The following is a 60,948-nucleotide window of genomic DNA, read 5'->3' as shown; positions in this document are numbered from 1 at the left end:
CCCAGAGATTTGGTATCACTGGCCTAAGTGCGACTGTGTGGGGTTAGTCCTGTGACTGGAGTGCCCTGTTGGATGGTTACAGGCTCCTCAGGAGGGATGGGAAAGGCAGAAGTGGGTGGGGTGGCACTGTAAGTCATGGGAAGGATGTCATGTATGGAGCCTACAGATGGCAAGGCATTGTAGGTAAGAGTCAAGAGACATACAAACAATGCAGTGTCATTTTGAGAGTCTACTATCGACCTCCTGGCCAGGACTATGGCACTGACGAATGGTTCTCTGAAGAAGTAAGGGACACTCCCACCTCAACTGCCCTTGTCCTTATGCGGGACTCCAACTTGCCAGAAGCCAACTGGGAACATCGGGCAGCTCATGGGTCCCTTCCAGCTCAGCATTTTTTACGGTTCCATGATTCTACAAGGTGCATTTCCTTCAGGTCTTACACATCATCTGTATTTTAAAGAAACCTGCAAGTTTAATACTGTGCTGCAACTGAAAACAAATTATGCTACAAAGTCAAGTTAAAACTTACATCGTAATAAGTGTTTTATTGAGAAACTGCTATTCAGTAAAAAAATGCAGAAACTGCTGAATGCTGTTCTCTGTAGTCTCAATAACTTTTTGTAGCCATGTAACATCAAAAACCAAAAAATTCCCCAAAACAACAACAAAAAAGAAATGCAGCTGAACTCTAAAAAGTGTTTTTTGAAGAGCTGACAAAAATTTCAAGGTCCTGGAGAAAAAATGAAGAGGAGAGGAAAAAAGGTTAATTTGAGTGAGTTTGTCTTCTTTCTCCCTCTTATCCCCAATAAATGCTTGCAATATCTAAACAAATCTAGGGCTCTAGTACCAGGGAAACATGGAAGGGGAGGGAGGGCAGGGAGACCCAACAAAACACAGAACTACAATGCTGTAGAAAAGTTACTGTAGTATTTCCCCAAATTCTTATTCTACTTCATTTCTATATATTGGAAAGACTTGTGTCTCTTTAGTCTATTACAATAAAATTAGTAGTTAGAGACTTATTCTATACCTGTAAACTCAAGAGTATGTAAGAACCGGTTCACTGGAATTAAGAATCTAGGCTTATAAAAATAAAGACACAGCTTGCTAGGTTTTCTAAGCTCATGTCCAAAGACACTCAAACTCTTCAGGAAAGAAATGAAGGAACTATTTTCCCACCAAGATAACATACTACATATAAATTTTTCCCTTTTCTAATGATGAAAGTGTAAGTTCTAATAGTTTCTCATGTTCAGCTACTGTGGTTTCACTGGAAAATAAATGAACATTTAATAATAAAATAAATTATTAATAATTATTTAATATTTAAATTAATAGTTTGTAATAAAATATTAAAGAAAATAAACATTTTACTGCATGTATTAATTACCTACCACACATTTAAGAAATAAGGCATAGCTAGGAAGAAAACAGTATTTTTAACTTAATGCTAATTTTAAGTGTGTAGAGACACTAAACATTACCACAAGTATCAGTTCAAATGGTTTATTAAAATATTTTATAGTTATACAAAATATATTTCAAATTTTCCAGAAGAAAAATCAGAACAGATAAAAAAAATTCTGTAGTTGGTAGCTAAAAATATCAACAGAACATTCAAAATTTTCTCCTAGTCCAAACTGTGCTTATTCTTGTCCTGTGCACACACAGTAAACCTTTAAAAAATAATTAATAACAATACAGAAATATCTTCCTGAGAGTATCTAACAATTCATTATCTTTTTCAGCATCAGGAAGAAATAATTTTACATATATTATTCCACATTTGTCTTCAATATTATACCATATTCATACAGAGATACTTATTGATCTTCGTCTCTGTCATTCCTATTTCGGAAATTCAGTGTTCTTTGGTCTCTTGGAGGGTCTGGCATGCGGAGGATTCGAAGATGGGGACTCGTAGGCAGAGTACTAAAAATAAAGGATGCATCATTTAAACAGTGTTTCTTCTCCAAGAATTTTAGTATTTCCATTTGATTCTTTACATCACATATTTTCCTTGAAATAACTGCACCTTTTTTCTTTGACAGTTTTAAAAGCAGTAGCATAGGGTGAGGCTCGGTCTTCACTGAACTGATCCTGGGCCCAATTTCAATAAAAGCTTGAGGTAAAGACAAGCACTCATTTCAATCACGATTTCTAACAATTAGACTGCCTTAACTAGAGAAAAGGTTCTTTTATGAAAACCTCCAAATGAACAAATGATGGAATACAAGGAAGGATTTGCCCTAGAGATCCCGAAGCAGCACACACCATACCACACGTGTAATCAATCACAACATATTAACAATGAGCAAAGTTACTCAACATAAATTTACACAGGCTTCTGCACTGATTATCCTAAATAGATTTTTCCTGAAGTTGTCCCCATATTTTTGTTAAATTTAATGTTTGTTGAACATGAAACATGGAACAATATAATAAATTCAAACTGAACTTGAATTATTAAGTTTTTCAACAGTGACCATACAAAAAATTCCTGTGTGTTTATTAGTTTCAGAAAAATCTCCAGAAAAGCATTTCCACTGAAATAACAACAGATACCACTACTCTACTTTTTATATACTTTAGTGAGGGAAGGCAATTAGAAATAAATCAATTTCCTTTTGAAGACTGCTTTAATTACCCTCTCAGGCTTCACTGGTTACACTGGGTTAATAGAGAGGAGCTGGCTGCACAAGGTTAGAGACATGACTGTCCCCTTGAACTGGTTTTATATAAAGGTTGTGAAAGAATTTTGAAACACCAGATCAAAAATGTGAAACACCAGATCAAAAATTTAAAACATGGTGTAAGCTGTTAAAATTCTGATTCTAAAATTATGGTGTAAGCTATGAGTCTCTAGATCAGCAACATTAAAACTCAGAAAATAAAATCAACTCAAATGACAAACCTCTTGAAAGTAGTGTAGTATTCACAGAAAAAAATCCCAAGTCTTTTGTTATTTATGGGAGGGGAGAGGGACATACAAAGCTAAGCTAAGAAGAGCCTGTTTGACAAAATAAAACATTTTAAAAAGTTGCCTTATTTCAGATAAACTAATTCAAGTCTGACTGAATTACCATTATATATAATAAGAAAGAGTAAAAAAACCCTATTAAAAACTCCTTTAACTTCACAGAACCACCAGCAATGAACTGCTTAATTGTTTATGTTCTACTACTACAAACAGCAAGATTTCTTTCTCCTCATATTCAACTTTTTCAAGTTACACTCCTTGCAACAGAACTCCCCTGCAATTGCTGTGTGCTGAAATAATCCCAACAGTGTTACCTCATGCTCAGGGGGGTGAAGAGGATGAACTGTCGGTGCCGCTGAAAGTCAGCCCTCTCCAGAATCATATCGATGGCAATTCTTCTGTTCAGCATATCCTAAAGACAAAAGATTTGTCAGGTACATGATTCTAGAAAACCTACCAGAATTAATCGCTCTACAGTCAAGGTTGGCTAAAGAAAATACCTAAACAAGACTAAGAAAAACTAAGAAAACCTGGAGAAACATTAGGGTAAAAATCTAAAAGCTACAAATTACAGCCTGGGAAATTCATAAATTGTACTTTTTAGTATACATGGGCAATAGAAAGCTTCTATCAGAAAAATCACACACTCATCTATTTATAGTGTTTGTCTATCATCTTTGATGACATACAGTACTTCTTACTTCATTGACATGCTGAGATGAACTGTACTTCAGAAGAATAATGTTTCCTGTAAAATTCTGCCTGAAAAATCACCTGAGAGGATTTAAGGACTCCATGCAACCTATGATATTATGATTTTATGGAGCTTGCTTGTATTACGATTATTATTGTTATTATCATTATTACTATTTTGAATGCAACCTTATGCATTAGGCTTACTGAAAAGGATGTGCAATAGGAAGCTGTTATTAGCAGGGACTAACAGAGCTCTGAGCTGTGCACTGTTCCTCATGAAATCAGAGATCTCTCACAAAAATACACAGTGGAGTCCTCATGTGGTGGAGCTCCATGATTACACCAGGAGTAACCACAGAACATGAGGAACAGGAACACTGAATTCACTGGCACTGCGGTGGAAAAACAAAGTATGGAATGATTTATTGAATAGATGAAAGGCTACAGTTCTGAGTATCCACCCTTTTCCAGAATGATAGATAAACTGCATAACTAACTTTTAAAAGAGGATCTAAGATTTGAAAGTTGGCTGAAAAATGACTGCTTCGCTACCTTAGATGCATACTGTTCTTTTTGAAATTCTTTAATATAAACCATATTATCTTTGTTCTGTCTAGGTTATTCCTAGTAAATAAATGATTGATGAGGAAGGGACACTGAGGCAAAATTAAATGTGCCAGCATCAAATCTTTGTCTCACAGAAGTAAATATTTTCCCAAACTCACACCATTCTGCATATTAATAAGTGGGAAATAAATCTTCAAAAAAAGAAAATTAATTTCAAAATGGGTTACGGCCTGTCCAGGGAACCTGTACACAAAAAATATGATTTATCAGTTTTAGCTAACATTAGTATTTATTGTTCATTATTTTGTATTTCAACATCTTGGAAACATGCTCCTACCTGAAGTATGAGTTTCTATAAAATGAGTACCTACAGTGAACCCAACTGCTACATTTGCCCTGAAAAAACCCCACACTGATTGCAAAATTGGCAGAAATCAAAGCACATGCCAAGCCCAGAATGTCCCAGCAATATGAAGAGTCAGCCTCTGACAAACACAGTAACAGCTGATTTATTATTTTTGTGCTGAACAAAGGTTTGAGCATGTAAATTAACAGAAAGTCTCGTATTTCTGGATACCAACTTCAGAAACAAAATAAGCTTCGAAAGTCACCAAACAAAGTGAACAAGATCACTAAAAAACTTGTTTTGGGGGATTTTGATTTTGGTTAGAGGGTTTTTTATAGTACAGTTAACTACAGTGGTTCTAAATCTAACCAAACAACCCAACTATTTCAGCAATTTATACAAATCAAAATGGGAGACATAGTTTAAGTTTAAACTATACCATGTAGACATCAAATTCATCCATGCATCTGAAAGGAGATTCAGTAATGTTCCACAGAGAAAGAATGAAACAAACTGTGGAGAAGGAACGTTCACCTCCTGATAAGGATCTCAGATCACAATGGGCAGCTTTCTCTTCCTCTCGAGGCTGAACCTTGAAATAAAAATATTGGAGCAGTTTTTAAATCTGAGATGAAGACATACTAACACAATCATAATTTTAACAGCAAACATATTGTACATGGACAGACATCGCTTGAAAATTTTCTGCATTTCACTGCAGAAATTTTCTGCATTTTACTGCAATTGCCATTCTGGAATGGGATGGCTCCTAACCATTTAGTAACACATTTTTAGGATCACTGCAACTTCGTCTATCACAGTCATACACACTGAACAGATCGAATGATTCTGCCAGATTTTTTTTATTCAAATCTCTATTTTAAATAGTTGTTAAACAGTGTTTAATAAATGGCAAGATAAATGTTTACATAACAGTAAAATCCCATGGTTACCAGGTACAATAGAAAACAGGTAATTGATTTACAGAAGAATTTTAAATGAGGAAGGGATTCTTTACATGGGATACAGCAAACATTGTGAACAACCATTTGGTTACATTGATTATGATGACATCTTGTGGCACTCCTTCTGTAAGATGAAACTTGGGCATTTTCTTGCCCTGCTAATTTCATTACCTTTAACAAGTTACGCAGGCAAATAAGGATTTTTTTGAAGTGGAATCTTTTTTTTTGCAGTTTTCTTTTTTGCAACTTACATTCCTTGACTAAATACAGATGTCTTTTGTGAGATATCTGACACATCAGCTATTATAAAAATATTTGATAAAGTCAAGTAATGACTTGATATTTTATGGACTGAGTTTAGTTCTTCGGATACATGTGCTTCACCTGTCTAATTAGGACTGTGGTATGTATTTATGTTGCCACTGCATATTTTTCCCCTTAATCCCTAAAACTGAAGTCTCCCACAGAAAAAAAGTAGATAAAACCATGATAAAACTTTTTGGAATGTATGTTAAAAAGTACACAGAAAAAAAAAAAACTATCAAAGCTTTCCTGCATTAAGATGTTTAAATAACAACTAGAGCCACTATACAATCACACCAATATTGATGAACTTCCTATCAATGAACCAGGAATGAGTTACTTTGAAAGACTGGATGACCAATCCACATTTATTCCTTGTAATCTAGCAACCTGCCCATTTCAAATGGCCATGTTTTTTGTCTTTGCTTGTTTTCAACAACATCCTATTGTCACCAGAAGGGATGACAGAAACTTATCCAACACCAGTTTGATGTGATTAAGCAGACACTTCTTCACTCAGGCTTTTGGAAACTCCTCCAAAGTGTCCTGCTCAACAGACAAAATCCAGCCATTTTTCATACTTTTTTTGCTGAATCATTGTTACATAAGTTCTTTAACATACTATGCATAATATGCCCACTCTCAAATTTAACCTCTGCAATGACTGATTTTGTTAGTTATGTATCTTCATCAATATTCTTATCCTAAAACAATCATTGGTCATCTCCACTCAGTCTACTGATTGGAATCATTCCAACATTCAACATTCAAACCAGGATGGGAAGGGTAGGGAGGTTTCCAACAGCACAACTGGTGTGCCTGACAGCCTCCAGTTTCTTAATCAAAACACAGAAGTCCAGGAACTTCTTGGTGAGGTTCCTATGGCTGCATATTTCAAGCACAACCTCCTAACATTTCTATACCTTACACTTCACAATTTTCTACTTGTAATCATAACTAACTCTTTTATATGATTAAACTGATTACTTGATCAGAATATTTATAACACTACAACTTAGTGTATCACGTTTTGGAGAGGGAAAAACAATTTATTCCATCATTTGCAATGCATTTCTAGCACCTGAGACTAAAACAAATAATAATTCATTATGTATTATGGTAATTGAAGTAATATAAAATAACTTACTGTTATGGAAAGTGTCTCATTTTTGTGATCAAAAATTATATGTCCAGAGCAACCTCGAAGACGTAACAATTGCTCAAAGTGGAGTTTGCATTGCATAGAAAGGCTCCTTAAATCAAGCAAACAAACATTGGAGGAGTAAGTTTTTAAATATATGAAAAAGTGACAGCAGATTTTCATCAACAGTTCCACATACAAGTATTAAGCCCTCCTCCACTAACAACATTCTCTCAAAATCAGCTGCACTCTCAAGTGGCTGACATTAGATGTACTGGAGAGAATCCTTCTGAAGGAAGGCAACAACAAAATCTTCATGGATAAGTATGGGATATTAAGGCACTGAAGCAAGAAAGAAGGGGTGTACACAGTAATGGAAAAGAAGCTGTCAAATTACAGAATTTGAATCAAGATCTTTGAATTTTTTCAGCACAGAGCAGAGGAGAAGTGTTTGGCCCACAATGAAATTATAGGGACTCACCACCACTGATTATAATCAATAAAAATAAGATTATTTCATGTCTTAGTACGTTGCTGACATTTTACTGACCAAAACCAGCTCTCAAACAGAACTGCCTTGGATGAAGTCAGCACAGTTGAGGTCTTTGGGATGAAACAAAATACAGGCTCCATTATCTCACTGCTTTTCCAGCCTTCAGTCCAGGCTGCCTCTAAACTCTCAGGCATGATAAGATTGAAACTGGGAGCAAGCTGAGGTTAAAAAGATTGTTGTGAACCCTGTGTTAAACTCACCTGAGGAACTGCCGATACACTTTGAGCCTCTCTGTCATTACCTCGTCCAGCTTTGCAACAAATCTCCTTGAATTCTTTAATTTATTGCTTGCATCCTCGTATCTTTCCTTTGCATAATGAAATTGCCTGTTTTAATTAACAGAAAGGTTAGGAGTAATATGCATTACATTAAAACTGACCTGTTGTTGTAAATGCTGAAAATCATTTTGATAATCAAAATATTCAAATGAAAACTTTCTTGTGAGGGTTTACGTGAAAGCTGAAAGCATTTGATAAGTCAAATAAGACACTGTTCACCAATGAAATGTGGACAAAAATTACACCTTAATCCTATTTTTAATTCTTTTGAAAATAACCTCTTTCACCAAGCAGAATGAATAACTGGTTTCCCCATGCTCAAGAACATCTGTGGGGAGTGCTTCCTTGAAATACATTCAAGTCAAAACCTCAAGGAGTTGCCCAGCTTGTGCAATAGTTACTCAAATGAGAATTACGCTGAATACTCAGCATAACAAATGCATCACAAAACAATGGCGAGTTATTTTCGTGTAGTCATAACTGGGGTACTTCAAAACACTAAGAGGGTATCTGATTATTGCTAACATCATAAATATAGCACAGATGCTGCCTAAAATCACTGGAAGGTGTTTCAGGACTCTTAAATGTGTTCAGTACTGGGATAATCAGTGCAACACACACCTTCATACATATCTTAAATACTAAAAACACACATAAACACATAGTGAATCAGTAAGAAAACTCTTCTTTGGCCTCTCTTTTCCATCCTACCTGAACTGTTTTAGACAGTACAGATGACTTACTGGATTATTTCTTCTCTGTTTCCACGGTGACTGCTTTCTGAATTTATCCTCTCTCTCAAGCGATTCATTTCTGCATCAAGACTTTTGACAGTTCTGCTGACCTTGATGCGCTCTGAGAAGATTTGCCTCGCTTTTGCCATTTTTTCCTGAAGGAATATTTGAAACTCAAGTAATTGTCATATTTTTCAAAAATCTGTTTAGTCTTCACAACAAGTATTTTACGCTACAGAAAAACACAAACTCCAAGAAAGAACAATATTTTTGTGTTCTTTCTGTTCTTATTACAGCAAACCCAGCTAACAATTTTATTGACAACATTTATATATGGGTAATTACTTCAGTGCCAAGAACTGTATCCAAGATTTTGAATACAATCACAGTTATTCAGCTAATGCAGATAACTAAGGAACCCAAATCACCATATTTAAATAGGGCAGTCCTCCAAAAGTCTTTGTGGATGTGACTTCAGAGTCAGTTAATAAAGCTTGATTAGGTAAGTCTTCAAAAGTTAGAGATACAGGGCCAGTACAAGCAAAAATGTACTATCCAAGAAACCAAAACAGTATTATTCAATTTAACTTAAGCCACAAATTTTAAGTAATTTTAATCTTCTAATTGCAGAAGACAGAAGAAATGGTCCTAGATGGATGAACCATGATTTAGCTGTCAAGACAGAAATGGTGTCCTGTCAGAAAAAAAAAGAGACCTCAATTCACTCACACAAAATTACTTTATTTGCTTTACATAGCATAGGACACAGCTGAGAGAGTACTCAGGGTAGCTGAGTATATTAATATGGCCTATATGCTATAAAAGTGGAATGATTTATTATTAAATATTAGAAGAATCATGACCATCTGACTTCAATAGGTAAAAAAAAAAAAAACAACCACACATACCTCTAATTCCTTTTCTTTGGAAACTAGTAAATCTTTGTGCTTATTTATGCAAGCCACATGTTCTCTCTGTTTTTCTTCATAGTGCTGCAAATGGCGTCTTCTGTTTTCCACTTCTGTCTCAGCCTGGTTTAATTCAGCCTGTTTGGAACAAATCACGATGTGAGCTGTTTGGGGGAGATTCCTGAGAATCTCTCTAGTGTTTACTGACTTCTCACAGGTTGTTCTAACTTACTTTGCTTCAGTAACACTACTTCTAGAATCTAGGAGCTTTAACAGCAGCTCATGAGAAAATCTATGCTTAATTCTGACAAGGAATAAATACATGCAATGGTTTTAGGAATTATATCTTGAGGTGATTTCATCTTTAAAAAAAGCTATGCTTTCTCCTAAAGCTCAAAAAACTGCATTTATTTTTTACACTGCATTCTATGTGGAACTTCTGATGCCTGTGTGACATCAGCCAGAACAGCATTTTTGTGTGAAAATTCAGTGTCCTGTAATGCAAAATCATAGAATCATAGCATAGTTCAGGCTGGAATAAACCTTTAAGAACATTAAGTACAACCATCAACCCAAAACCATCACCATTATAAACCACCTAACCAATTCCTCCAGTACAACATTTTTGAATGCTTCCAGGGATGGTGATTCCACCACTTGCCCGGGAAGTTTGTTCCAATGGTTTACAAGCCTTTCCATGAGAATTTTTCTCCCCATATCTAAACTAAACTTCCCCTGGTGCAATTTGAAGGCATTTCCTCTCCTCCTGTCACTGGTTACCCAGGAGAAGAGAGTGATCCCTACCTCACTACAATCTCCTTTCAGGTGGTTGTAGGGACTGGTAAGGTCCCCCTGAGCCTCCTTTTCCCCAGGCTAAAGAGCCCCAGCTCCCTCAGCTGCTCCTCACAGAAACTGTGCTCCAGACCCTTCACCAGCAACCTCTGTAAGTAGTGATGCTGTTGAAGTGATATATCTTTCCAGAGAAGCAAAAAGATATTAAGAATGACATAAATTAGGGCATCATTTTCTTCCTCATTCCTGTCAACTAGATGGCTTGTCTTAAAAAACAAACATAAAAAATATCAAACCAAACAGAAAAAAAACCAAGAAACAACTCAAAAACCCCTCAACAACAAAGAAAATCAACCATCACCAACAATAACAGATGCTCTTACTTTTTTCCAATACTATCTTAAAACCACAACTTGCTATGTCAACTGTTCATTAAACAACTGTAGAACACTTAACACATCTGATTTAAAACTTTTTCAGGAATTTCAGTGCTTCCCTCAATTCTGTTCAGTACTCTAAATAACAAGCAATAATGTTTTCATATTCTGAATATATCTCTTTCCATACAGAGAGGTTCTTTTTAAATAGATCATATCTCTAGATTTTCCATATTAGATACATTAGAACTAATACATTTATCTGTTGCTTTGCTGACCTGTTTCCTTACTCTTTTTGTTTGTTCTTTTAATTTGGGCTGGCTACACAGCAATTTACAGTTTAAGTGAGACATGTAAGAGATTCCCATAGTGATCTTTTCAGTTTCCTTCAGTTCATCCTTCTACAAGTTTACAGTACTATAAATGTCCCAAAGTCTTATTTCTATTTTCTATTTTCAAACCATAAGTTCTTCTTGTCAATGTGAGACTGCCTTCCATTTGCCAACATCAAATTTTGCATGTCACCATGCTGTTATTTATCTTAAGTCTTGTTATTTCTCTGCCATTTCCAGGTGCCTTCTGTAGTCTTGAATAATTAAAACTATATACTGGTACCTTCTGTGATTATGTAACTTCATAAAATAACAACCACTTCATATAGAACTTCAAATGCTGTTTTGAGAAATGAACAGTTATGAACATTCTTAGTCAAGGTCTCTTAGAAACAAACAAGCAAAAACAACAAATGTGATGCACGAGAGAGGAAATCAAGGAAAATGTTTTTCCTTCCTTTTCCCTTCATGACTAAAGATATGTAACCATCACCATCACCTTCAGAATATTGCCAAGCTTATTTTCCAACATGCTCTTATATGGAATGCTCCATTTCCATTTTCTAGGTAGTCTTTAAGTACATCAGGCAACATCAAGTTCTTTTCTTCTGCCTCACCTCTTCTTAACCTCATTCACCTTGACACACAAATGAAACAAATCAAAAATACAATATAAAACTGTTGTTACCTTAATCGGGCCAGCAATTTCTTCTACTCGATGCATTTTTTCTTTCACTTCTTCTAATCTTTTCTCAGCTTCTTGGAGATCACTTTTCAGTTCTTCCATTTTTCTGCTTTGTACCTGCATATCTTGTTTTACACATTCCATCCTACCCTTATTTTCTTCAGCTTCCTCTTGCTGTCAAAATGTATTAAAGTTAAGAATAATAAAATGAGACACATTTGCAAGGTACTGTACCAGATTTTTATTTTACTATCAGTATTAAGGTACAGTATTACATGGAGTACTAAGCCTAGCAAGAATAGGAGCAGCTCAATGTAATTGTCACTAAAGCCCAAAGGAAGAGACTGACAGATCTTGTAGGAGATGACTCAATCAAACTACAAAATAAAAGTTCATATTTATGAGACTGAAAAGTAAGAGGATTTTATTTGGGAGTTGTGAGGAAAAGACTGAAAAGAACAAGGTAATTTCTCTCTGGATCTGTGGCCAATATACGTCCAATATACAATGCAATGCAGGAAGAGTAAGTGGACTGTTGGTGTCTCCTAGAAAATAACACTATCTCTAATGAATTATCATCATAAATACTTTCTGATTCAAAATCAAAAATATTGCAAAACCCAGGGAAATAAATTTACATCACCAAAAATAAATAAAATCACTCAATTTACAGAAATATTTTGAATTATGGCAAGCATTACATTCTTCAGTATCCAACTTTGCTTATTTCAAAACATTGCCAACATTAAAAGACATTATTCATATGTTGATTAGACATAATTGGATAATCTATTCTTACCAATATATGGACATCTGCTGCCTGGTGTTCTTCCACATTTTCAAGATCTGCTATCTCTGCATTTGCTGTTCTTACTTTTACCTGAGAAGAAAAAGAAAACAGATGTTCTGAAGCTTAACTAAAGAGAAAAGTTCATATGTATTCATTTAAGTCATCACAGGAAAGAAGATACTGGTATTTTTTAGTTTCATTAATGACTAACAAGAGACATAACTCCTCATACCCACCTGTGGAATTAATTTTCATGAGATATAACTTGTTCTGAAAGCCGTGTACTTTAATTCATTATCACATTTCCATTCAGTATGACAATTGAATAAAATACATTTCATTTTTTTCTCCAAGTATTTATCTTCAGCATTTCAGACCGCATGCCAGGTTTTCTTTCTGCTTCTTACTTATAATTTACTGAATATAACCATATATAGTGTGTACTAGCTTACACTGCCCATCTGGAACACCACTGCCCACCACAAATATATATCCTACCTAGAAGCACCAGAGACTACAGAAAGGAGGCTAACAGCTGTAAAATGGTTTATAAAGAGATTAAAATTAAGAAAACTTAAAGAAGAACTGTTCAGCATATCAAGATGGGTTAAGAATTTACTAGAAAAGCAGGAAGATAAACAAGATTTTGGGAATGAAGACAGGGCTCAACAGAAATAAAGGGGGGAGAAGCATTATATGATGCAAGTGTCTTTTCTCTGCAACAACTTACTACTACTGTCAAAAAGAGGAGTAGAAATTTGTAAGATTTAGCACAAGGGGGGGAAAGATACCCAACAGAAACAACAGCATATGCTAGGATTGATGTGGCCTCTATCATTCTAGCTTCAATTATAAGAGCATACTACAAAAAAAAAAAAACCTATATGAAAATAAACAACAAAAGTAAGGATAAAAATTAAAAACTGTCAAGCATTCCAAATAGATTGAAGAAGTCGAAATGAAACAGGGAAAGACTGAGGAGATTCTAAAAACTAACACTGTATCTATTTTACCTGTAGTTGTTTCTGGTGTCGTCGATGATCATAGAGATGATCTTCATTCTGCCTGATCTCATTTTCAATGGAATGTAAGCGTTGCTGAGATGCTGCCAACTGCGCCTTTTTGTTTTCAATTTCTTTATCCAAGTGACTTTATAAACAAAGTGATATTAAGATGTTACATACTACACAGATATTATTTGTGACAAACATATACACAAATACACAAATAAAAATTGCATGCATGATGACAAGACAAAGAGTAAAAATGCACTCCTTTTTAACTAGCCTACATCATTTCCCCCTAGTAAAATTGCTAATGGAATGCCTGTAACACTTTGAAAATTAAGATAATCTTTGAGTAAAATTCATTATATACTGATATGAACAAACTACAGTTAACTGAGATATTCGAAACTTTTGAGTTTATAGAAATAAATTTTAACATTCAATTCAGTTTATACTATTAATTACTCTATTAATACTAGAATTACTTAATATGTCTCTAATATAATCTGAGCCTCAAAATGAAAGTATTCTATTGTCATTAATTTCCTTGGTTACAATTCAAGTTTCTAATCTTTGAAGTACATTTCACTTTTTCAACTACCATTTTGAAAGTAGTGAGAAAAAAAAATCCTAAAAATATAAAAGGTGAGGGAATTCTCAGAGATCCCTATGATCTGAATGAATGAAGTCAAAAGCCTGAGGAAATACAGATGCAAAGTTGGAAACCAGTAGGAGGGCTAATCAGTGTACTGACAACTTTAGTTTGAATACTCAGGTCTTCCTTGCAGTAAGCTATGACACCACAGTTCAAATACTGTATTTTTAAAGAAGGAACTCTAACTCCATACTCTTTTTGACCAAGCATAAAAAAGAAGGTAGCTAGATTTCCTGGAGTACTGAGCACTGAAAATCCCCACCTAGTGGGTAAGATCTACATGCCACAAGCCGAAAGATCCCAGATACAATGCAAGTTTGTCCTTACCACAGAAAGGCACTGAAATGATTTTCTAGAATTCTGAAAAAAGAACTGTAAATCCCAGAAAGAATATGGAGAGACTAGAGAGCGTACACACAAACAGACAAATACGCAATTCCACTACTCGTGCAACAAGAGCACTTTTTACAAACACGTTACAAGATGCTAACCTGATTTCTGCTTCAACATCTTGACTTAGGAACTTGGGTCTGACAAAATTGGAAGAGTAATACCGTCGCTCAAACACCTGATCCCCTTCAGCAGTGAAAGCTTCTCTACAGTTTTTTGGGGGCCGATTGCACTGCATTACTTCTCGAGCCCTACGGCTACTCTGAAAAACAAAATGGCCTTATAATACAAGCAGAAAAGCAACCATAATTAAAGACAAGAATTTAAAAGTTGTCTAGATGTTTTCACCCAGAAATAATTTCAATTATTAATAAAAAGTAATACAATAATGAAAGAATGTGAAAATTATCTATAATGCCAAGCATTTACTTTTCTTAGTTGAGTAAGACATTGATGTTCTCAAGAACCCACTAAGTTTAGTTGGTCATTTATTTGTGAATTCTGTAAGTCTAATCAGTCCCTCATAATTTCCCTTGGGGGAAAAAATTATTAACCAGAAGGTTACTATGCACAGATATATTCAACTGTCAAAAGTAGAATAAACATAGAGCAAACAAGCTTCCAAAGCAAGGTATGAAGGACATCAAACAATATTCAAATAAATTCAGGGAAACATGTTGGTAAAAACCCCACCATTGACAGTGCCAGACTAAGTGGTCGCAAGTGCCTTTGTCCAAGGCAACCATGTTATTCATTCCAATATATCCATTTTTCCACAGAATACTTCTTTCAGGTTCAGTTGAAATTGTTCAGGTAGGGCTCAAAGATAATAATGCTATAAAAATCACTGGTCAGGTTCAGGCAGATGGGAAGAACAATCCCAACACACCTGCCCTGAGAAAAGCCTATGAAGTTCAGCTGTTATGGAACCCATTCAGTGACAGACATGCTTGATAAACAGTCAGGTCTGCTTTAGACAGAGCATGAACTGACTCTTTCCAGGAAGAATGTCAGAGGATAAACTGGGACAAGAAGTTTTTGGAGAAAAATAAAATTCACAAAAAGTAAGGATCATTAGTTCTGCTTACTTAGAGAATACCCTGCCTTCTCTAAATAAAAGCATATACACCTTATTTTTATCTTTGAACATTTTTCCTGCAATCTGATCTGCAGGAGCTGGTATCTTCAGTACTAACAGAAAATCAAAAGTCAATTAAGATCAGAAATCAGATAGTGTCAGAAAACCTAGCTACCAGCTGCTAGGTGCACCTGGTAGGGGTGGGTTGCAAATTTTGGTAACTCCCGGACTATCCACAACTGGCACATCCTGAACCCACAAATTTACAGAGACAAGAGACAGGGCCACAGTTAGGAGGCTGATTACACACACACAGACTATTTAGACTGGGAAACTACACTTAAAGGCCCAGAAAGGTAGTGACAAATAACCCAGAAACAAACAGAGAAGGTCCTGAAACACATGGGGCAGGGAGGGGAGCAAAACTTCCTCCACCTGTTTTATCCATTACAGACACTACCAGTGAAGGTGTCATAAATGCTCCACACATTTCTTTAAAGATCAACAGGCAGCATAAAGCCTTACTTTAATCAGCAGGACTGTTTCTATACCCCTCATATCGATCAAACAGTTAGCAACCACTGGATTATCTATTTCCAATGCTGTCAGAACTGATGGGAATTCTGGATGATGAACAGCTCTGAAGAAAAGAAAAAAAACCACCATTTATAAAACTCACATGAGATTTTTCAAATAAAAAATTCACGAAGAGTTCTTTTTAACCACCAAGGCTAAACAATAAAACTCAAAACGTACTTACCTCTGACTAGTATCATAAATTTTATGCTGAAATTTTGTTACAACTATTTGAGGTCTATGTCCACGTGTATAATATTTTGTCATCATAAACTGAAGAGTTCTTTCATCATTATGATTATCACAGCAAAATGCCTGGAGTAGACCTTTTAAACAGGCTTCAATAGCCAAGATCAGTTCAGGATCTTTTGGATGAATCAAAGCACCTAAATAAATATAAGAAGCAAGGCTTTAGGTGTTGCGTTCCATGACAGAACATTCAGCAGAGCATTTTTACCATTCAAGGTTCTTGGTTTTTTATATTGCAGGTTTTTTTAAGAGTCTAAAATAAACCTTTCTTAGAGGTAGAAAAAAAATTTAAGAGGTTGACTAAAAAGTTAAAAGACTCTACAACAGACCTGAGAACACACACATAATTTTTCTGCCTAGAGACACCTACACATAGTTGGAGGCCTATGTTTTCTTCCATTAGCAATTTTATAAATAACAAATAAAATAAATAAAATAAAACAAATACAAGCCAGCTTCCCAAGAAAATCTTAGTTGGGTCTGACTTGTTCCAAGCAAAGCACCTCAAGTTTGACAAACCCACAAGTCAGCCATTGGACATTTTTTACAAAATCTGCCCAGGATTTGGACAGTGCTATCCACTGAGGGACAGTCAAAGCACCATTCTCTGATGCTTTGAGGGTGTGGGGGAGTTGGAGGGATGAACTGAAAGTTTACCACTGTAAAATACCTCAGCAAAAACAGCTGGAAAATGAGGAAAGCCAGTAACTGTTAGTGAGTGCATGAGAGAAGAAAAAGATAACCTACCAGGATAAAACCTTTAGTCCAGGAAGTACAGAAGAAAAATATGTATCTGAAGCTTCTTAAAGAATAAAGTTTTCCTAAAAGACCACTATTTACATTAGCAGCCATACAAAAATATCCCATGAGAAAACATATTTCAGTAATTATTCTTACCTAAAGGTCCAAGAGGTTTCTTTCTGAAGCGTCCTTGATTATAGGCTGCTTCAACTGCTTCCAGAAATGCTGGTACATGTGGTCCAAATCTTTTCAAAGTGTTTGTTTTACTATCTTTCAGGTCTCTCAGCTGTTTATGCTGGGCATCCAGGGCTTGTTGCACTTCACTTCTTTCTCTCCTAAGATAAGAGATTTTTTCTCAGTACTTATAGAGCCCAAAGTGCACTAAAATAATTATAAAGTGTTATTTTTCAATTTCTAATAAAATTGTGTATCAAGATGTCAGCAGTTCAATGTAAAGGTAGATACACACATGCAATAATATCTTTCTAGTTTCAAGAAACATGAGAAAAAAAAAAGCAAGAGAGAAAATTACTACTTTGCAATAGTTCTGTAAGACTTTTTATTTATAACAAATTATAAAAAAATTATTTCTAATTATATGCTTCAATTTCACTGTCTTCAAAGATCTTCAACAAAACACACAGTAAGCATTAGTTACAATAATTGATAAGAGGCATTTAAACTAAAACACCAGGTGCAATAAGGAATAATTCTCAAAACCTTTAAGACAATAACTGACATTACCATAATCCCCTCCAATAACCATTGTTCAGGTTTCCAAATCAGAGCCAGACTGTTTTGTTTCTTCTGTCTTGGGTATGGGCTAAATTAGTATTTGAATCACTTTGCCTCAAAGCCTCTGTGAATCTGTCCTAACTATAGGAGCAGTAATTACTCCTAAGTGTATCTATTTTCTTACAATGTGAAAAAGAAACTGGAATTTAACAGCTCAGGGATCACAGACACATAAAAAGGGATACATAAAAGATGGGATTCTCTCTAACATAAAACAGAAGTAAACAATTTCCCTTAAAAAGCATAACTTACCTGAGTCTAGAATGTTCTTCCCTACACTTAGATATAGCCTGCTGAAATTGATCCACCTGCTGACCAATCATTATTTCTTCATCATGGAATGCCTTTAACTGTTCCCTAAGGTATGCAATTCTCCTTTGTCTTTCCAATTTTTCAGGCTCTGAAACCTGATTAGCACTAGAAAAGAACATCCATATTTTACAAATACACTCATGTTTTACAACCATACTGATGCTTTACAAATAAACATAAATTTTATTGCTCGTAGCATACAGAAGATTTTACTCATCAGTTACATTTAAGATTCTGTTCACTTGCAAGGTCTACATAGCAATAATGCCAATTTCAATTTTTTTTTGATTTCTAATTACACTTAACTCCCCCCAGTGACATTCCTATCACATTTAGTTTAAGATGTATTTGTTTTGCACTATCATGGAAGCTAGAGAACATCTATTATCACCAAAACCAAAACAACCCAAAACAAACAAACAAACAACCCCACCATCAACCATACATACAAACAAACAGAAGCCACTTTTGCTACCTAGCTGCCTCCTCTTTTGACATTCTAGTCAAAATCTTGGTATGTAAAGAAGCAGGATCAGAATATTCAGGTATTTAACTGAACCCTGCCAAAGACTAAATAAATACTTTCTGTTACTGCAGGTTTTCTCATTAATCAGAAAAGCTCACTTCTTTTCCACCTATATCTTAATAAACATACACCATAATCACTGTATCTGTATTTACCAGCTTTTCAGTTCTTCAATTCGTTTACATAGCTGCTCACTGTCTTTTTCCAGACGTTTTAACTCTGTTTTAGAACGATTATAAACGATCTATCAAGGAAATAGGATACAGTAGTTTAAGAAATAGAAGAAATAATTTCTGAAAGAACTACAGTTTTGAGTAAATACTGAACTGCACCAAACCAGACAAACATTTGATTTTCAAAAATTACATTTATTTCTTTATTTTGACTTAAGCTTAACACTGTTTAGCAACTACGTAAAGACACAAACGCCATGGCCACTGAACAGACACTACTTGCCAGTCAGGCAGGAAACTGCACCTGTTCTGAACTCCACTATGGACTCAGGAAGCCAAGACACAGGTGTAGAATTACAGATAGTAGAGCATGGACAAATTTAAAGCTCTAAATTGATTTCAACTTTGAAAGGGTTTTGGTTTTTTGGTTGGTTTTTTTTTTGCTTACCTCAGCTTCATTGACTGCTTTTCTTTTGGCCTGCACTTCCGCCTTCAAAGAAATACACTGAGGATGAAAGGTTTGTGCTTCTTCACTTACTGTTATCAATTTTTCTTGTATTGCTTTGCACTTTTTTTCTGCTTCATCAACTTTTACCTTTGGTGAAAAAACAACAAAACAAGTAGTACTGGAGAAAATTTTTCTTCAAAAACCTCTTAATGTTACAGATACAAGTATCTCTCAAAAGGATCCATCCAACACATCTCAATTGTTTGAGTTTTGTTGGGTTTAAAAAAATAAAGCAAGTCATTGCCACTATATGCTAAGATGAAAACTCATAAATATTCATTCTTGGGAAATCAACAGACTACCAAATCTGTGATGTAGACAGCAACACTTTTTTCTACCTCAGGTATACTCAAACACAGGACCCTTAATACACTAAGGTCAAGCACCATGACATCAAAAGAAATGAAACCAGTATAGACAATGTTCCTTCATTGCTATATAGACACGTTGAACAAGCAAAAATGCCTCAACTGTGAAAAAAATACTTTTTAAAAGAAGGAAAAAACAAAAAACTTTTTTTTTAAAAAAAGGAAAGTAAGTGCTAACAAAGAAAGCTTGGAGGAGTTTTAATAGACTGAAAAGTTTTGGGCTGTTCAGCCTGGAGAAGTGAAGTTGCATGAAGACCTTATAGCAGCCTTTCAGTATCTGAAGGGGGCCTACAAGGAAGCTGGAGAGGGATTCTTCATTATCTGTATTGATACAACAAGGAATAATGGGTTTAAACTGAAAGAGGGGAAATTTAGGTTACATATATGCAATGTGGGGTAGTGAGGCAATGGCAAAGGCTGCCCAGAGAAGCTGTGGATGCCCCATGCCTTTAAGTGTTCAGTGCCAGCTGGGATGGGCTTTGAGCAGCCTGAGCCAGTGGGAGGTGTCCCTGCCCATGGCAGGGGGGTTGGAACTGGATGATCTTGAAGGTCTCTTCCCATCCACACTATTCTGTGATACTAGATTCAAAATAATAATGCCTGTGTCTCTGCACAAAATGTGTTTCATGTGCAAATCAAAATGTATGACAAAATTGTTCTTTCTTGCTTCTTACAGAAGTCTTAAGAACCATCCCAAAACTTCCAGAGGTCTCCTGAAATCCATTGATCTTTTCTAAATGCAATGATACCCAAGAAAACCTTCACAACAGATGTCTGACTTGGGGGATGACTACAGCTGGAGTGATAAATGGTTTAGACTGTGTATGTACCTGGCATTCTTCTACCTTCTGAAGGAACTCTGTATTTCCTTCTTCAGCTTTGACACCTTCTTCCAGCACCTTTATTTCTTTTTCCATCTCACCCACCTAAAGAGAAGCCTGTATTAGCATATCCACAGTAGGCTGAGAATGAAGCACATTTCACATAAAAACTCCTATTTTAGCAAGACATTTACCACTGCCCACGCCATTTGATGTTTCAAATCTTTCAGACGACTTTGCATGTCATTCACAAACTTGATGCTTTTGAAATTTTCCTTCTTTTCCAAATAAATCTTCTTAAGTTCTTCAAGACGCTAAAAAAAGAAAACAGGGGTTCAATCATGGCTGCAAAAAGCTGTGATATAATATGAAATTTTGGAAACAGTTGGGTTTTTTGAAATTTAATGTCACTGAGACCTAATGAAACCAAAACTATGCAGTTTAACTGAGCAGTATTTCCTTCACTGCTCAGATCTGTCCTAATAATTATCTTAACTTTTACATACCTCTTCCCCTTGTTCTATCTGAGCATGGATATTTTTTTTAGTTTTCCCAATAACTGAATAATCTTCTTTCATTTGTTCCAGCTGAGTTGCCTTCATAAAAAACTAAAAAGGAATAAAAAGATATAGATGTGAGATCAGCACCATATCTAATTATCTGCACCTTAGCTAATAATTATGACACAAAGACCATTTTTCCCAACATCCCTGCATGCTGAATAATATCTGAAGTGAAAAAACTGCCCAGCTTGTGGTGGTACAACTTCCACCCCCCTCCTTGGGCCACAATGTGATATTTGACATATTTGTTAGGCCCCAGCCTTGATGAACAGAAGCTGGGCTCAGCTCCTCTTGAGCTTATCAGAAACACTCTCCACTCCCAGGAACTTTCACTGTCTGACAAGCTCCTCTTCCTTATGAAGAGCCTTTGAAACTTGTCTTTCTTGTCTAACTAACAACATAAATGGCACAACATTGTTATTACTGAATTTTCAAAGAAAGTTACTGACCCAAATAGTGGTCAGGATGGGAAATTACTGTGACTGAACCCCACTCTCTTGTGACCCTATAAACAACGGTCCCAAGTGAGACCCACCGAGCTCTCCTGGACCACAGTGGGCTGTGACAGCATCTCCCTCTGAGTGAGACACCACTGTGAGCCAGAGAACACTCAGGTTTACTTGGAGGACTGCTGCCAAAAGCTGACAGAGCCTGGGCTGGTACCCCCACTCCTCAGGGATCAACCCTTCACCCCCTGAGAAGATCTAAAAGCATTTGACATGAGTACTCTTCTGAGCTCCAGGGGAATTTTTCACAGGTATACAATTTGTACATACCCTTTAGGTCTGTTTACATACAAGTGTGCATATGGTATAGCAACTGTATTATGAATGTTTTAAGATTCTTAAGTATCTACATTAGTAAGAAAATTAAGCCTACGAGTGAGTTACCATTGGGCTGTTGCAAACTCTCTAAGAATCTTCTGTTAAATTGTTTAAATCAGGCTACTAATTAAATTAAACTGTGGTCAAGACCAGAGCTAAGTTTGGCAAGGGGGTCCATTCTGAACCTTGTGACTTAATGGGAATGTCTCCCTTACTCCTTTTTATCACTTTTTCCCATTCCAGCCTCCATGCAGATAATTTTAGGCTGATTTTGGTTTTAGATTGATTGATTTCAGGTTTTAATCCAATTTTCCTCTTGTGCATCTATATAAGTAGGAGAGTGAACCTTGCCAATGAACTTAGCTGCACCTTCACTTCAATATTAAACCTGCTTTTGCTGATACCTGTGCCAGTGGTTCTTTGGGCGACTTAAAACATTCATTTCTGACAGGGGTATTTCTGAATAATGAGCTAACTCAGCAGTGCCCTAAAATTTAAATTGATCCATCTCTTTAGAGAGAAGAATCTTCAAAAATATTGTCTGTGCAAGTGGATTACTGGTGCAATCAGACAGTGCACTGGCTCTGGTTAGGACGGAGTTAAGTTTCTTCACAGCAACTGTTATGCTTGTTGTATTTTAGATGTGTGATCAAACCACTACTGACTACACACTCATTTTTTAGCTGTTGCACTGAGGCCTCCTGTTTCTCACTCTGTCATTCCAGTGAATAGATTGGTATGGTGTGCAAGACATTGGGAGGGATACAGCCAGGCAGATGATCCCAGGCAGCCAAAGAGATATGCCACCTCAGAAAATGCCACTGTGATGGTTTAGCCCCAGCCACTCACTCAACCACCCACAGCCACTCACTCACTTCCCCTTGGGGTGTGACAGGACAAGAATCAGAAAAGTAAAAACAAGAAAGCATGTAGGTTGAGATAAAAGTAGTTTAATAAACCAAAAGCTGCACACAGAAACCAAGCAAAACAAGGAATTCATTCATCACTTCCCAGGGCAAACAGGTGTTCAGACATTCCCAGGAAAGCAGGGCTCCATCATGCCCAACAGTGACTTGGGAGGACAAATGCATCATTCAAAACATCCTCCCATTCTTTCTTCTTCCCCCAGCTCTACATGCTGAGCATGATGCCATATGGTCTGGGATATACATCCCTTTTGTCACCTGGGGTCATCTGTCCTGGATATGACCCCCCCAACTCCCTGTGCACCCCCAGCCTCCTTGCTGGTGGGGTGCAAAAAGAAGTGCAAGCCCTGCTCAGCAGTTACAAAAACAGCAGTAATAAAAACATCTCCACATTATCAATATTGTTTTCAACACAAATCCACAACAGAGCCCTATAAAAGCTGCCATGAAGAAAATGAACTCTAGCCCAGTCCAAACTAGCACAGTCATGCTCAGCAATAAAAAAGATAATTGGGGAGGATTAGCCATTTTTTGCTTGGGCCACAGTCTACCAATAGGAGGTGGTGAGTGATTACCTTTGCATCTCTTATTTTGTTTCTTTTTCTCTCCTTCTAGTTTTCCCTTCAGTTATTGTACCGTTTTTATCTCACCTCTCTAGTTTTTTTTTACTTTTACTCTTCATTTCCTATTCCCCATACCAAGCTTAGGGGCAGCACAGAAGGGAAGTGCAGGAGTGGTTGTGTGCTATTTAGCTACTTACCAGAGTCAGCCCACAAGTTATTAAAATTAAAAATTTTGATTTTTTTCCAAATGGTCTAAAAATTTGCAATCAGGATTTCAATGTTTTATGACTATGTTGAATTGTTTTTCTTACCTTGTACTTGTCACCGTCATTTTTCGTCTGTAAAAACTGTTTGCTCATCTCTTGGGTTAAAATAGAGACAGGATTATCTACCTGCAAAAATAAATAATTTTCATTTTATTTTAATTACAAGTTATCATGTAACTGCAAATCCATGACAGTGAGCACCCTGCTTCAGTCTTGCAATTTAGTAATAAGCTAAGGTTTGGAATGCAAGTTTTCTAATCCTCTCAAGTCTTCAAAAATATCAAAACGTAACAAACAAAACCATTAACACACAGAAAATTTAAAAATCCAACTATATCAAGTACAAAAGGGAAACATACCAAGGACAACTAAGGAACTGCTTCCAAGAGCATATGCAATTTCTATTTAAAAAGTCTCTGTAAGTTCCATTTATTTAACAAAATCAGCATTGGAAATTCTTGTTGTACCAAAGTATTGCAATAAATGTAATTAATTGACTCATATTCTTACAGACGTTGCCACAAAATAAAATCAATACATACTAACTGACAGTTCTATTATTTGAAATTCTAAGTATGTTGAATATTTTAAATGTCATATGCAGAACCTGATCTTTTATTAATCACTTAGGCAGTAAAACCACACTCAAATTTCTGAAACAGCAAGAACTGAAATAATCAGCAGAAAAAAACCTCTCCAGATACAAAAGAAAATATGTCAAGACTTTTACCAACAGGAGGATACCTGACTCACAGGTCACAGATGACAGCAAATTCTTATCTGTCTGGGACAGAATCTTATTCTGCATTGCATGAGGTATATATTTCAACTTTCCTTTTCCTGATGAATTTGATCTTTAAATAACATGGAAGAGGTGAAACTCTCTCCTTTAAGAAATAGTACATTTCTTTTTAATTGAAAAGTTATAGTATCACATGCCAACATCTTCTTAAATTGCACAGAATTTAAACAGTACAACAACTACCTGTATATTAAAGTGATCCAGTATTCCTATGAGTTCCTCTTTCTTTGAAGAAATTACAGTCCCTAGTGGTAAAAAAAGACAGGAAAAATATCAGTAAGTACAATACCCCAGTATTTTGTTCATTGTAGATAATGTAAAAAATGACATCAATCTTTTTCCTAAACAAGAAGCTTTGGTTAGGAGGGGGTTTTATTATTTTTTCAATATATTTGCATTTGCATAGAAAGTCTTCTAATTGAAGTCCTACTTTGCCTCATAAACCCTCTGTGACAGATTTAGATAAACCAGCAAATTCAATAAAACCTCAAAAAACACTAACAACTATGTTCAGCCTTATCACACAAGCAGATTTTTGTAAAAACAAATACATAATGTAACACCTGACATACTAAAAAATACATATCATTAAATGCATAACTTCTGACAGACTAAAATATTCTTCATTTGGATAAAAACATAAAAATGGACATTGTCATCATCCTTGAATGATTTTATGAAAAGAGAAACATCATCCTTTACTAATATCAAGACATTCAAAGCCATGAACAAGTTAGAGAATTCTAAGACTGAGAACGAAGCAAACTACCACTAACCAGATTTGCTCCTGAGTTTGTAAGTTCTGCTTCCATCCTGATTAATGCGCTGGTTCACGGTAATGGAGGTACCATACAATTCTGGTTTAAATGCATCTCTTCCTTGGTTCCGCAAAGTTATGGAAATATGTGCAGAACTAAAAAAAGAACAAAAGTAATAAAAAAGACAACTGAAATTCATCTCAAATCCAAAAACAACAACAAAAAAATCAAAACATTTTAATTTTCCATACAAATTATCATATGTCCTACAGGTCACAGCTGGAAGCTAGTGAGAAGAACATGTATTTATTTGGTGTGAGCCATAACAGCATTAGACACATTGCTGTTTTAAACCCAGCAGAAAAAGTAAACCTACTCAAGCTGCCCCCTTTCCTCCACCCCCTTCCCATAGTGGAAGAAACAACGGGAGAGATTATGAAACAGAATTACAATTTACTGCAAAACCTCAAAATCACAACAGTATTAATAGGAGTGTACAAAACAGAGAGTGTTTTACCCACAGAAGGCTGTTCACCACCAAACAAAAATGTTTCCCCAAGACAGCACCTGGCATGGTTTCCTAGACAAAGGCAAAATGGCAACTGGCCTCATGCTGGGCCATGTAGCTAGTGCATGAGAAATCAAAGGCACTGCATCAGGGATGCTCATGGTTTAACATTGCAGTGGAAGAACAGGAACAAGACAAAACCTGGTGGGACCTGACAGGGCTCTGAAACAGGCCAGGGGAGCCTTTTTCTGGGCCTGACTGTGCACAGGTGGGACTGGAGTGCTTGGCAGTTCTGGCAGCAGTGGTGGCTCCGGTGGCTGCTGTGGTGATGGCAGCTGTGGATGGAGCTTGGCTGGGCTCTGCTCCATGCTGCTGCTGTTCCCTCTGATGTTGCAAGTTTTAGCTTTCATATTTTCCAGATTCTGCACTGCATTGTTATATAACTCTGAACTTCTTATAAAGTATTAGCAAGTTCTCCTCATAGGATAGTTAGACAAACAATCCCTTCCCAGCCTAAGAACCCAGGACACCATTGCAACTTCAGGCCCAAAACGTATGAACAACAGCAAATTGAGGAGAGCAACCTGGGAGGATGGGACTTCATAACCTGAAGCTGTAATTAGACAAGTGACCCTAATATGGAAATGGACTGAAACTTATAAAAGTGTGAAAATGTGTGACCCATCGCCCACCTTGGGTGCAGCCACGGCCAGGCTCTTGTACTGCCCTAGGTGTATTCTTTGAAGACCTTTTTAACAAACACCTACTTTATTCCTTTAACACTGCCTAGTCTGTGTTCTATGTAGCCTCTTAAGGCATCACCTCCCTTTCCATCTTCTCTTAGTGGCATCCTGGGCTTCCCAGTGCTGTTTCAGCACCAAACCAGGAAAGTCATGGCTCAGAGGAAGAGGAAAGTGGCTGTGTCTTGGGGTGATTTTATGATGATGCTCTATTCCTGATTGTCTGCTTTATGCTCAGAAATGGCAGCTGTGGCAGCTCTTTTTTAAGAACAGGGGCGGGAGGCTTCAGGGGCTCCTGTGCGGACTTTGTGTTCAGAGACTCACTCCCAGCGTGCTGGGGGCTGTGGAAAGTGGCGGTTTCTTGTTTGCTTAGCTAACTCCATTTTTAGTAGCTTAAGCAAGATTCCTTTTTTCCTTCCACCCCACCTTTCCTCAGGACAACAGCAGCAATCCTTCTGCATGTTTTTTGGATTTTTTTGGTTTTTTCTTGAACTGTTTCAGCTTGGTTTTGGTCTGAGATCAGATAACTGCTGAGACCGGCAGCAGGGGCCACTCCAGCCAGCCCAAAACCTTGGGCAAAGATGAACCAACAAGAGAAAGGACACCAAAATCCACCAGCTTCATCTGCTGTGAAGAGAGGACCAATGCCAGAGGTTCAACAGGTTCCCATCTGTTTTGCCCAAGCTGCTGCATGAACTTTGAGACAAAAGCCAGCTGCCACTTTGTCCCCTCTCTGCCACATGGACAGCCTGTTTATTTCTTCCCCTGGCATTCTGAGGTTTTTTTGTTCTGCCGTGGGTGGCGGGGGAGTGTGTGTGTGAGTAAGGTTCTGAAAGTTCAATATTAGCATTTATTCAACTTTTTTTTTTGTGCTGTGCGGGCACTTTGTTAGCTAATAAAAAGTGTTTTTTCAATTTCACCCACTGGCATTAATTTTCGCATTGGCAAAAGGGATTACTGAAGCCATTTTCTTTAGAGGAGACACTCATTTCAGAGCATTTTCTGCTAAATCTGTCTCTAAACCAAGACAGACTGCCAGTGGGAAAGAGGGGTAAAGTCTGCTGGGCTGGCCCTGAAATCTACACACCCTCTCCCCTGAGCCTGGCAAAAGCAAAAGCTGGCGACCCTTCTGCTCTCTGCCCTGCCGTGATGTGGGTGGCACGGAATCGAGCACTGCCAGAAGCTCCAGCCCTCTTCTCCATAACCATGACAGACACACTGCTGCCATACACTGACTGCTTGCACCTCCTGTGCTTCACTCAAATAATGAGCCAAAAGCAAATATTTGTGAGAGAAGATTTCTTCCATCTTCCCTTCTCATCTGAGTGCCCTCATTTTACATCGCAGAATCAAGCTGCTTTTTGGTAGCTCTCCTTTTTTCAAACTGGTAGCCAGAATGCTTAAGGGATTCTTCTAGAAAAGATGAGATGTGATTTCAGTTCCAAATTCCTATTTCATGTTTCTCAAGTGAGTGCTGAAGCATTAACTCAATGCACATAAGGCAAGTACTACCAATTTTAGTCTCAAGCACCTCTGAAAGGAAAAGGCTGGGACTCTGAATAACCGCTTCACAGAAATGTTAACTCCTAAACCTCCTATCTTTTTATTGGTTTTCCTAAACACGTTATCTGCTCTCTCACAGCAGACATGAATCCACTTCTCGCATGTTTAAATATTTAGCTGTAAGTCAAGGCCTTTATATTCTATATTCATTCGCCAGAAATACTGAAAAATAATTAACAACACTGCTTGCAAAATAACAATAACTAGTCATCTATGAATCTTTCTAGTGAACTCCATTTTTCTGTCGGCTATTCAGTTACAGAGTGGAAGTAATACACGAGAGCAGGGAATACAGAGAACATCACTATGCTAGCTAGTTCAGTATCTCGGTTTCAGGTAGGACAGAGTTAATTCTTTTGCCATTACCAGGAGGGGCAGAGCCCGGAGCCACCTGAGTGTTGTTATTCTATGTCCCACACATCATCCCAGGGAGCATAGCTTCAGCTGGAAGAGGAGAACACGAAGTGGAAGTGACACCATTTTGTTCCTTTATTCCAGGGAAAGTGGATGGTGAGTGAAGCAGTGGGGTGGCTCCAGTCCTACCATGGGGTTGGTGTGTCATTGTTTTTTTTGTCTTGGGCTTGGGGAGGGAGTGTGGGTGCAGATGATTTGTCCACCATTGTTTCCTTTTTTCACAACACAGGCACAGACACTTCCATGTGCCACTTTCCTCTTTGTCTCAGGAGATACATGACTCAGGGCTGTGGTGCAGTCGCCTTGAGTCAGTGAGTAGTTTTGCTTGTAACCACCCCTTTTTAAAACACTGTTGTTACTAGTATTGTTGCTGTTAGTGTTTGTTTTCCTTATATCATTGATGGCTTTTTAGCACATTTTTATTTCAACCCGAAATCTCTATCCCTCTCTCACTGGAGAGGAAAGAAACCAGTTCTTTGGAGTTTAATTTCCAGTTGGTTTCAAACTACAATATTCAGAAAAATGGTATACTAGCAGCAAAACTTCTGAAGTTTTTGTTTTCAGCGTTTGGTGGTTTTTTGCAGGGGAGGGTGTTATACTTTTTATTCAAGTCTGGTGGACCCCATAAAAAGATGCAGAAAATTAGCTAACCTCAATGACAGTCACTGAACTACATATGCAACTTTAAAGTTTTACTTACGTCTCTCCTTTTTGAATAAACATTTTTAATGCGGAACCTCTGTTAGTTGCAGTGGCTTTTCCACCAAGTCCAACAATTAGTGCCGTTAATACAGAACTTTTTCCACCTGTAATTGAAGCATTGAACTTGTTTAAAGAGAAGATAATGTCACTTATACTCCACCCATACTACAGTTTTTTGACTTCTTGTATATTCATGCACTAGAAGTCCACGTTCTGTCTTTACTGAACATATAAAATAACAAAAATGCTAGTAAAGTATCTGCCACTTTCAAGGTTCTCCCTAAAAAAACCCAACGTGCTGAGCCAAACTTGTTACTTCTATTTAGCAATTTCCATTCACCATGTTGTAGGTGAGAAGGAAGGAATCTCTCCTTTCTCAAAACCATACTGAAAACGTCTACACAACAGAAGAAGTCAAACATATTACCATTTATCTACCTACGTGAAACGTTTTTAAGTTCTCTTTCAAAAATTATGTTTAATTTTTTTAATTCTTTCTGCAGAAGAAGCGAGGTCATATAAAAAGGTATCACTTCCTTTGCCTATAATAGTTTTACGTGCCCCCCAGTGTCCTGGGTTAGCTAGGATAGATTCCTTTTCTACCTAGTAGCTTGTACAGTGCTGTGTTTTGAGTTCAGTATGAGAATAATGCTGATAATATGCTCATGTTTTGGTTGTTGCTAAGTAGCAAAGTCAAGGACTCTTCAGTGTCTCGTGTTCTGCCAGTGAGGAGGTGCACAAGCAAGCAGGAGGGAGCCTGGCCAGGAGAACTGACCCCAGCTGGCCAAAGGGATAGTCTATACAACAGAGTGTAATGCCCAGTGCATAAACTGGGGGATGCTATCCAGGAGCCACTGATTGCTGCTCAGGGACGGGCTGGTTGTAAGCAACAGTATTATGCATAACTTGTTTCTCTTGGGTTTTATTCCTCTCTTTCTTTCTGCTTTTCATTACAATAATTATTATATTATATTTTATTTCAGTTATTAAGCTGTTCTTATCCCAAACCACAGGTTTTACCTTTTTCCAATTCTTCCCATCCCACTGGGGGAACACGGGGAAGTGAGTGAGTGGCTGCATGGTACTGAGTTGCCAAAAGGGCTTCAATTGTAACAGTCCTTTCTAGCACTCAAAGTGGGGCTCAAAGGGTTAATATAACTGACCAGAGTATGTTAAACAAAATTTACTGTAAGCATTTGCCATATTAGTTTAATAGTTGCTGACCACAATGCTGATTTATTTGCTCTCAGAGTCGTTGTGCTGGTTCTCAGAGCTGCATTATGTAACACCCTCCTCATGGATGCTCCCTGCTTTGGTGTTTCTCAGCTCTGGGGCCTGGGCTAAGGCGATCACTTTGAAGTGCTCTGTAACGCTGGCTGATAAGATATGACATGACAAACGACACGAAATGACATGACAGCACTGCTGGCCGAGGGACCCGCCTGCTCCGTGCGCTCCCAGCCCCCGCCCGGGCTGCGGGAGCCATCTAGCGGCAGCTGCCCTCAGTTACACCCTCCGCCCTTCCTCCTCCGAGCGCCGGCCTGGCGCACACACCTTCCCCTCCTTCTCCACTAACTAAAACAGCGCTGGAAAATTCTGGATGTCCTGGGGAAGCTGAAAACATCAGGAAGCGGGATGTTGCTGATGTTGTTCAGATATAGTTTAGTATTATGCCACTATCGGCAGTACTTCAACCCCCCATTACAAGCACCGTGGCTCCTCCAAACTCCCTGATGGGCACTGCAGGCACTTGGACAAGTACTGTGCATTTAATAATAAACATGTAAGTACATTTAGTTCAAATAAAAAATGATGAATTATTTAGCTATCAAAATACTTAGATTCACATCATCTTCTGCAAAAATCTCCAATGTTAAGACCTAATTGGGCAGCCTTTAACTGCTGGGATAGACCTGTGTGGTACCTCATTTCAAAAGTGAATCCTTTTCCATGCCTGAAAGATGGCTAGAAATTCTTTTTCGAATAAAAATTACATCTTCTACATTATTAACAGAAGTGTTCTTTGACAAAGACACTATTCAATTAATACTTACTTCCATTGGTTCCAACAACAAAATTGAGATTTGACCCAAACTGAAAAGGCCCCAGATTTGAATGGCACATGAAGTTCTTCAGCTGGATACTTTCAATTATCCCAACTTCACCGTCAGGCTAAAGAATGAACAATTAAAACTCAATTATGTATGCATTTTAATGAGATTAAGTTTATGTATTTTAAATGCAATGAGAGTAAAATGACCTTATGATATCAAACATCAGTTGTTACAAGCCACAAGGAAACTGAAGGATTTCATGACACTTTGTAAAGTCTCTTGCTATAGAGCAGTAATGTAGTAAAATAAGAAGTTACCAAAGCTGATCCCTCACACAGTAACTTTCAGTTATCCCTATTACTGATTTATCATCAATACAACATAAAATACTAAGACAATAGATCCACACAGTTGGGTGACCAAGTCAAAACATGTTATTAAGGGCACTGTCTGAATATCTTGTGAATACTGACAGGCTTGGAGCACCAGCCACCTCTCTAGGAGGCTGTACTGGCTTTGGGTAGCAGGGGCACGCAGCAGGGGTGGGAGCTACAGGGGTGGCTTCTGTGAGAACTTGCCAGAAGCTTCCCCATACCTGACAGAGCCATTGCCATTACCCAGCCACTCCCAAGACAGACCCATTGCTGGCCAAGGCTGGGCCCATGAGCAGCAAGGGTAGTGCTAAGGCTAAGAGTCAGGAAAGGGAAATTGCAATTGCAGCAATGGCAGCCAGAGAAGAGAGGAGTGAGAGGAACAGCTCTGCAGACAGCAAGGCCAGTGAAGGAGGGGCAGGAGGTCCTCCAGGCATCAGAGCAGAGATCCACCTGCAGCCCATGGAGAGCCTGTGCTGGAGCAGGTGGATTCCCAAAGGAGGCTGTGACTATGGGAAGTCTACACTGGAACGGGCTCCTGGCAGGACCTGTGGCCTATGGAGAGAGGAGCCCACACTGGGACAGGTTTGCTGGCAGCACTTGTGACCCATGGGGGACCCACGCTGGAGCAGGCTGTTCCTGAGGGACTGCATCCCATGGGAGGCATCACACTGGAGCACAGAACGAGCCTGAGTCCTCCCTCTGAAGAGGAAGAAAGGGCAGAAACAACACATAATGAACTGTCCCCATGCCCCATTTCCTGTGCTATTGTGGGGAGAAGAAAATTGGGTGTGAAGATGAGCCAAGGAGGAATGGAGGGAAGGCTTTAAGGTTTGGGTTCATTTCCCATTATCTCTCAAACACTGATTTGATGTTAAATAAATTCAGTTCGTTTCCCCAGGCTGAGTCTGTTCTGCCCATGACAGTCATTGTGGAGTGATCACTCCCTGCCCTTATCTCAACCACAAGCCTTTTGTTATATTTTGTCTCCCCTGCCCAGGAGAGGAGGGCAGTGACAGAGTGGTTTTGGTGCACACCTGGCACCCAGGCAAGTTCAATGCCCCCATAGAAGCCTGGTCCAGTGTCTTACCACTGGTAAAGAAATGCTTCCTAATGTTTAGTCTGAATACACAGGACAGTATTTGCAATCTCAAAATTAATTTTTTAAATTCTTCTATCAAACTAAAATTCAACTACTAAAAGAAAAGCAGAAAAAATATTCCTGTTTTAAAATTTCTTTTCCATCAAAATTTGCATTTCGAACACTAAACTTTTTTTAGACATCTGAAAGTGTCAGCTATGCAAAACAAACAAGTATTTGGCACTTATTTTACTAAATAATGTTTTCCACATATTTTGTCTGCTTTTACTACAACCATAAATGAAATATACCACAGTTCTATCAAAATCCCTTTCCTTCATTTACTTGACAACTGCAGTAGTATTCCTTCTATTAAATCAGAATATTATCTTTTTTATGATTGACTATTATAATTAGATGACCCAAAAGATATAAGGTAAGAATAACCTCATGTAGAAGTCCTCATCACAGACAGTATCCCTAGTTTCTTTTATCCCTGTTCTACTGATGCCTACATCCAAGACATTTATTTCAATAAGCACAGAACTTTTCTTGTATCTGTCTCTATGACTTTTTAAACTACTTACGGACTCCGACTGTGAAGAGGCACTACTCTCATCAGTATACACCTCTGGGCACTCTTTTCTCTGCCTTTTCTGGGACCCAGGATTTGAAACACTTTCTTCCTTTCTCTTACCCATGAGTACTGAAAAATGAAAGTAATGAAAAAATAAGTTTCAGTTTTCTAGGTGGCAACATACCCACAGGTAATAGCCCAGACATACCAACTTATTTACTTTGGTAAAACAAATATTAAAATCACAGCAAACATTGCAACAAACACTTCCAGAACTGAAATCTCAGTAATTTAAGGCTACACTTACTATGAAAGAGTTGCATCAAAACAAAAGAAACTCAGCCTCATTATTCTAATCAAGCTGAATGTGCGGATTACAAATAAAATCAACCTTGACTCTGTTTTCCTTGGTACATTAAACTTTGGAATATTTGATATCTTCTCTTTTGGTTAGCAATGGAGTTGAAGATTAGTGGTAAAAAGTACATGACTAACATAGTATAATCAGCAACATCAATACAGGTTTGATTAAAGTCAGCTGCATGGACAAAAATAAAATGTATTAATTATTTGTGGTTGACAAAAGCTGAGAAAATTAATATGAAGAATACATAAAAGTAGAATAAAGGAAAATTTAGATTCATAGCACTGTTCCTGTGCGGTTTCTTACACACAAGGTAGTATAATATGATCACAGTAAACAAATTGCTCCTGATAAAGGAGCCCTACACAAAACACAGAACTTGACATACTTGCCCTAAGCAGAAGCAAGGTGCTATTTACACAAATGCAATACACAATCTTTTTATTCATCAGCAGTTAAATCAGCTACTGGTAAGTATCTAAACCAAGCTAAAACTAACATCAGTTGCACAGTTTTCTGACATCAAAATGAAACATGACAATCCATGAAATGGATTATGTTCTCCTACTCAGCTTTGTTTGCTGGAATTTAATCTAGAGCTCCCCTCTAAGAAACATGACAACCAATTTTAATGCACATCACCAGTTCAAGCAAAATTCAGAGGCAATAAATGTACTTAACATTCACTCCTGTAGAAAGATCACTGCATGACATATGGCCTAAGAATAGGCTGCTTATTTATATAATTTTTTTTTCAAATGTGTGGGGTGCAGGAATGAATGACCAGCATTAGAGACACAGTGTGCCTGAAGTTGGTAACACGTGTCTAAACACACTGGGGGCTTGGAGTCTCAAAGCCCTCAGGCCCTCCCAGAGTTTCTCAGTGCGTCTTGCTCCACATTCCCTCTGTAAATGTTTTAGGATTAGTTTCTTGGAGAATCTACAGAGAACTCAAGGAAATAAAGACTGCTGAAGTACAACTTTAGTCACAAGAACTCGTGCTGCAATGGAGAGGAGCAGTCTCTTCCCTCTTCTCATTCTGTCTCCCCCCCGAGTCCAAACAGCTCTTTACACAACAAAATAATAAATCATCTCAAGTCTTTGATTCCAATGAAAAGTAATGCAGGAAAGAACTTATTTCTTTTAACGTTAGTGAGGTGAGCTCCCTAACCACTTCACCATGCAGATGTGTATGCTTGGGTCACTGTGGAGAAAGAGATGCTTCTCTGAGCAGTTTCCTCATTCAGCCTAATGTTCTGGTCAAACTATTGTCTGAGTTCAACTGACAGGACGTCAGACAGCTTATACTACCAAGTGTCATAGAGAACAGCATTTATTATAAGAGACATCAAAATTTCCTACATCATTATAAAGAATATCTCCTTTCTACTCTATATACTTGTTGACTGCTTTACAAAATAGTGTCTTATGATCATCTTATTAATTTTCTATGACACAGCATCTAAAAGATAAAGAAAAGACAGCATTAATTCTTCTTCCATTATGTGGAATGAACAAAACTCAAAGCAAATGTAGAAATGTCATAAACTTCCCTTTAGACACTCTTGCAATAATTTTGTATGGTAGGGATTTCTTTATCAAATATTAGAGGAAGAATAGGAGAAGGATGATGATGCTTATTACTGCTGGTTATTATTATTATTATTATTATTATTATTACATTGATGATCCCCATGAAGTATTTACAGTGAAACTGTCATATCCACTTTATGTATGTAGCTGACTACCACACACAAGGAAATCAAGGAGCAAATACACTTCATGATTTGGCTTACATACCTTTTGCTATGCCACTCTTTGTTTACTACAAAAACATGCCTTCATGCCCGAATTACTCAGACCAGGAAACAGTCACTTGCAAGCTCTTGGCATCCATCACCCAAATATGAAGACAAGTATTTGGTGAATGTGCCGTTCCATTAAAATCTTCCTGTAAATAGAAGGGGAAACATAAGCTTTAAATGTTATTTGTAACATCCAAACTGAAGATAAGGGCTATGAGTTCCACTGCTGCGCTATTTGAACATTTAAGGAAAAGAGTGTAACAGCAGAAAACAGAACAAAACACTCTCGTGTAATCTAACTATGAGGAAGGCAAAAGACACAACAGTCTGCACCTCAAAACTGCTGAAGAGCTAGTACTGCAAACAAAACTGAACTGGAACTACAAGCAAACTGTATCAAGTAGCTTCACAATTATGACAAATGTCAGTGGATGCAGAACTTTCCCTGAGCCCAAAGAAGCCGAAAGGAGTGAGAAACTGAGCGCAACCACAGGGAACTCATTAATAAGATTTTACAAGAAACAAGGTTTTAAAAGGCACAGGAAGAAATAATCAACATTTAAAAAAATAAATACACAGAAATATGACACATATTTATTTGAATTTTGTCTTCATGTCATCTTGATATTTTTGACAAGACATTTCTTTTTTTTTTTTCATTAATTGAGCCCAAAGCTCTTGCACCAAGGCATCCCCAATTTTCTACATTAAGTTTTTAATGGAAAAAAATCATTGCTTTCAGTCTCAGCGCTACTTACTCTAATGACAGTTTGGGAATATCTGTTCAAGGCAAAGGAAAAGTAGCTGATCCAGCCTATCTGAAGGTTACTAAAGTATGCATTACTATACTGGAAGCAAACTGGCAAAAACATACATCTATACATTTTAAAATATGTAAGAAACTACTGAGAAGCCAACAATGGACATTATTGACAAACGTTAACAAAAGGATTTTTTAATGGACCAGGCACCATATGTCTTGGTTTGAGGGGAAGTGAGCTTTTCAAGAGGCTGTGGTCAAACCAATCAGTGGTCAGGTTTGAATGTTGGCACTTTTAGTGGCCACTGAGGGGTTGGACACGCCTCCGAGGACACAAGGGGTTAAAAGCGAGGCTTCTCAGATGGACTTCTTCTTTTTTGGCTCTGCTTTCAGGAGAGGAGCTTTTCCTCCTCCCTTACCCATCTTCTCGGCTGTGTAAAGAGGTGCCGAGTCCGGGACACTGCCGGGAGCTAGGAACTGTTAACTCTTTCTTGAAAGAAAGAAACTTTTTCTCAGACATTGATTCTCAATGCCAGTATTCACCACAGTATTTCCCTTTTCCCTACCTGGAAAGCTGGTCACAGCTTGGCTCATCCAGAGCAGGCACAACCAACCTGCTGGCACCAAACCCACATCCCTGGCTTTCTAGCAGCCCTCGCTGGCCTGGTATCCACAAAAGGTAGGAAGGAAGGTGTCCCATCTGTCTTGTGGGACACCGACTTTAAACACTCTGGAGCCCGCCCAGCTAACCCTGCCTTTCACCCAGCTGGCAAAACAGAGGTAAAGCAAAGACCTCAGAGCAGACCTATGGCAGGATGAACACAGGACACAGGAAGAAGCAAAGGGAAGAAGAGGAAGGAAATACCTGAGATCTTTAGCTGATGTATAGCACACTACATTTAACTGTCACGAAAATAGCAATAAAATTAAAAATTAACACTAGCAGTTCATAATAATAAAGGAAGTATAACAGTATCTGTTGTACCTAAAAAGAGGTATTTCAGAGGGCTGAAGTCAGAAGCCCAGCCTCAGACACAGCAGTGGGGTGTCCACATTTTTGGGATTATCTGAGACAGATGCTCCATGTTAGACTACATGTCTGACATTCACAACTTCTCTCCTGCCATATTTGCAGCCAGTGCATAAGAAGTCTATCCCATCCCATCGAAACACTGGAGAAACACAGAATCACAGGATGGGTATGGCTGGAAGGGAACACAGCGAGTCATCTGGTCCAACCTCCCTGCTCAGGCAGGGCCATCCCAGAGCACCCAGCACAGGTTTGTGTCCGGGCAGTTTTTGAATATCTCCAGTAAGGTTGATTCACAGCCTCTCTGGGCAGTCTGTTCCAGTTCGTGTTCACCTGCACAGTAAAGATATTCCTCATCATGTTCGAGTGGAATTTCCTGTACATCAGTTTCTGCACGTTGCCTCTCTAGTCTTATTGCTCGACACCACAAGAGAGACTGGTCCATCCTCTTGACACCCTCCCTTCAGACATTTATTTATACAGATTGAGGTCCCCTCTCAGCAGTCTTTTCTCGAAGTTCAACAGGCCCAACTCCCTCAGCCTTCTCCTAAGAGAGATGCTTCAGTCCCTTAATCATCCTTCGCAGCCCTCCACTGGACCTCCATCTCTCTCTGTACTGAGAGCCCAGAACTGCACTGCGGCACAGAGGGCAGCTCTGCCTCCCCTACGGACAGCGAAAACCTAAGAGGGGCAGAAGTCCCCTCATGTTCACGATTACCTGTTGCTTTTCCCAACACCGCACGACCCGGAAGGATCCCCCACCCTCTAGGAAAGAGACATGGGTCTCTTGGCGGCTGGAACGCCCGGGCGGCCGCCGCTCCTGCTCTCTGCAGGCAGCGGAGGGCACCCAGCGGGAGCGCTCACACCCGGCGCGGCGCCCACGCCGGGCAGCGGGTGACAAACGCCAGCTCCGACCGCTAACTGGCCCCGCAGGGCCACCTGCGACAGCAACCGCGGCCCCGGGCCGGAGGCGGCGGGAGGAGCGGGTGGCAGCCGTTGCTCCGCCTTGCGGCCGCCAGGCCGCCCTCCCCTCCCTCCCTCCCTCCCTCCTTGCTGTCCAGAGAGCAGGGCGCGCCCGGACAGCGCCCGCCAGGATCTTCGCCCGGCATGGGTCACCCGTCCCTCCCCTCCCTTCGCCCCTCGCCTGCTCGGCGCCCGTTACCTGGGACAGCTCCCGCTCCCTGCGCGGCGGGGCGGGCGGGGCGGGCCGGGCCGGGCCGGAGCGGGCGGAAGAGCCGCCGCCGCCGGTGCGGCGCCTGCGCGCTCCGCGTCCCGCGGGGCCGTTTCCGTGTGCGCGCCATGTTCGGGCGGGAGGGGCGGGGCGCTCGCGGCGCTGGGGCCGCTCGGACCGGGCCCTCACGGGGCCCTCACGGGGCCGTGCGTGCCCGCTGGGCTCGGCCGGGGCGGAGCCGCTCCCGAGCCGAGGCTGAGCAGCCCGGGGGAGCTCGGGCACGTCGGTTCCTGTGGGCGCGGTGCGCGGGGAGCGCTGGCGCAGCGGGGCGGGAGTTTCAAACGTGCGTGCGGGAGCCCGCGCTTTGCTCGCCGGCCGCTGCTCGGGGTTGTTCATCCAGCGGAAAGATCCTTGAGGAGGAATCTGCAAATGCTGGAGAGCGCCGCTGCCGTCCTTCGGGTGCGCAGGTTTATTGGCAAAGCTGTGCTGGGGTAACGCAGAGAGGGAGAGTTGTTTAAAATGTCTGGCCTTTCGTGTTTCCTCCGCCCTGTTTTTCCTCCTTTTTAAAGTGCTCTGGGTGAGACATAGACTATATCCTTAGCTGTCTTTGCAAGTTACCTTGGTAATGTATGAAAGTGTCTCTGCATAAATTGAATTTCAGCATTAAATGCTTTTTGTAGTTATTTTTAAGTAACTGTCATTTCTACCAGTGTTGAAAACTTATTAAAGCAGGATGTAGATTTAAAGCACTATATAAGACGTACAAGCGTTATAGGTTTAGCATATTTTGGCCTAAAGAGACATTGAGAAGGTTTTGTAGGGGGGTATTTCTGTTTACTGTTAGTTATTTTCGGTTGTTTCTAAGCATATGAAAATAAATCAAGTTCAGTCTTGCTGCTTTGGAAGTTGCCATCTCTCTAGGGTTGGAGGCTTGTGATGAACGAAGCTCTTAAGTAAAATCCGAGTAGATGGATTATTCATATTAAGAGTAGTCGTGCTATTTGTACACTGAATTTAAAATTAAATATTTTATGAAATACACTCAAAAAAAGCAAAGACTGGTAGGTCTTGCAGGCTTTCATAACTCATCCTTAGATATACATTCAGTGGGATATGAAAAACTTAAGTCTTCAAATATCTATACTTTATTACAATGAAAATGTCAGCCTGTTTTTTTTAGTTTTCATTTTTTATACTTTTTTTATTATTTATAATCTAACCAAATGTAGGGTGTTCAAAGTGTATTTGTCTTTCCCATTAATTACCATATGACACTCCATAACAATATTTAGAAACTGACTAACACAGTTGTTTTTTGAGAAATTGTTTTGATGCAGACTAGCAGAAACCAAATGATAACACCAAAAAGACATCTCCGTTTTTTGTTAGATGTTCTGTCACTTGAGGCTGAATTGTTGTGCTTGTCTTTGGGAAGGTTTGGATAATTGCCCTGTGCATCAGAGAAACTGATATCCTGGACTTCAAGAAACTGTAGTATGTAGTTGTATGTTTAATTTGTATTTTTTAACTAATTTTATGTGCTTGACATATAACACCAAAAACAATGCACTTTATGCATACAATTAAAATGAGGTTGAGTGTAGCAGTTAAAGAAATGGATTAGAGACCTAAATTCTGTTGAAAGTAAATATTAACATGAGAACTTGGTTTTAAAACAACCTGGAATTGAATAGCTGCCTTGCTTTAAAACAGAATTAGAGTGTAAAAGAATGCACCCTCCAAAGACAGGCTTGCTATTCTGGCAGACTGTGATGGTAGATGTGAGAGACCACACAGTGGCTTAGCTCCTCACCTGCCTTAAACAGATCTCCATGCATGGTAGGTCATCTAGTCTGATTTATTCAAAAGAGCCTTTTAATTTAACTGAGTATACAGTAGCGTCAAAAGCAGAAAGAAATACACAACATTCCAGATGGTATTTGATTTTTGTATTCCAATATTGGGAGAGAAGAGAGAAAATAAATAAGCATGAGACAAACTTTGTACCATAAGACAGTGCAGGAATAAGTTTATTTTGTGAGGAGAGAAAGCGTATGAGTATATGCTAGAGGCCTTGTGTAAAACTGGCAAGGCATGAAAGCAGAAGAAAATGAGTGTGGTACCATGGAGAGTGGAGCTGTGTAAGTAAAGTTCCATGAGACAGAAATACACCTCCTAGTGAGTGCATGTTTTCAACTGGCGTTATAGGTAGTGTTAGTCACACTGTACCAAAATTGACACAGTGAAAACACACACTGGTGTGTTTCTGCAATCAGTGTTAGAAATGTCAGAACATTTGTTTGGAAGAGAGATTCAGAAATCATCGTGTTGAGAGCTTAGTAACAAGTTAGCCCGTTTGAGGGTGCTGTGATTGCCTGAATATGTAAGTTTGGACTCTGTGCCTGCTTTAAGTAACAAGTTGTTCAGAAATGTGACAATTTTTGGATGAATGTGGATATCTCTGCACCGTCTTGAGCCAGGTGTGCATGTTGTGCAGAGCTATTCCCGAGGCATTCAGGGCCAAAATAAAGTAATGCCTTCTTCTTAATACTACATTGAAGTTCTCCTGCCAAGTTTCCGAACCAACCACTGCTGATTCCCTGCTCAGAGAGATTCCCACCAGCACTGGATTAAAGCAGAAGGACAGTATGCCAGCTGCATGTTCAGAATGTCTGCAACCTGTGAGCAACCACTGCAGCAATACCATCTTTTTATCCTGAACTCCAACTTGAATTTCCCAAGCCAGAATTTCTGGGTACTGACACTTCTTGTATCGTCTTGGAATGCAAGGAAAGTTTAAATTCTGTTCTCATTGCAAATATTTGTCAAATAGCTTTAAGCTACTTCTAATCAAACAGAAAATTTTAATGTGACTCCTACCCCAAATCAGGAAGTAATTCCCTTAAGAACCCTGTGGTTTATTTTTGAATAAAACTTGGATTGTGTTTATGTAAGGCATATGTGAGACTTGGAAATGACTATTTTGTCATTGAGGTTTTTATTTTTTTGTCTTTTCCTCAACTGAGATTAGTTTTTGTTTGTGTTCAGCATATTATTAATGCAACTGTTCAGTCCAAAGAAGATCTTTGGTAATAAACCATCTGTGAACTGGAGTCAATACACTTAGAAGACTTGGTTGCAAGTGTTCAAAGTAAATCTGATAATGGCAAATATATTTATCTTCTGAACCCCTCAGTCATAATACTTCACTTTATGTCATATTCTGAAACTGTTTTATTTTGTTTGGTCTTCACAGTTAAAACCTACCTTTTGACAACAAGGAAGCTGAAACAATGGGGGTGACTCATCTATGGCAAATCCTTGAGCCTGTGAGACAACCTGTCAGCCTGAGTAGTCTCAGAGGGAAAACACTTGCTGTTGATTTAAGTTTGTGGGTTTGTGAAGCACAAACTGTTAAAAAGATGATTGGAGTAGTTACCAAGCCACATCTCAGGTATGGTATCCACATAAATTATTTGAGCCAGAAGTTTTGAAGCTGTAACATTTAAATACAGCTTGCTCAATTTAAATTATTTGCTCAATAGACTTACAAGAGTAGCTCTGAAATTCATATGACTGGTGTTTTGATTCAGTTATCACTTATGCTACATATGTAAAGGGTTTGAAGTTAATTCTGAGTAGACCCCCGTGTTGAATTGAATATGTTTAAATCATTCTTCAGGCATTTGAACAAACTTGAAGAATATGTATATATTTTTAATTTAAATGGCTTACCTAAGGAATGAATGTGTCTAAGCATCTATAATTTCAAAGCACTGTTTTCTGCAAACAGTGCTGACAGAAATGAAAATATACACAGATTTTCATCAGTGCTTGTTATTGGTTATCAGTGCAGAATATTGAGTTACTAGATGGTGTTACACACTCCTGTGACTTCTGTTGAGTTCAGCATAATATGAAATATTATGAGACATGCATGAGACAAAATCTCAGCATTTTCTGAGAATAATGTCTTGAAATGTTTTATACTTGCAAACCCAAATGGATAAGGAACTATAAAACTGGCAGCATGACCAAAGTAATTATATCAGTCTGGTAGGATGTCCTGTGGGGTGGAATGGAAGCATCAGTCCAGATCTCCAAAGCAAGACAAAGGGTTGAACAGATTTCTACCAAAAAAATGTTCTGCCTGTTTTCAGACAGTTGAAAATTAAAATTCTTTTTTGAGAGTTTGTATTTTCAAGTAACTTATTGTATGGACTGATTTTTTTACATTTGTGAAAACAGAACTAACCTTGAAAGACCAGCTTAATGTTTTTTTCCAGCAGTAGCTGTACAAAATTAAATCTAGCATAATGGTCTCTCCATGTCAGTCAAAGAGATATAAATGTTTGATCTACTCCTTTTGAAAGATTGATACTGGAATTACTGGTAAAAGTACATGCTGTTTGATATGACTGCTGATAATTTTACTGTTGTAGTCCAAATATTTATTACTGCAGCCTTGTGAAATTCCAGCCCTCAGTGGTGCTGGTTTGCATATGAAATGAATTGGCATGGTAATGGTGTCTGTCAGTCTGTCCAGTACCACAGCATTCAGTCGCTCGGGGTGTACCTGTACATTCATAGATACGGGATTAATATTTGATATAAATGAATTAATGTAAATATGTGTCTGGAGGCAGATTTGAGATATTGAATGTATTTTTAAGCCTTTTAAGTTTGCTTACGTCTTTACACCTGTGAAAGATCTTTCCTGTCCTTACTTGATATTTTCTTGGGAATATTATAAAGCTGCTACAATTTCATTGTGTGGCAATTTCAGCCAAAGACAGGAATACAGATCAGGAGTTTGTTTAGCTTGGGAGAGAGAGAATCATTAGAGATAAAGACAGTGTTAGGATTTTTCCAGTGGTAGGGTCAGGAAAACATAAGGTATATTAGGAAAATATCTGAAGAAATCAGTCTTCACAAATAGTTCAGCTTATGGAACACTTTGCTTTATTGCAGAAACCTGTTTTTTCGGTTCTCTTTCTTTTCCTCAATGGGAATTAAACTGGTGTTTGTCATGGAAGGAGAGGCCCCCAGGCTGAAAGCAGACACCATGAGCAAGAGGAATGAGATGCGCTATGGGCCTTCGAAGAAATCTGGAGCTGTAAGAACAGGGAGATCTTTATTTAAAGCCATGTTAAAAGAGGTAACTGAGTATTCAAGTATTTTTAATGTGCTAGAAAGAAATCTTAACCAAATTAAATACAGGAACTTGAAAGAATTGATAGCTTTTGCTATAACCCACCCCCAAAGGCCAGGAAATGAAGGTTCTTGTTAATAGATTCCTTTGGGGCAGATTATGGTGAATGACTTTTTACACTTGAGCCAGTTGTGTAAATTGGCAAGATAAAAAGCATTATTTCACCTCACAGGATCTGTTGTGGGCCTCACCCAGCTCAAGAACCAGCTTGTTTGCTAAACAAAGGCTGGTTTGCTGTGTCAACCTGCCACAGTGAGTGTGCACCCCCTGTGTCATGCTGGATCAGAGAGTTCACCAACCCAAAAATTCTCCTCTTCAGCTGGAGGTGCAAACCTGGCCTCAGCAAATCACCTGCTGCTTTTTAAATGGCCAGTTGTTTCAGTCATTAAACTCTAACATTTCAGTCTCTCACAGCTTTATACACTACAAATGTGAACAGTATTTTGAGGTTTGAAGGAATGTGCACCTTTAAAGTCTGGCCTTACAGCCTTATAGAAGGGAAACAGTGTCAGAATAATTCTTTTGTTGATCTGTTCGTGTGCATGTTGCCTGTGCATGATTGACAACCATAAGTGAGCATTTATTGCAAAATCTAACTTTGTTTTTCTTTTATAGTGTTAGTATCCATACTTCTTTGTATCCTCGAGCCCCCGTTAACCATTTCTGTCTATTCAAAATTTTAGGAAGTAGAATTTATGGACACTCAGGGCTTCACTAGACTGTACATACCAATTCATGTTTTATTCTTAAATTCTAAAATATTCTCTCTGCAGTTTTTAAGTATATATTGGTGTATCTTCTACAGTGGTCCAGTCTTGGTAGGATGACAGCATTGTACTTTTCTACTTGATATTCTTGGGGAGTTTATCACCTGTTAGATGATGTCCCTTTTGGCTCAGCATTACTGCTTTAGTAAACAGCATTACTTCACAAAGATAAATAAATACTCCTTTGTTACTATTTAAGATGTCTGAAAACATCCTAAATATCTATTTAAAGTGTAAAGGTTTTTGTGAAGGACTGGCCATTAATCATGTTGTGTTCAAGTCCTGTAATTAATACCTAGCTCTTTGTGGATATTTACTTTTCATTGTTACAGGAAATTGTTTTTGCTAAAGTAACACTTTCATTGATGTAGTGTTATATAGACAGAGCAACAGTAGGGTTTTTACATGCACTTGTGTCTGAGAAAATTCATGCTAATAAGTGAATTTAATACCTCAGCATTCAACCTCTTTCCTTTTGTGTTTCTTCTTTTAGTGTCTTGAGCTGCTGGAGTGTTTAGGTGTCCCTTGGGTTCAAGCAGCTGGAGAAGCAGAGGCAATGTGTGCCTTCCTAAATGCAAAAGGACTTGTTGATGGCTGCATTACCAATGATGGAGATGTTTTCTTGTATGGAGCTGAAACAGTTTATAGGAACTTTGCCATGAATGCTAAGGTAATGTACCTCACCCTGCTCCCACCCTTTCTGTAGACCCTTTACAGAAATGTAGAAGAAGAGACTTGAAAAAATACTTATATGTTATTAAACTTACCTTGTAGTAGTTCGGGTTGCTTAAAATTGTATGTTTAATACAGGAACATTTTATTTGATTCCCTGGTAATTCTTGTATTAGCTGTGAGAGGAAAACTACTGAGAACAGGGTAATACTGCCTGTATTTGTAGTACCCTGTGGTGTCTCATATACAGCTAAATAGCAAATTTTTTTTCCCATTTCTTCCTTTATAGTAGAGAAGTTGAGTGAAGTAATTGCTTTGCATAAATTTCACCCTTAGGTTACATGGGATTGATCAGCCTCCTGGGTCTAATAATCTGGTTCACATACTTGCATCATACAGGTTCATTTTTTAATTAATATAATTGCAATTAATGCTGTGTGTTCCAGCTGAATATGAATAGGGTAGGGATTGTACATCTTTATCATAATCAATTTTTATGATAATTTAAAAAACCAAATAATTTCTGGCCTTAAACTAAAGTGTTTATTTGTTAAGAATATAATTTTTTCTTTAGTTTGCCTCTCTGCCCTTCAGGGAGCCAACAACTGCTCACAATTTAGTGTTATTGGTAAACTTACTTGGTATTCCTTCCAGTTCTGAAATTGAATTAACCCTGTTGGTATCAAGTTCAGGATGTTAATGAAGATGTTGACAAGTGGGCTGAGGATAGGAGCCCTGTGGAGCTCCTCTAGTGAGAGGTCACCAGCTTGATTTAACCCCCTCCACTGTAACTCTTTGTGCCTGCCCTGTGAGCCGGCTGCTCACCCATTGTGTAACCCATGGTTATCCAGCTGTGTGCTGGGCCTCTTAGCTTGTTTTAGTTTCTTTCAACAGTTGGTGCCCATACGTGAAGTTCCAGAGCTGTAGTTGCTCATATGGTGTCCCTGCATAACGTTAGAAATTTCAGTGGCAGTTTGTTTTTTTCTGGTAGACCCCTCTTGTGGGGTAGACCCCTTTTCTGCTGCTATGGGTGAATAGGGGTGAGTTAAGCAATCCCAACTGAATGTGACCAGGGCAGTTCCTTCCCTTAGCAGATGTAACAGAAATAATATGCAATAAATTTGTCTTGCAGGATCCACATCTTGACAGTTACAAAATGTCCTCTATTAAAGAGAAGCTTGGTTGTGATAGAGAGTCTTTGATTGGGCTAGCAGTTCTTCTGGGCTGTGATTATCTTCCAAAGGTAAGCAATATAATTATTTTTTATTTGGTGCTTACACTGTCTTACAAAAACAACAGTGTATCAAGGGAAATGTGCATGCTGGGAAAGCTTATGCAATGCATGATTACTGAGATCCAATAGATGTGTAGTAAGTCACTGTAAATTCTATTTGTAAAAGACTAAATATGTTCATGATGGTTCATGAACATCAGTCTTCCTCAGACTGCTTTGTGTTGTTCCAAACCTTTTCTGTAGTGGAGGTGAAGGCAAAAGTTTAGTTTCCATTGAGCCAAGGTGTGAGAATGAGGCTGCTTTGTAGCAAGTCACATACAAGTGCATCCCTTGCAGAGGAGCTGTGCAAAACGAGAAAGAAATGGCTTTGTCTGTGCTCTTTGGAAGACTTAGTAGTGTTCGTTTTGAGCTGTAGTTATTAGTAAAGGCAGTTCTGGATGCAGTTTGGATGTATTTGTGTTTCCATTGTTTGTAAATATATAATTTACAATTAATTAGAAGTGATCTATTTGGAAATTTACCTAATTAATTGAGAGGAATCTCACTCATTACTATTTCACTTCTTTTCTTTTTTCCTTTCCTGTAAACTCTTGAATTCTTTTTTGAGACTTTGAACAGAAGATGTTGTAATGGCTATTGGAAAGGGAAAAGAAGTGGGATGAAACTTGATTTCCATACAGTTCATCATGTTGTGACTTCAGGCAATGGTTGCAGGCTTGCAGTGGATATCTAGTTATTCGTAAATAATTGTGTCCCAATTTGATAAAACTGTCCTTTAAACAACTGATACCGCTGGAAAAAACAAACCTTTCATTATTCTGGTTTTGCCTTTTTTTTTTTTTAATTTTGCTTCTGTTATAGCAATCTTTAAATAGTTTGTTATTACTGTTTAAAGAGAGGGAGTGAAAAAAACAGTGGATAGTCAGTGGTTACTGTACCAAAGCAGCTCTTGGAATGTCAGGTTCTTACATAGTCCTAAAGTGTCACAGTTATGTGATGTCAGATAGGTCCTTTGAGTTATTGCAGCTCAGCAAAGTAGATGAAGACAGAAACCTTTAAAGAAAGCTGAATTACAAGAGTGCATGGGGAATGAAGATTGGCAGAACAGGTAAATGAAAATACCACACTATAATTGCACTTGAATTGTTGAAAATACATCAAAATAATGCTTTCCTTGCAGAAGCTGAATATCTGACTTTACTTGAATGTTTGACTTTAGTCCAACAAGGACTTGGTTTGAAATGTAGATTTATTTTATATGGTTGTATGTATTCAGTTGTGCCATTACAGCTGACTAAATAGGTATTTATTTGTAGTGATGCTGTAGAAAATACACTCAATACAATCTTTATGATCAAGGGTATTGATTTTTGGCAAATTAGGGTGAAGATGGAAAGAACTGGAAAGCAATATGTGTGTTTTAAATCACAGACTCATAAAATAGTTTGGCTCAGAAGGGACCTCTGATTTTCTCTTAGTCCAACCCCCTGCAGTGAGGGAGATCTTCAATTAAACCAGGTCACTTAGAACCCCATTCCAACCTGACCTGGAGTATTTCTGGAATGGGGCAGTAACCACCTCTCTGGGCAACCTGTGCCAGCGTTTCACTGCTTCATTGTAACCTCTCTATTCTGAACTTCTTTTAGTTTAGTATTGCTTTCTCCTTCTTTCTTTGCCTTGTTTTATCTGACGTGCATAAGAGCCGCTTGTGTGTTACTCTAGCAATACAGCTGTCATCTGTCACCTTCTCTGCCCTTCAGCTTGGTCAAAAAATATTTTTCTCAATTTATTCTCAATATCTGGAATCACTTTTTGTGATTCCTCTACACTATGTAATAAAGTTGTTTTTTGTGAGAATATTAGTATTTTGTTTTTATTCTTTTAAAATATTAGTATTTTGTTTTATTAATTTATGTAATTAAATAATATTTCATATTTCTCTATAGGGGGTTCCAGGAGTTGGGAAGGAACAAGCTTTAAAGTTAATTGAGGCTCTGAGAGGTCAAAACTTATTGCAAAGGTAAAATAGAAATTTATGTAAGTGCTTTTTTATTCAAAGACTTAATATGTACTTCAGCTCCAAGACAATATTTGTAATGCTTTAATTTAGGGAATATATTACCACATTCCTTACCTTGTGCGTGCTAAAGAAATGGGGTGTTTTGCTAGGCAAGTCTCTTATTTGCTTTAAACATCAGCTGGCTCCTAGCTCTTGATTTACAATGGAGTGAAAGTTGTAGGGACTGATGAGACTTGCTGATTTTTAGTTGGGTTGTGGGTCAGGATTTGAGATACCAAGTGCTTTGTATGTTTATTATAATGTGTGTGTCAATGCTAGAAATCCAACGAGATGTACTGTAAAAGAACCTTGTTTCATAAGTTGAAAAATTTTCTTGGATAAATGCTTGAGAAGTATAAAGAAATTATATTTCAGTGGTTTAAGTGTAAGAGCTAAAAATATTTATTGATCCTTTTAAAATCATTTTAGGTTTGAGCAGTGGAAGGAACAATTTCAGTATGAGGATAATCCACCTTTGGTTGTTAAAAGAGTAATGCACTGTTCAGAGTGCCATCATCCAGGTCAGTGTGAAAAGCTGAGCTGTACTTTTAGCCAAATGGTTTATTTTTTATTATAGGGTGACAGGTTTTATTAGGTTATGGGGGTTTTTTTCTACTACTGTTAAAAACACTTTTCAGCTTCTCTTCTCATATTTTCAATATTGTGTGTATGTATCCGTATATAAACACTTTTAAGACTTGGGACTAATTTTCTTCGAATGTGAAACTAGTTGACAGGAGATGGAATGTTATCACAATGCTGTTGTGGGATCCCAGATATTTGCCTTTTTAACATGATCACTAAGGACAGCAGGTTGTACTCTGGACTGCCCAGCAGCTATTTCTTTAGTTGCTTGAATTGGTCCTGCATCAAGAGGACCAAATCTCATCATTGATGAGGTTTGCAGCAGTGTTTTCTCAACAAGAAATTAATCCCCAGGACCCTGATTTTGGTATCATCTTAGATCAGTGAACTCATTCAAATCCATCATTTGACAAACAAAAAGCCTGATTCAAATATATTACTTATAGGTGTTTTCCAGGTTATCACACATTACTCCTGTAGTTTTTAGGTAATAAGTTTCCAGCTTAAGATCTGAAACTGTTGAGGGAAAAAGTCTTCAGAAAAATGGAAGCCTGCATGCCTTTTTCAGTTTTTACTGTAGATCCGTAAATGTGGCTAATGCACTCAGATCTGCTTACAGCTGCTATTCACATCACACTCATATGTGTTCTCAGCTTTGTATTTATAATATTGCCTTTACAGGTTTGGAGATTTGGGGAACCCCTTTTCTCCTCACTTTGTGTGTCTGTTGCTATAGGATCTTACAAGGAACATGAGCAAAGCGGATGTGAATTCTGTGAAAGCGTGAGGGGCTGCAAACCCAGTGACTCCAAACACTGCTGCCCTTGTGCGTGGCATCAGTGGGAGCGAGTGAAACAAGCAAATGCACTGGAGGACAGTATCAGAAAGTAGGAATGGCCTGAAAATTTAACTGCTTTTCCCTTCATTCGTATGCAGGGTGAGCATTTAGATTCTCCATTTTTTTCCCATTTGTCCTCAGTTCCTAACACATTTGTTTTTACCTGCAGAAAAGCCAAGAGTTGTGAGGGCTTTCCATTCTCTGAGGTAACAAACAAGCCTACTTAATATCAATTGTTTTAATCAGTTAGTTTACATTTCAGCTTTTTGCCCTCTCTTAAACTCTTTTATGTTTTATCTCAAGGTTATCCAAGAGTTTCTTGTAAACAAGAATAAATTGATCAACATAAAGGAATGTCGAAGGCCGAATTTATTGTCCTTTCAGGTATATAACAAATTATTGAATATTCAGCATTGTAGTCTTTTATTTATTACTACGGCAGACATCTGTGATAATTGTGATCTTCATTGGTAATTTTACTTGAAATAAGAATTAAAGAATCTTGCTACAACATCTTAATATACCTCACTCTTTTGAAAGCCTAAAATTGAAGACTTCGGCAAAAATCAGTTGCTGTAAATAGGTAGATAGAAAAGTGGAAGAAAGAGAAAGCTCACTTGTCGTTGTTTTGTTTTTCATTTTGTTTTTCATACATTTCCAGTATTGCTAGATGGGGGTGAGGATGTTAATATATGTCCATTAGCATTGTTTTCTAGGAAGGCTTTTTATTTGATTTTTACTGGCAAAACCAGATCTCTTACAGTGTTTCATTTTGGGGGTTTGACGACAGTGTAAGAATTATGGACAATAGACCACAGTTAAACAATGTGGCTTGAATGCAAATCCATGTTCATTGTCTCACATGTGAAATCTGGAACTTTCACAGCTCCTGGTAGAGCTGATGTGGATCTGACAAGGTGTTTAACAGCTGTCTTATCCCTGCTGCTGCCACCACACAACTTCCCTTGCCTTGTCACTGACAGCTGATACATGTGCCCTGGTAGGGATGGCTATTCCCTCCCTTGGCAGTGATTTAATATGTAATTATATCATGTATAAAAGCATTTTAGATATTTTAAGTATTTAGCCCAGACTTTCAACTACATAACTATCTAAACATGATATCTAACAGAATAAAGAAAGTTTTAAATTCCGAGACTTCTTTTGTTATATACAAACAGCTATTTGCTTCAGAGAAGATGGAATGGACCAAACATTATGCTTGTAAGAAGCTGTTAGCACTTTTGACACGTTATGATATGATCCAGAGAAAATCTGGGCACATTGACTCAAAACAACTGCAGGCAATACGGTAATGTAGCTTGATTTCCTGAACTTAACATGATTACTACTGCTGGCAGATAAAAACTACAAAGTTTTTATTGAAGTAAAAAAAAGGAAATATAATTTTCTTCCATCTTTGTTTCAAGCTTTGTGCTTGTTTGGAATAGAGGTAAAAATTCAGGTCAGTGCACCAATTCTACTACTGCTGCATAGAGCAGTTTCATTCTAACTGGAAGTGCTTGTGTTCTCTTATGCTTGCTTTTTATTTCTTTTCCTTGGATCTGCCTAGGTCCTCTGCTCAGGTTCTTAGCAGACATTTAATTGAATTCTGTGTCTCAAAATAAGAGTTCAGGCTTAGAAATGAGCATCTGCAAATTGTCATAGTCTCTGATTGCTTATCAGACCTACCAGCTGTCATTGTATTATGTGTCAACACTTCTTTTGATTCAGCACTGCTACATTTAGGAATGTAAAAATGGCCAAGTATACTGTTACTAAAAATGGACATACAGGGAAGATAAGCATGTAATTACTTTCTCCCAGAATAATTTCCCAACATCCAGATTTCTGTTACTTAGGAATTTACTGGGCGAGAAGTAGTATTTTCTTATTCTAGCAGACCTCAATGGAATTTTATTTTAATGATCTAATCTTTTCTTAAACTTAAGTCAACTTCTAGACTCTACAGTGTCTGTTGACAAATCTGAACTTCACTTTGTGAAGAAAATTTGTGACTTATTTTAATTTTATCTGAGGGTTTTGTTTCCCAAATGAAACCCAAATTCTCTCTGCCTGCTTAATTCTTTTATTGGAAGAGGGTTAGTACTTTTTCTGTGCTAGTCAAGGTTTTTATTGGGGCACGGGAGGACAGTCAATAGCAGTGTGATAGTGTCACTTCTGGGTTGATGTGTCGTAGTCTTGAATTAGTACTTCCAGAGATGCTCATCTATTCAGTGTTGTCTTTCAAAAGATTGGGGAGACTGGTTGGAGAACACTTTTTAAATAGATTGGCAAGATAAATTACCAGCATTTACCTTGATGACTAAATTCATTGACATTCTCTGTTTATAACACTTTCTAGAGTTTCAAGAGTTGAAAAGACAAATGGTGTGTGCTTTTGAAGAGTTTTTTTTGTTAACAAGTGTTTAAGAATGCAGTAATGTTTCAGCATAGGAAACTACTAAGCTGGGGTGTAGATAGTCTTTTCAGAAAAATCTCATAGTGATTGACTGTCCCTGCTCAGTTCAAGTTCTATCTCTCCTAATGCTCTTACACAAAAGATATAAATGACCTTGTCTGGTCATTCAGAAAATTACTGTCCAGGGCAACAGCCTTCTCTGGCATTAGTATCTTAAAATAATAGAATCATTTATGGACAAGTCCAACCATTAACCTGGCATTGACAAGTCCACCACTAAACCACGTCCCTCAGTTTCACATCTACACATCTTTTAAGTCACATATCTCCAGGGCTGGTGGCTCAACCACTTCCCTGGGCAGTTTGTTCCAATGCTTGACAACCCTTCCCATGAAGAAATTTTTTCTGGTGTCCAAGCTAGTCCTCCCCTGGTACAGCTTGAGGCCATTTCTTTTCCTTCTTATCACTTGTTACTTAGGAGAAGAGACTGACCCCCCCCACCTGGCTGCAACCTCCTTTCAGGCAAATTGCAGAGAGCCATGAGATCCTGCCTGGACTAGACACCCCCAGCTTCCTCAGCTCCTCCTTTCACATTTGTGCTCCAGACCCTTCATCAGCTCCACTGCCTTTCTCTGGACAAGCTCCAGCACATCCAGTACCACCCCTTGTGGTGAGGGGCTCAGAAATAGACACAGGATTTGAGGTGTGGCCTCACCAGTGCTGAGTGCAGGTGGACAACCACTGTGCTGGTCCTGCTGGCCACTCTGTTGATCCAGGCCAAGATGCCATTGGCTTTTTTGACTGCGTGGGCACTTCTGCCTCATGTTCAGCTGCTGCTGACCAACACCCCCAGGTCCTTTTCCTCTTGGCCACTTTCCAGCCACTCTTCCCCAGCCTGTGGCACTGCAGGGGGTTTTGTGACCCAAGGGCAGGGCCTGGCACTTGGCCTTGTTGACCCTCATACAATTGGCCTCAGCATCAGTCCTGATCCCTCTGCAGAGCCTTCCTGCCCTCCAGCAGATCAACACTCCTGCCCAGCTTGGTGTCATGTGTGAACTGAGGGTGCCCTTGATCCCCTCACCCAGATCACTGACAAAGACATTAAACAGGACTGGGCCCAGCAGTGGTGGCCTCCAGCTGGAGGTAACTCCACTCACCACCCCTCTCTGGGCTTGACCATCCAAACCATTTTTAACCCAGTGCAGTTAACCCAGCTGTGAGCAGTTTCCCCAGGAGAAAGCTGTGGGAAATGGCAGCAAAGGCTTTACTAAAGTCCAGGCAGACAACATCCACCACCTTTCCCTCATCCCCTTGAGTGGGTCACTCTGTCGAAAGAGATCGGGTTGGTCAAGCAGGACCTGCCTTTCAGGCAGGTCAGCTGAAGATACCAAACTGATGTTTGTAGGAGACCGCATTAATGTTTGTCTGTTACAGAAGAGCTTTTTTATTTTGTGTAAATGCTCTTATGAGTGACAAATAAAAATGTTTCAGTGATCAAACCTATACTCCAAATTTTACTGTATACAGAGTAGTGTGGTTTTTTTTAAAGGTATAGTAATTTCAATTTTATGAGAAGACTTTTTTTCTCTGAATCATTCCAAATTGGAATATTGAATATTTTTAGATTTAAGTCAAGATTTAAGTCATTTAATGGACTTTCTCCTCTTACAGGATTGTTAAGACACGTGTTAAGAATGGAATTCCTTGTTTTGAAATTGAATGGCAAAAACCAGGTGGGTCTGGTTTCTGTGTACATTATGCAACAAAACAGTTCATAGAATAAGATAAAGTCAAGCTTAAAGAGGACAACAGAGTGTTTGGCAACACTTTGAGGCAATGGAATGTGGGTGAGATTGGAAACAGTTCTGTGGAAATAACAGGAAATGTGCATCAAATTTCACACACACTCAAAGAAAAAGCAATGCTTTAAAGAAAAAAAAATACCTAGAAAGCAAGGGACTCAGTCTTCGGCCACTTTTTCTGGTACTTGTTAGTAAAACCTGAACTGTGTATTTCATACCTGATTTCACTCTGTACCTGAAGCTGTCATTATTTACTGGCTAGATAATTTTCTGTGCTGCCAGACTCCTCCCCTTCTGCTCCCCAGACTCCTCAAATGGTAGTATGTCCATTTGTGCCAGGAGACTGGCAGGAAGAAAAAGACTTTACTTGCAGATAAATCTCAAATACCATACTATTGACTTTTTATGTACCCTCTTTTTACTCAAAGGTTTTCATTCCCTACTTTGACATGTGTATATTCATATCAAAAATACATTTGTTATTTTTCAGAACATTATGTTGATCCAGAAGATGAGCCTGTGGAGTTGTTTGTAGTCACAGTAGAAGAAGAGTCTTTGTTTCAGGCTGCTTATCCTGATGTTGTTGCCCTCTATCAAGTGAAGAAGTCAGAAGTTCTTCAGAAGAAACAGAAAAGTAAGTCCAGAAGTTTATTTCTTATGAATTTATGTGTCTTGCCAGAATGCAGAAAAGCAAAAGCCATTTATTTCTCCCACTCTTGAACAATATCATGCCCAACCCAGATGAGGTAATGATGCCTCACAGGGACTGTGCTTTAATCTTACTATTCTATAGTTTTGCACTAAGAAATATGAACTGTGGTTATATGCTATTCAAAGTGCATTTCTTATTATTTTGCTTTTCAGAAAAGAAAGACAGACCAGAAGAAAAGGAATTATCAAACGCTTATGATGAAGTTACCAGTCTTCTGTCTCAAATTAATTTAAAGCCTACGTACAGAACTCTTCCTGTGCAACACTCCCTGTCAGATACAAAAGCTCTCCCAGAAGAACAGACACAGCAGAGAAGTACTGGATCAAAAGCTGTGGCATTGCCTTCAGCTTCCTGCCTACCAAGAGTTCACGTGTCAGCATCAGCAGCTGCTCCTACTGGCTCATCTGTGCCCTCACAATGCACTGAGCATTCAGGGCCAGCATCCTCTTCCTCTGGACCAGCTGCTCTGCAGCTGAGCAGTGGTGATGGGAAGGGAACCTCCCTCAGCACTTCCCCAGCCCGTGGAGATGGTGACCATGATCCAGCAGCTGACCTGAGCACATGCACGAAACACTCACATCCACTGAGTCATGGAACAGTCAGAAATAGCTCAGATTGTTCTGGTGCTACACAGTCTGATACATTGATAGTGTGTTCTGATAGTGAAGATGATTTGTTCTCAAATGATGCTGTGGGACAACTTCAGGAGTGGTCTTTAAGCCAGCGAATACTTAAGAAGGCTCCCATTCCATCACAGCCTTTGTCTGAAGATGTAGTGCAACTGGAGTCTTTCAATTGTTTTAAACAAACAAAAGAAACTTTGAATCCTGATAGAAATCATGTCTCTGCCTCACGTCAGTTAAATAACCTAGTGCAGGAGAGGAAAAATGTTCTATCAAAAAACTCTGCAAGTGAACCCAGCGTACATATCTATCAAGATGTGTGCAGAAAAGCTGACATCCTGGCTGAAATGGGGCCAAAAGACCCTTATGTAAATGGTTCAACATCTCCAGCCTTCAGTGGGCAAACAACAGAGACATTTCATCCTGGGTGTGAAATGCTTCCAGCATCTCAAAAGCCAGCAGATGCAACTGGCTGTCACATTAAAGAAGGTTGTATTGAAACTACTTGGAAAGCTCCTTTTAAAAAGAGTGTCTGTCAGAACAGATGCTCTTCTAGTGAAGATAGTGATGATGGGCACATGGATAAAATCCTGGTTGATGAGCAGCAGAAAAGGCAACTGAACCCTGGCCAGTTTAAAAAATGTTTTACAAAGAAAAGGAGCAGTGTTGTTACTAGCAAAAGGACAAACAGTGACTCAGCCCTTACAGTTAAAGGGAAGAAGGAAACCACTGATGTAAAGAAAGCTGTTAGTAGTTTCCCAGTGCAGGTATCTCTAAAACAGTCCTCTGCAGAAGAAGTTAATTGTCCCCAAAGTCCAGAGCAACCAATTGAAAGATTGGGTTCTGATCCCACACAAGACAAACGTGCTGTTCTGACTTCTGCTTGGGCAGACAGTCCCCTTCCCCTGTCTGAAAGACTGAAAGGAAGAATCAAAATCAATTAGGTTCTCCGTAAAATAGATTATGATAGCATTTAATTATCAGCTAAATATCAGTTGCTGTCAGTTCTTGAAGAGTTCCTTCCCAAAGTTGCTGCAGTACGCTCTATCAATCTTATGTGGACACAGTTTTGATGAACAGGAAATGCTGAAGTCACTGGAGCTGAAGTTTGGAACTAAAGCATTAACAGAAGTCCCAAACAGTTGATTGTAGGCAAGTATCAGTCATTCTGGGTGTGTTTACATTCTGAACTTGATACATAAGCATCAGGATACACAGTATGCAAGGATGAGGAGGATTTATTTAAGAAAAAGGATTTCTTCCCAACCAATTGTGCAGATTTTGTGTACATTTATTAGTCTTGCTTATAAAAACACTTACTAGAACAGTGCCTGCAGTGCTGTTGAAGACTCTTAATGAGACAAAGAGATGCAGCATTTTTAAACTGAAGTTCTCCATTTGGCTCCAATAACTTAATTTTGCAAGTTTTGAAATGGGTTTTGAAATCCTGTGTTTCTGGTTGCGCTGGCCATCTCTGAAGGACCAGACAGAGACACACAGCAGATGCACCTCACAGGGTAGCTCAATTTGTATCTGCATGCCCCATAATAAGCTGTTCTTCAAGGGTGTGCCTTTTCCAAAGAGTGAGATAAGCCATGTAAGGATACTCTGGTGTTGTAGCTGTCATATCTAATATTTATGGAAATTTGGTGACTGTTTCAATTAAATCTAATAAATCTAAATTAGGGCATTTTTTATTAAAGAAGGTTGAAATCCCATCTAACATTCACTTCAGTTCATAATAGAGTGAAAGATAAGTTACAGAAAATCAAATTATCATATTGCAAGTTCTTTGAATATAATGTTTGGGGTTTTTTAAAATAGAAAACTTGAGTACAATTCTATTTTTGAAGGTGCTCTTCCTATTTCTCTTTTAGAAGCTATCTCTGTTCATACACAACAAAAAGTTGTCTTCAACAGTTGCCTGTTGAAGGAATGCCTCCTTGTCTGCATTTAGGTGTTTGTAACTTTTTCTGTGCACCAGCCAGAAGGAAGACAACTCTTGCCAAGGCTATATTGTTAACAAGAAAAATTTTGAATATCTGCGTCGTAGTGAAAATGTCAGTTCTTCAGAATGATCAGGGACCAAGTTTGGAAGCTGAATTCCAGATGTGTTTGAGGAAGACATAGGTAGCCTATAGCTAATACACTCTGTAATTAGCCAAAATGGTAGTTTCTTAGTTTACTCTGTGGGAAGATGGAAAACTTTTATTTATAATTGGTTTTCCAAATGAGAAATGTATTCTGGAAATGAGAAAAAAAAATCAAAAATATTGCAAACTTATTTTCAGTTTTGAAGATGGTCTTTGTCTTCTGGAGATTCTTATGCACCCAGCTGATACGAGAGGGTAGCTGGAAGAATAGTGTTGTGAAGGAGAGTAAGAGTCACTGGGAATTTCAAAGGGAAAGAGTCATAGCATGACAGAATTGTTTGGGTTGGAGAGGATCTTAAAATCTTATAGTTCCAACCCTTGTGCCATGGGCAGGGAACCACTCCTTAGGCAGTGGTCAGTGATGGACAGATCTGAGTGGGGTTTTTTTGTTGAAAAACTTTGCTCTTGGTTACATATGGGTTTTTTTCCTTGCTGATGATTTTTGAATACTGAAAGTTGAAATCAAATGTTTAAATTTTCATTAATAAAAATGCCAGCATCATGTGAACAAACTCACTTTTATTCCCTCCCAGGGTGTGGGAATGTGCTCTTTTGTCGGGGGGATCATTCAGTTTCACCCGCAATGTGTGGATTTCAGTGATTTAGAGCTTTCTGTAGAATCAGGAGACCAGAGTGGATTTTGGAGGGAATTTTCTTTGTTTTCCAAATCTGCTTGAGATGACTGCTTTAATGGATGGGGAGGTGAAAATATTGTCAGAATTTTGTGGATGATGAAAGTCAGAAAGGAGCTATAAAGTATTAAGAATTGCAGAGGAAAAAATATTATGTTGCTGATTTTTCCTGTGAATTAATTGGGTTTCACAAGTACAGTTCAAGCATGAAAAGCAGAAAATTTGCAACTTTTTCATATGTAATGTATCCAAATTTTGTGCCAGTTTCTGCCACTACTTCAGAAGCAACAATAGATGTGGGAAAAAAAAAAAAACAACCAACCAAAAAACCAAACAAAACTCTGTGGCATACTTCCTCTATTTAGGCTGTAGCTGCTCATTGCAGTAAATAAAAACATTTCTCTTTGGGGGTGACTGTTGCTTGAATTAAACTTGTGATTCATTACAGAAGGGTAATTACAGTTTTTAAATTGTTTTGGTTTCTCATCTTTATGTAATTTACTCACAATCTATAGAATAGGGATGGCTTTTCTTTGGAGCTTTTTACTGTGCTGGCTGCTTTGCAACCTCTCACACTTGTGAGAATGATGTTTAAATAAATTGAGGGGGTGTAACGTAGCTTTCTTCTGCAGGGATTGTTTCTCCAGGATTATGTTAAACTGCCTATAAGAATAAATCAGTTGATGCATCAACTTCATGAGTCTGAATAGATTTTCATTTATCAACTGGCCTGATCTGTCTGAATAGGCTCTACCAGGGTGCTTCATACAAAGTAATAAAAATGTACCTACTATGGAGGTGAGGCATGTAAGGGGCTCATTGTTCATAAAGTCATTTTCTGAAAGGTTTTCTGCACAACTGCTGTCCCAGCGCGAGTACTTACCTGATCTGTCATGCTGGCTGGCTTCCCTCTAGCTTGAATGGTGCTCACAGAGATACAGAGCAGAGCCATACGTTCTGTCTTAGCAGTGTAAATATTATTTCCACTTATAAACAGTATTAAACATTAAATGCATCTCATTTGGTCAGCATTAGCTTGACAAAGGGAAATTATTTACTTTGCATTCCTTAGAATTGTAACTCACTGTTTCCGGTCCACAAGAAAGGAACATCATCAACAAGAAAGGAACATAAATGCTGTTTACATAGAATATATACAGAGAGAACAGAAAAAGAATTAAAAATCACCTCTCAATGTCTCTGTATCCCATTGTCATTTTTCCATTGGTAAAGATTATTGAAATACTGATCCACGTGTGACCCTGCCTAACAAACACAAAAATTTGATGACTACAATAAATCTTCTGCTAGTTAACCAAGAAATTTCCTAATTTGAGAAGGGATTTATTTAACTTTGAGGATCTGCACAGCCTTGGCTCTGTGCTCTGGTGTCAAGGGAGATGCTTAGAAATGGAGTGGCGAAAGAGACTAATGGCAGCTGTTACTTGAGACAAGATCGTCTTTTCATGTCTAAAAAGGTGTCAGGCCCTGCCATATTATAACAGCAGATGAAAGGAAACTGCACTTAGAATATTACTGGGACTTGTTGTAAACCCAAGTGCTACTGACGAAACTGTAAACTCGGCGCAAGATTTAGCACTTTTTCCTTCAGGAAACAAAACACTTTAACTGTTTCAAGAAAACAAAGTTACAGTGGGTGACAGAACCACTGCACAGTTCTGCTCATGTATCCTGCATTATGGCTACCATCAGTACTGAATTGGTTTAATTTAAGATTAATCACATAAGAAACTTTAAAAGTTCTTTAGGCCAAGCATTGTCTTCACCCCTACCTCAATTTCCCTTGACCAAGTTGTAGAGATTTTGCCACTTCAGAGACTGAGCACAACTGGAGAAAGGGACTTACCTTTGAAAGTCCTGTTCATTAAAAAACAGCTAGCCCTACTAAAATTACTGATGGATATTTAATTTTCATTAGCTGCCTCAATAATAAAAAAAAAAAAAAAAAAAGTTAATCAGGAATATTTTAAATGCCAACCTGATCTAGAAGTAGCTGTACATTAGTATTTAGTATTTTTTATTTTAAAATACTTTACTTTAAAATGCAATTTGCTCTGCTACAGCATCTCTGCAGCAAAATTTGAAGCCCTGCTAGTTGTCTCACCAAATATTTTTCACAAAGGTTGGATCTGTGGTAAGTTTGGGGTATTCTTTGGCACGTGGTGGAAGGAAGTGTGTGGTCTGTTTTGGATAATTTCATGGGCAAACTAGATGAAGCCTTACATGCTGTCCTAGTCTTCCAAGATCCCAGTGTTGCCCTGGCAGTGACACCACATTAGAGACAGATGAGATAGGCCCAACCTTAGAAACAGTCCAGGTCTTATCTGCCTCAAAACCATGAAATTTGAGGCGCCCTTTGAGGCTGAATTCAGACTCTTTCAGTCCAGCATGAACACCACATACCAGAGCAGATTTAGCCTTTAAGCCTCTCTGTCTCTCAGCCCACTGCAGTGTGCTGTAAACATTCTCTTTGAACCTTTTGCACTGGAGAGTTGAATTTTCTGCTTGATCTACAGCTGGGTGGGAAAGAGCCCTGAACTTGATCTCATAATCCCCAAAACCTCGAGTTTAATGGAACAAAGGGCTTCACAAGTAACAGCCACATGTGTACCTTGTGTACAGTGGCTTCATAGGACTTTATCTCCTAGAGACAGACCAATGTGTTGCTAGTTTTTTCTAATTATTGAATGGCTTTTTTACCAAACCAGATCTGCCAGTTAGAAATGTG

General features: G+C 38.5%; 2 protein-coding genes and 1 long non-coding RNA gene across 5 annotated transcripts; 2 read left to right on the top strand and 1 right to left on the bottom strand.

Moving 5' to 3' along the window:
* Nucleotides 1-1,492: 1,492 nt before the first annotated feature.
* Nucleotides 1,493-38,605, bottom strand: SMC6 (structural maintenance of chromosomes 6). Of its 3 annotated transcripts, none has more exons than XM_063424590.1 (28): nt 38,480-38,605; nt 35,523-35,673; nt 33,369-33,487; nt 31,330-31,447; nt 29,274-29,379; nt 25,367-25,503; nt 24,774-24,835; nt 23,834-23,914; nt 21,153-21,254; nt 20,841-20,960; nt 20,656-20,751; nt 19,398-19,544; nt 18,932-19,020; nt 18,191-18,355; nt 17,300-17,478; nt 16,338-16,539; nt 16,103-16,217; nt 14,601-14,761; nt 13,461-13,596; nt 12,457-12,537; nt 11,661-11,831; nt 9,472-9,609; nt 8,573-8,718; nt 7,752-7,877; nt 7,005-7,110; nt 5,029-5,181; nt 3,295-3,392; nt 1,493-1,932 (listed from the first exon to the last, which is right to left on the bottom strand). In XM_063424590.1, the coding sequence occupies exons 3-28, from the start codon at nt 33,480-33,482 to the stop codon at nt 1,824-1,826; spliced, it is 3,258 nt and encodes a 1,085-aa protein (XP_063280660.1). In that variant the 5' UTR covers nt 33,483-33,487; nt 35,523-35,673; nt 38,480-38,605; the 3' UTR covers nt 1,493-1,823. The 3 variants fall into 3 exon arrangements, with proteins under 3 accessions (XP_063280660.1, XP_063280662.1, XP_063280663.1); XM_063424592.1 differs by lacking the exon at nt 38,480-38,605 and adding an exon at nt 38,036-38,310; XM_063424593.1 differs by lacking the exon at nt 38,480-38,605 and adding an exon at nt 37,273-37,459.
* Nucleotides 28,585-31,322, top strand: LOC134565163 (uncharacterized). The gene is made up of 3 exons (XR_010083792.1): nt 28,585-28,669; nt 28,803-28,884; nt 30,526-31,322. It is a non-coding gene; the product is annotated as an uncharacterized LOC134565163 (long non-coding RNA).
* Nucleotides 38,606-38,819: 214 nt separating the features above from the next.
* GEN1 (GEN1 Holliday junction 5' flap endonuclease) lies at nt 38,820-58,516 on the top strand. The gene is made up of 14 exons (XM_063424602.1): nt 38,820-38,947; nt 41,745-41,942; nt 43,460-43,646; nt 44,961-45,137; nt 46,272-46,382; nt 48,320-48,393; nt 48,862-48,953; nt 49,754-49,904; nt 50,025-50,061; nt 50,159-50,239; nt 51,037-51,167; nt 53,949-54,010; nt 54,570-54,713; nt 54,944-58,516. Exons 2-14 carry the CDS (start codon nt 41,782-41,784, stop codon nt 56,356-56,358), a joined length of 2,823 nt encoding a protein of 940 aa, XP_063280672.1. The 5' UTR covers nt 38,820-38,947; nt 41,745-41,781; the 3' UTR covers nt 56,359-58,516.
* The last annotated feature ends 2,432 nt before the right edge of the window (nt 58,517-60,948 follow it).

The sequence above is a fragment of the Prinia subflava genome, chromosome 2, assembly GCF_021018805.1.
Source record: "Prinia subflava isolate CZ2003 ecotype Zambia chromosome 2, Cam_Psub_1.2, whole genome shotgun sequence".
Classification (NCBI taxonomy): Eukaryota; Metazoa; Chordata; class Aves; order Passeriformes; family Cisticolidae; genus Prinia; species Prinia subflava.
This window is presented reverse-complemented; position numbering and strand designations above follow the sequence as displayed.

Coding starts and splice junctions, on each gene's coding strand:
- SMC6 (XM_063424590.1), bottom strand. CDS start 33,482: ATGGGTAAGAGAAAGGAAGAAAGTGTTTCAAATCCTGGGTCCCAGAAA. Junction 21,255..23,833: donor ATGACGGTGACAAGTACAAG/GTAAGAAAAACA, acceptor ATTCCTTTTTAG/TTTTTTATGAAGGCAACTCA. Junction 17,479..18,190: donor GAAGAACATTCTAGACTCAG/GTAAGTTATGCT, acceptor CTCTTATCTTAG/GAGAGAAAGAAGTGAAGTGC.
- GEN1 (XM_063424602.1), top strand. CDS start 41,782: ATGGGGGTGACTCATCTATGGCAAATCCTTGAGCCTGTGAGACAACCT. Junction 43,647..44,960: donor TTAAAGCCATGTTAAAAGAG/GTAACTGAGTAT, acceptor TTCTTCTTTTAG/TGTCTTGAGCTGCTGGAGTG. Junction 51,168..53,948: donor AAACAACTGCAGGCAATACG/GTAATGTAGCTT, acceptor CTCCTCTTACAG/GATTGTTAAGACACGTGTTA.